The sequence below is a fragment of the Chenopodium quinoa genome, unplaced genomic scaffold (assembly GCF_001683475.1).
Source record: "Chenopodium quinoa cultivar QQ74 unplaced genomic scaffold, ASM168347v1, whole genome shotgun sequence".
NCBI classification, from domain to species: domain Eukaryota; kingdom Viridiplantae; phylum Streptophyta; class Magnoliopsida; order Caryophyllales; family Amaranthaceae; genus Chenopodium; species Chenopodium quinoa.
Window position 1 is genome coordinate 2461728 of NW_018744239.1, and position 66714 is coordinate 2528441.

General features: G+C 34.3%; 5 protein-coding genes and 1 long non-coding RNA gene across 6 annotated transcripts in view; 4 read left to right on the forward strand and 2 right to left on the reverse strand.

Moving 5' to 3' along the window:
- The first annotated feature begins 12484 nt into the window (after positions 1-12484).
- Positions 12485-15458, forward strand: LOC110694532 (transcription factor bHLH18-like). The gene is made up of 4 exons (XM_021871715.1): positions 12485-12712; positions 13835-14263; positions 14355-14771; positions 15210-15458. The coding sequence occupies exons 1-4, from the start codon at positions 12671-12673 to the stop codon at positions 15321-15323; spliced, it is 1002 nt and encodes a 333-aa protein (XP_021727407.1). The 5' UTR covers positions 12485-12670; the 3' UTR covers positions 15324-15458.
- An 8604-nt stretch (positions 15459-24062) lies between these two features.
- On the forward strand, positions 24063-25082 carry LOC110694601. The gene has a single exon (XM_021871766.1). It carries the CDS (start codon positions 24063-24065, stop codon positions 25080-25082), a length of 1020 nt encoding a protein of 339 aa, XP_021727458.1.
- A 15378-nt stretch (positions 25083-40460) lies between these two features.
- Positions 40461-44571, forward strand: LOC110694602 (hippocampus abundant transcript-like protein 1). The gene is made up of 14 exons (XM_021871768.1): positions 40461-40780; positions 41325-41436; positions 41778-41890; positions 41965-42091; positions 42128-42344; positions 42444-42519; positions 42930-43016; positions 43417-43497; positions 43610-43642; positions 43751-43804; positions 43903-43944; positions 44029-44107; positions 44202-44272; positions 44365-44571. Exons 1-14 carry the CDS (start codon positions 40565-40567, stop codon positions 44443-44445), a joined length of 1389 nt encoding a protein of 462 aa, XP_021727460.1. The 5' UTR covers positions 40461-40564; the 3' UTR covers positions 44446-44571.
- Positions 44572-46048: 1477 nt separating this feature from the next.
- On the reverse strand, positions 46049-50769 carry LOC110694130 (spermidine synthase 1). Its single transcript, XM_021871298.1, has 9 exons — positions 50278-50769; positions 48739-48815; positions 48527-48649; positions 47734-47838; positions 47423-47495; positions 47152-47223; positions 46853-47048; positions 46488-46617; positions 46049-46403 (listed from the first exon to the last, which is right to left on the reverse strand). The coding sequence occupies exons 1-9, from the start codon at positions 50474-50476 to the stop codon at positions 46338-46340; spliced, it is 1041 nt and encodes a 346-aa protein (XP_021726990.1). The 5' UTR covers positions 50477-50769; the 3' UTR covers positions 46049-46337.
- A 2623-nt stretch (positions 50770-53392) lies between these two features.
- LOC110694131 lies at positions 53393-56761 on the reverse strand. The gene is made up of 3 exons (XR_002505768.1): positions 55879-56761; positions 55284-55388; positions 53393-53787 (listed from the first exon to the last, which is right to left on the reverse strand). It is a non-coding gene; the product is annotated as an uncharacterized LOC110694131 (long non-coding RNA).
- Positions 56762-62983: 6222 nt separating this feature from the next.
- The window catches only part of LOC110694132 (U4/U6 small nuclear ribonucleoprotein Prp31 homolog), a 6011-nt gene continuing 2280 nt past the window's right edge, over positions 62984-66714 (forward strand). The window contains exons 1-7 of the mRNA XM_021871299.1: positions 62984-63183; positions 64000-64065; positions 64275-64412; positions 64875-65767; positions 65851-65921; positions 66260-66362; positions 66470-66545. Of these exons, the coding sequence (XP_021726991.1) occupies positions 63181-63183; positions 64000-64065; positions 64275-64412; positions 64875-65767; positions 65851-65921; positions 66260-66362; positions 66470-66545 (1350 nt within the window). The 5' untranslated portion in view covers positions 62984-63180. The remainder of the gene's footprint in view (positions 63184-63999; positions 64066-64274; positions 64413-64874; positions 65768-65850; positions 65922-66259; positions 66363-66469; positions 66546-66714) is intronic.

Sequence of the window (66714 nt, forward strand, 5' to 3'; positions counted from 1 at the left end):
TAGTGCCAAGCATATTCACCACATGCTTTAACGTAGGCGCACATCGAATGACGCCTACAAGACTACAACATGTTCTCAAGGAGACAGGATGGAAAACAAACCATAGTTTTGGTTTATGTTGATGATCTTCTCATCACAGGAGATGATGAGAGTTACATAGCTGTTCTAAAGGAGCTACTGGACAAGTAATTCACCATCAAAGATATAGGAGAGATGAGGAACTTCCTTGGTTTGGAAGTTTCCAGCACTTGCAAAGGAACTCTTATAAATCAGAGGAAATATGTCTTTGATGTGTTAGATTTCACTGGTCTCAGTGAATGTAGACCTGTTGCAGCCCCTTTTCCAAAGCATGTCAAATTATCTACTCAGGAAGGTGTAGGCGTCGCTCGAAGGGGACAAAATAAAGTAGGGAGCCACCAACAAGTTTTTAAGGAACTTGTAAACCGTTCACGGATCATAAAAGACAACCACGAATAAGGGACAACGATAGGAAACAACGATTGACCCGTGAAGGTTACACCCCATTCATAATCCATGAGATTACTAACTCCATATGGTTCGGAACCACGAAAGGAGGATCGGGGATGATGGTACGAAGTGAGTCATGGAGTCACATTCGCCCGTATTGGCCTCTACTCGATTCTTATAGTGAAAAGTGATTCCTGCGATCTCAAAGGCATACAAACAAAATATTCAATTCGCTCCAAACTATTATTTAGCTAAATTGGTTTAATATTAATGCACACATAATTCTAAAAATTTGGTGATCACTTCAATTAAAAATAAGATTAAAAGGATCCTAAACCGGTTGTCCAAATTATCTTATTAGGCGTGATTTTCAATTACATATTCCCTTTAAACATGCAATATGGTGATCAATAAATAATAGAATAACATTAATATTAAAACCAATTTAATCACAATTCCAACAACATAAAAATCGTTAGAAAAATAATAAAAATAAAAGGAGCATGTTCCTTACTTTGAATCTGTTTGCTTGCAACTACAAAATAATAAACGAGTTAGTAACTTCAAGGGAATAATAAAAAAATAACTAAATTAAATTAAATAAAATAAGGTTGATTTTGGGGCCAAACCCTCAAACGATTCTACCTTTCACGCCTTGGCATAAGGACAGAACCTCGAGTAAAATATGGACTCCTTTGAGTGCTTGAAGAAGGAATTTTGAAGTAAAAAGGGTAGGCTAGTGTTTAGGTTAATAGCATAGAAGAGAGAAAATAAGAATAATAAAATTCTGGTTGCCCCGTACATCAGAAATGAGGGGGTATTTATAGGGAAAATGTGCTGAGGGAGCACACGGAACCCTAAAATGATAAAAACCCTAAAAAAGTATCCCGTGACACTGTCAGACTGTACCGTGACACGATTAGACTGTACCGTCAGACGGTACACTTCCCCGTGACACGGTACAGTTTTGGAGTGACGCGGGAAATTTTCTGAAAACGGAATGAAAAACGCGTTAAGGGTTTACGCGGAAAGGACACGGAACGTCCCGTGTCACGGCAGACCTCCCGTGTCACGGGAAGTCCCACCGTCAGACGGGAAGGGTTCCCGTGACACGGTCAGACTGTACCGTGACACGGTCACTTCCAGTCCATTTTTCCGTCTAAATTCATTTTTAACCCTAATTTCTTTCGGCTTTTTAAGTGCCGATTGATAATTTCGGGCTTTTTTCTGACTTTTATTATTCGGGCTAAAATAAGAAAATAAAAATAAAAATAAATAAAATTTTTGGGCCAAAAATAAATAATAAAATAATAAAATAAAAAAGGTTTGGGCTTAAAATTAATTAATAAGCTTGGGCTAAAATTAAAACTATGTTTTTACCAAACATCAAGACTAATCCATGGACCTTTCAAAGGTATGAATAAAATACGATTTTTTAAGCACTCTCGGGATTAAATACTAAACCCGTCCAATAGAGGCGGTGAAAGGTTATTTATCATCGGGTTTGGTTTTGGGGAGACATTTTTAGGTGTCTACAGTCCTCACAAAGGTGGTGATGGTGGGAACTGTGGCAGTGGGGCACCAGTCACTACTTCAGCTTCTGCCCCTAAGAGTGCCAAGGAGGATTCAGCCTCCGTTTATGGAAAAGCCCCTAAGGGTGGTAAGGGGGCTTCAAAGTCCGCTCCTGCGGGGAAGGATATGAAGGGTAGCAAAGGGGCGGCGGTTTCACAGGCAACTATCGATTTCACAGCCAACTGTTGATAGTCAGACAAAGAAGAAGAAGGTAGAACCGCCAAAAAAGGATAAAGCTAATACAGTTGCTGAGTGTACATATAGTGACATAAAAGAGGGATTTAATTCCGATGTCAAAGCCCCGCCTGTCATTACACCTCATGCAAACAAGAGGCTTACATTAATAGCTCACCAAAAGTCAAGGGGAACAGAGTAAGCAAATTAGGCACTCTGATGTTTGTGATACTTAGTAATATTACACTTTTGACAAGTAACAAAATAATGTTTGCATTCAAACAGGTTCAGGGATCAGGTATTGTACAGGTATTTGGACTCTCAAATAATCCGGCAAACCTTCCACAATGCAGTAAAGAGGAAAACACAAATACCAGTAGAGGTAAATAGTTGATGTGAAACTTATCACGCCTAATTTCAAAATACAAATAAGTCCTAACACTCATGTTCACTTCAATTTCAGCTCATGGATGCGTATGCGACGGACACCAACTATCAGGCTTTTGGGGGAACAAAAACTGGGGACTTATTCGGGATCTACGTTTTAAGACCATCATTTTTGGTAATTTAAAATGCCTAACTTCTATTGTACAAATTAAGGTGTGGTAATAATAAAATAACCTTCTTTGAGATTGGATTGTAGTGCACGCTACTGGAGGAGGAAATGAAGGGTGAACCTGTGGAAGAGTTAGTCAAGGATGAAGTTAAGTTCATCAACGACTTCTTCTTTGAAGAGAGATACAAGCTTGCAGATAAGCTTAAGGTATTTTATCTTTATACTTATTATATTTACAGGATCAAAATCTTGTTTGGAGGCTTTTAATTTGAGTTTAAAGAATCATTATTTACTTTAAAAAATCCTAGCTTTACATTAAGTATAAGATTGCTGATAATAGCCACTAACACTGCATATGTGTTGATCATGATGACATCTAGCTGTACATGCCTGTCTACGTTGATCATGGGTGGTTCATCTTTGTCTTCCATATGGAACATAAGAAAGTGTTCATAGTGGATTTCGATGAGAATATTAAAGAAGGTGATGAGGAGGAGGAAACTGCAAGGCATTTGAAAAGGGTTAAGATTTTGGTATGTAATTCGTATCTCCACATAGTGTAGACACCCCATACTGAATTTTTTTAAACAGAAAAATGTCCTAAAATCTTTTTATTATATGCCTCAAATGAAGTACACTGCACAGATTCTACGTACGACAGAAGAACCCATCCAACATCCAGATGTTCAAAGTTCTGAGATTTGTAAGTGTTCTGACATCCCAAAGTCAAAAGCAATAGGGGACATAGGAATGCTATGCATTTTTTTCCTGATAAATATTTTGGAGGCAGCCATGTCGAACCTGCAGGTGATTATTAATACATAACCTTTGATTATTTCGCGAAAAGTTGGTATTATGTTGTGCCTATTGCTAAAAAGATTGTCCATTTGCAGCTGTGTGGGAAGGGAACGAATGACCTTCTTTTCAGGAAGTACGTGGTGTGCAAGTTACTGACATCAAAAAGCAATCAAGAGAAGAAGGATATTAATTCGAAATTGGGTGTGTGATGCACCAGTTGTGTCAAACTATCTATTTGTGTTACTTTAGTTGTTTATCTTAGGTGCGTTTTAGAACATATCAAGAAGTATCCGTATTTATGTAATCATTATGACACTTATGGAATCATATTAATGTTAAGGAGTTCAAGTATGGCGTCAGAAAACATCTGATGTAGTTTACTTATTTATGTAATCATTATGACAATTCTGGAATCCAATTAGTAGTAATAGAGTTATAATATAGCATCCTAATGAGATTGATAAAATCATTTTATTTATAAATGTTACAACTTAAATTGAAAATAACTTACATCCTCAATAACGTAAATATAATCACCAAAATACTTAAAACAATATATGTTGTCAACCCCATCCTAGATAGTTTCGTGTTGGTCTCTTCGCACTTGTACACTTTAGTCGTAGTAATTCACTATCAACCTTCATTTCCGATATTTTGTCCCGGAGAAGGTTATTTTCAACTTTTAGATTAATCGCCTCGCAGTTCATCGCCATGCACTGCTCCTTCAATTGTCCGACTAGATCCCTCAGGATTTGGGTTTCTTGTTGGTTTGCTTCTTCTTCCCAGCAAAAGAATCCACAGCTATCATCCTATCAAATAATTTAAAATAATGGGGAATATCATACTCCAAAGCATTCCTAAAACCGAAATTAAGGGTATATTAAGGGCACACGGGATATTACCTTCCAATTCGGACATGAATAAAACTTACGCCCTGCATTTCCAGTTTTTTTGCAAACTTGTACTTTGGCTGGTAGACTATGATTGCATATAACAACATTATTTTCACCAACGTTCATGTTCCAAGAAGAGGATGAACTTGATTCATTTTTTTATTATTTCCCTCTACGACTGTCATCTTCACTCACAATACGAAACTATTGGCATTTGCTCCCTACTAATTTATAGGTTGGAAACTACGACTATTTGGATTTTGAAATGAAGGCAATAAATAAAGTTACCGTTGGGTATATCATGAAATTATCACTTTTAAAAACTACAAATATATCATGTACCATAATGTAGCTAACAGGATCATATTAGTTTTTACAGGCTAAAAATTGTTTTGTTAGAGTCTGAAAAATAATAGTATAAGGTCCTTGGCACACCAGTTGATATAATATTAATAAGTGCATTAAATACGGTAATCGTTAGTAAGCGTTGAGTGCGTATTTCAAAATAGTTACCGTTAGTGAAGTATAAATTACTTGTAATACCAAATACCTATTTATAGTATCGGATCATAAATTGTAGGATCAATTTCTTGTTTGTAATATCCAGAACATATTCAATAATAGAAACAACAAATTTAACTACTTAAGGTCATACAACACTTGTCAATTACATGAAGCTTCTAAGTTGTTATGCACAACACAACTTCTGATATACATTTACTTTTAACTTAGGTCACACGTTTCCTAGGATGAATTGACTGGATATGCGCTCCCATAAACAACGCCATTGATAGCCTGATGTATCAAATACGGACGTCAGTTAGTTAAATAAATGAAAACCGAAAATACTTTTATTACTATGTAATTAGAAATAAACCTTAGCTTTTCCGTAAACACCGTTGCGTTGGAAGTCTGACTGTATTGCCACAGAAACATTGTCCTCATTCCATGAACAAATTCTGCAACCATTAACTTTCCACTCCACCTTGCTTGCATGACTTATCCTGTGTAAGTATATAAGTTGCACCAAACAGGTTATTTATATCATCTATTTACTGCATAAACAATGACCAACAAATAAAGGCCAAGTAAACAAACCACGATTAGAAGTATTCCGCATCCTTGCTTATCCCAGCTGTCACTGTACACGGTAAGCTTGTCCAACATATATTTGCCCCAGTTATACTTATATGCCATGTTTGCGTACTGCAGAGCATAAACATGAGCAGAACTTATCAAGCTGCCTTTCATCATCAGGCAAAGCAACACACATAGTGTGTACAGTAGAAAATGTTGCTTGAACATGGCCTTATTATACTTCTCAACACATATGTCAGCATACACTTTTGACTCTTTGATAGCACCGCGAGAGGAATGACCCTTGTACATTTTTTTCAAATACTTGAATGTTTCAGCAGAAGCTTTTTCGGGGTAAAACAAGAAATTCCAACCAGAAACTCCGAGGACCCATCCAACCATCTCGCAATCAACAAAAACATTGTAGTTTTCCCTAATATTAAGGGTGCGTGAAACGGGATCAAACCTTGAAACAATCCAACTTATAAAGGATGGGTCTATGCTTGTAACGGACAAATGGAGGAGATTGACAAATCCCATTTCATTAACCCAACCTCTTTAAGTAGGATTCAACTTCCCAACGAGTTCAAAAAACCGCACTAGATTTTTTGTGCAATTTGAATACTGTAACACAATTTTTTAAACAAATTAAATTGATCAACATACACCCACCAGTATAACAACTAACTTATTTCTTTTAAAAGATCATAACTTACTTCACAAAATCATAATAAAGTTAATGAAACAATAAGGGTTACTATACAGGACAAATAATTTTCTTTTTACACAGTCTCATTAGTAGATTAAAGAATGCATATGATGGTTAATATACACTAGGAGAAATAACTTTTTCCATTACCATCACTTGAATTATTTTACTTAATATAATTGTGCATAAGAATTTATTTAAAAGTATATTTATTTAATTTACAGAATCATTTGACCCTAACTAAGTGTTGGCAATAACTAATTCATTTCTTTTACAGTTTCATAAGCAACATAGTTTTACAAACTTATATTAATTTCCATAAAATAAACTGCAATAATTAGATAAAACTAGAGGTTTACAAAACCATCGAAGTTGGAATTGAATTTTGAATTAACATGCAATGTGGATACAAATTCAAACGATAAATCAAATTTATAATTGAAATGCTTCAATTCAAACAAGTACCTTCGGATTTGGTTTCTGAACCGCAATATGCTTTTCAGATCTTCGTACACTATCCCCCTTCAATTTCTGGTTATGTTTGATTAATATGTGCACAGATCTATTTGACAATGTAACCCTTCTCAAGTTGATGAATTCTTCATCATCCACGACATCAAATAATTCATTCATCGAACAATCAAACGAAGGAATATAACTTACATTATAATGTTCATACCCAAGCCCTTCAATTATGGCAGCCAATCCTTCTGGTTCGAATTCATTGTCGGAGATGTTAACAACTAGGTGTTCTCCATCTTTGTACTTCAACTTAGGATAATATACAAGCCTCCCACCATGCTAGATTGTACACCTTATGGAATTTGATCATGCCATTCTGATCTTTAAAATGCATGTACTAAAAATGGATCTAAGAAAGAGAAAAAAAATGTGTAAAAGGGAAAAAAAAAAAGGGCAAAGTGGATTGGGGGGTGATGGCAGTTGGAAGTCTGGTCCACATATTCCACAACACATACCATTAGTTTTATTAATTCATTTCAAACTATAGTGTGTACAAGCATTTTAAACATGTTGTACGGAGATCTAATAGTGACACGTTTATCAAACAAGATTTTATTAAAAGAAGAATGATTCTTTAAAATAAAAAATGTTTTTAGGGGACAAAAAAAAAGATGATTTATCATGGTCGCAAGGTTCGAACACTGAATGCATTTGAATAATACAACATTTTGATAATATCAACACCATAGGACTAGGGGGGTATCAGAACATTCACTGGATTACATATTAATATGTATTATTAGTTGAATAGGTTCTCTTTTTATGTTTATCAAAGTAGTGAAAATTTTAACTTATTAACATACTTTTTGTTTTAAATAAAATAGTTTTTTTTTAAATACTAATAAAATAGTTATTAAATATAAATAATTTATATCTAAACGTATAACCTTGTTTCCTTCACTAACATAAAATAATTAAAAACTAAATAAAAGATATACGTATAACATTGTTTCATTCACTAACTTTTATGTTATTTTGATATTTTAAAATTAGATATGATTCTGTAAAGTTAAAAATAATTAAAACCAGAAAAAAAAATACAATTTATGCCGTCACAGTGTTCGAACAGTGGTTTGATGTATGCACATGTGGCTTTCAAAGTTAACCATTGGACTAAGGGGTATCAGCACGTTCATTATGTGGGAAAAAAACTATATATTACAATGTTTGTATGAGCGTCCCAACAAATCGTTTTCTTAGAGTCGATTAAAATTCCGGATCATTTGTTTTGGGTGAATTGTAAAACATAATCTTTAACCAATTTTGCAGCTAATAATTCTAAATCTGTTTTTGTTTTTCACACCTTCACCAAACTTTCATTCAAATTAGTTTATTCTTCAAATATATAATCACCACAATTAATTTTAATAATTGTAAGCCACACCGCGACGGGCCGAATTCTACATGAACATTACAAAAAATTCACCGACGCCGATAGGTTGTTCACTGGCAACACATTCACCCACGGCGTTCGCATTTTAACCAACACCTTATCGCACCGCCATCAATCTGATTTACGCTGAAATTAAGAAAATCAAATTTGTATATTGTTCTTCATTCGTTATTTACACAGATACATTAGAGGGGAAACATTAGGAGAGAGAAAAAAAAATTAGGAGAGAGAAAAAAAATGAGGTCAAAAAATCTGATTTTTTTTTTTGGGATTATATACTACATTAATTTGGGTAGGTAAAAGGATAGATAAATTTGAAATTCAAAAGTTGAAATTTAAAAAACAAGTTTGAAATTCAAATGAAAATGAAGGTGGCCCACAAAAAAGGAATATTCCCAATCAACCAATAGGAAACTTGTGTACAATATTCCTTTTGTACACTAAGTATACCTTAAATTGCTCCCAAAAATACAACTTGATCTTGATAATAATTTGTTTATTTAATAACATTTCGTAAATAAATCAACAAAAATTCACAATCAATATGGCATTTTCGTAAACAAGTCAACATTTGTGAGACCCGCATATTAATAAAAGTTGTTCACTTATTTACAAAAATGTCATGCTGACTGGGATGAATTGGTGATATATTTACGAAAATGCCTTTAGTTAAACAAAAATTTATATGGGGAATCTAATTTTATGCAAATATTATTGTGAATTAGTGGGTATTTTAATGCAAATGTATCGATTATTTTGGGACTAAAATTAGGCTAAAAGGGTCGAAATTTTGGGGATGGAGGGAGTACTGAATAATACTCCCCTTTTTTCAAAATGAATGTTTTCATTTAACTTTTATATGGAGTACAATTCATATAGCTTATTTGGACCAATATTTAAATTTAACATATCAGATTAAACATAGTCATGATGAGGTACTTGCCAGTTTCGTCTTGGTGTATGTTTACAAATATATATTTTTTATCAATTATATTTATTGATGATTAAAGATATTATCAGTTAATGTTACACATTGATTAAAATATTTATTTTAAGATCGAAAAAGTAATATAGTTATGGTTAAATATATACACATACAAATGTGATTAAAAAAAAGTGTCAATGTTAAATTTCGAAACAATATGAAATGGTCTGGGCAAACCGAACAAGGAGAAGGAGAATTTGGTCCACAAACTAGGCTTTGGAGCTTCCATACTATAACCAATTGGCAATAGTAGGAGTAACTTCTCCATCTTATAAAGTGGAACCACCTCTCATCTTTCTCCAATGTGGGAAACTTGCAAGTGGGCTACAATGAGTTTCAACACTCCCCCTCACTTGTGAGTGTCCTTAGAACTTAGAGCACACCAAAAGGTACAATATAATCCTCATTGGGAATGAACATCCAATAGAGGCTCCTTAACTAGTGGCTTGACAAATACCCAGTTTTGAACGGCCCAACAAACCTGGGCTCTGATACCATGTTAAATTTCAAAATAATATATATATAATGGGCCTGGACAACCCGAACAAGGAGAATTTGGTCCACAAACTAGGCTTTAGAGCTTCCATCCAAAAACCAATTAGCAATAGTTGGAGTAACTCCTCCGGCATATAAAGTGAAACTACCTCTCCTCTTCCTCAAATGTGAAACACTTACAAATAGGTTACAATGGGTTTCAAAAGTCAATTAAAATTTGAAATGATGAAAGTATAATGTAGATTTAGTGAAAGCCAAGAGTCTAGATTTGGTAAGGGTGGAAGTAAATGAGACAGGTATGCATTAATACATTAGATAAGTATATACCCCTATTATATATAAATAAAGAGACAAATGTGCATTATATATTTATGTTATTGGTACAATACAATATTTACGAATCGCTAAGATGCCGCTAGTTTTCTGTGTGGAATCAATCTCACTGTCTAAATCGAAAATCAGTCCAGCACAGGTATTGATCGATGAGCCTTAGGTTATAATTTAATTTATTATGAAAATAATTATTAGTATAATTATCTTATTCACATGAATAATGCTGGTCGGTATTGAAATCATTCAAACCCAAATTGATTAACTAATTCTTCATCTAACACCTAATTAATCATGACAACATGTATCATGCATATTGTATATTTAGATTTTAGCCCAACTTAGGTTAAGAACTTAAGATGAAGGGGTTGCTAATTAGTGTATTTTTGTTCATCTTATTCTACTCTGTAAAATATTACGGAGTATTTAAAAAAGGAAAAAAAAAAAGTTTGGATAACTTAATACTTTGTATAAGTTCAAGAAAAATTCAATAACATTATGTAGAATGCATTTATCATTTATTACAACTAATGGAGATTGAAAGAATATACCGTAATTTTTTTATTTCTTTAATATAATAATGCTCTTAATTCAAAAAATCAATCTATACTACTCATTCCGTCCCTTAATACAATACCTCTTTCTCTTTATTATGTGATGAATAAATGCTCAAAAGAGGCATTGTATTAAGGGACGGAGGGAGTATATACTAAAGCAATTACCAAGGTTATTCTACAAGTACACATGTCGCGATTATATTAAATATTTTCCCGTCAAAAACCCTTTTTTTTGTCTTAAAAAATAATAAAATAATTAATAAAAAAATATAAAGTATGCATAATAGAACAATAACAACTTTAATAAATAAAAAATATTAAATGTATACAAAATCTATAATAAATACTAGCTTATATAATTATATAAATACAATTTTTTTCCTGTAAATATCCGAGCGTTGCTCGGGCAAAGAACTACGGAGTAGTATAATATAAAATTTTTGGTTTTTTTTTCAACATAAATGAAGACATAAGTACATATACAGTACCAGCTTTTAAAAAAAAAAGTACATATACAGTACCATACTTTTTTATTTTTAATTATTACTATATATGAGCAAAAATAATATATATTTAACTGAATTTATGACAAAATTAAGATGATAATGTTTTATTTCACATGTTTAGTAATAAGAAAAAATTATAACCATGAAGAACTTGATGAAGTTCGACATTGTAAAAAATAAGTATACTTCTGTGTTATACGAGTATACTAAGGGTAAATATACAACTAGCTAAGATAAAAAGTGACAAAAGAAGTATTTTAATGAAGTATATTCCTCCTGTCTCTATTTTTATTTGACTTTTAATGATTTAAATAACAAGTCTTAAACTGTATAAATTTTAATTAATTTATATACACGTAACAAAAACTTTTGTAAGCATTCGATGTATAGTAAAATATTATTGTACATCGAGTTAACTTTTTGTTGAATTTAGGGTAATTTTTATTCATAAAGTTTAAATAATTTTTATTTATATCAGGATAACTTATATATACTGGGTTACTTATATTCATTATAGGGTAACTTTTGATCATTTTAAGGTAACCTTGAAGCCGATGAATAATATTTTATTGTAAATCCGATTTTTTTTTAAAAAGTTTGTCTACAAGTAAATATTATAAAAACTTGTTAATAAAATTCCACATGAATATACTATCTCTAATAGAATAACGGAAATTTATGATAAAAAATATCAAAGTTTAACCCAATATTAAAAAGGATTTTGATAATGAGCGTCTCGGGATATTAGATAACTAATGAATATGTTGTTTAAAATAGTATATAAGTAAGGAATGTAGGACAAAATCACGTGTTGTTCAGTGTAATTATTTTCAATTTTTTTCTCTTAGAGCAAGTTTAGCCCCAAGACTTGGATGTGACATCATTTTTGGTGGTTCCCATTGAAAATGATGTCATCAAATTCTTGTTAAAACTCACTAAGATTTACACAAATTTATCACTTTAGCCCTAAGACTTAAATATTTGACATATTATATGTAGAAAAGTGTAAGGAAAAAAAAAAGAGATAATAAAAATAAAAATGAGGTGTGAGTAGGGGGTCTCAATCTCAAGTCTTAAGTTGAGTCTTGAAATTTCAAGACTCAATTTGAGACTTGCTTGAGATTTTTGAAGAAAAATGAGAAAAGAATTAAGCATAAGTCTTAAAACTTAAGATAATGATGTCACCTCAAGTTTTAACACTTGGGGCTAAACTTGCTCTTATCTAACGCCTTAAGAGGACTCGTTAACTTTTTGCCTATTGATAATAGGATAAAAAAATAAGGGATCGAGTAGTAGGTAGTAATTGATTCATTCATAGTCAACACGTAAAAAGAATATTGATTGTAGATTTCTTGAGAAGCCCCCCTTTTGATAACAATAATAAAAGGTTCGATATTTTCTACTCGTAGGAAGTGTGATCCCGTATGGCTTTATTTGTTAATAAAAAAAATGGAAGAAATAAACACATGAATTTCCTTAAAAAAAATATAAACAAATGAATTTGGAAACTTCCTTCTCTATATAAATGACGAAACTCTAAAGACTATTGAAAACTCAACAGCACTACTTTACAATCTCTCAACTTCTTCGTTCTCTTTAATTTGTCAAAGCTTGAATTGGTAACAAGAAGTAACAATGTCGTCGACCATGACTATGGATGCGTGGTTAGCCGAGTTGGTAAGGACTCTAATCACTGCTCCGTGTGTCATTTATTTATCATATACTTCTTTTAGTTACTTTGCGTGTTGCTCTTTCACTTTCGTCTAGCATAATTTGAATTTTTATCATATACTTCGTTCTCTTACTATCATGTGAAGTCATTTTCATATCTTCGATAAATTTTTAAGTGGTACAGCCAACCATACAAGGTTGTAACTATGTATTTTATTTTGTAAAAAAAATTAAAAAAAATTTAAAAAAAAAAAAAAAAACAAACTATGCATTTGATATTTTTTTATAATGAATGTTATCGGTTATACTTTGTATTTCATACTCTTTATATAGTTTTCTACTTTTAAATTCTTATTAACTGTTTGTAACATTTTCTTATTATAAAATATTACTCCGCACTACAGCAAAATTAAAATGAATATTAATTACAGTGATTGACAAAGTGATTTGGCATACATTTTAGAGTATTATTTTAGGAAATATTTAAAATAATAACATTTCAGAGTATGAGTATTATTTTTGGAAATATTTAAGATCCAAATAATGCTTCTAAAATTTATTGAAAAAATGGTTGAATCAGCGCATTTAATCCTCATAATCTGTATTTTTTTGGATCTTGCTAACGAGTGCTACGGGGCGTTAGATAAGGATAAATTATATTGGGTGTAAGGGTAGTATTAAGTTAGGAATTCATAATAAAATCACGCGTCGTTTGGTATAATTAATGTTAATTTTACTCTCATATTTGCATTTTAATTCTCTTATTTAACATCCCGGGGGCGCTCATTTACTTTTGCCCTTTTTTATAAGATGCATTATCAAATCTTAATTATTTCAACTATTTGAGCATTTCAAGATGAACTTATAGAAGTTAGAGCTAGTATTAAATGACATAGTAACGATATACATACGTGCCCTTTTTGGCATCATCACCACTGTAATAACATTTCTAAATTACTCCGCACTTGCCTACTTGGAGTAATATATAATACTCCGTACAGTAATACAGTAGTTAAGAAATGTGTTATGCAAATTGTAATTGATGGCATTATTTATTTATACAGTAGTTAAGAAATGTGTTATGCAAATTGTAATTGATTGCATTATTTATTTATTTGATCTGTGTAGGAAATGGAAATGGATACAATTCCTAGTTTAATCAACAGCCATTGTGAGCAAAGTGGAACAATGGAAGCAGCAGCTTTCGACGAGCAGCTCGCAGCTACGCTTGCCGACAATTTCCCTTATTCTCTATACGACACCAGCGACGCTACCTCTCCTCAAGGAGATTTTGAGTGTAACAATGTCATCGAACAATTCATATCAACTCCTCTTATTTCCGAAACTAGTGAAAACCACACCGATGTTGAAGAGATGAGCCAACCACCCAAAACTAAGGAAGAGACGAAGAAGAAGCAAGCAGTGAGTAGTGGTGGTGCAAAGAGGAAACGACAGCCAAGTCAAGTGCAAGATCACATCATCGCTGAGAGGAAACGTCGTGAATTACTTAGCCAGTTGTTCATTTCACTCTCTGCGATTGTTCCCGGCCTCAAGAAGGTGCACAAATTTCCCATCTTGTGATTTTTAAGATTTCATCAAACACAAATGAGTATGATCTAAACTATTTGCTGTAATTATTACTATACAGATAGACAAAACATCGGTGTTAGGAGAGGCAATCAAACATATGAAGGAGCTTCAAGAGAAAGTAAAGGTACTCGAAAGTGTCATTGCAAAGCGTACAATGGAGTCCGTCGTACTTGTCAAAAAATCAAATTTGATGTTCGACGAAGGAAGTAGCGATGATAATGCTTCCTCGTCGACTACTGTAGATGACTATTGTAGAAGCAGCAATAACGATGATGGTGATAGCAGCAGTGATTCACTTCCTGAAGTTGAAGTTAAGATACTGGGGAAGTCCCTTCTCTTAAGAGTGTACTGTGGACAACAAAAGGATATTTTGGTAAAATTATTCGCAGAGATAGACAAGCATCATTTGAGCATTACTAATTTTAGTGTCATACCATTTGAGAACCTAGCCCAAGACATCACCATTGTTGCAAAGGTCAGAATTCCTCCCTTCCATGTCTTAACTTATATCCTTTCATTTTAATTTTACTTTGAAATTCACGACTTCTGTTTCGTAATGTTCTTAACATTTACATTTATTTGCATATCAATTATGAAAAATAAAAGATTATGTGACTACTGCAAAAGCAAGAGATCATTAATTATAATTGTAAGATGTGAGAGGGTGATACCATAAGATAATAAAGTAAAAGTGTTAATCGTAAGAACAATAATTATTATAAAACAAGCTAAAATGGAAATGTTTTAAAACATTCTAGAACAGAATAAAACGGATTGTGTGAGGAATATGATGAAATGAAACAAGATTAATTACAATACTAGTTATTTTATTTAGTTCTTTTGAACTTAAGAAAGTGTTTTGTAATACTTTGAAATACAACTAACACATTTTCTCTTACATTTAATTTTGCAGATGGAAAGAGGCTTCAACAAGAATGTAAAAGATTTTGTTAGAACTCTACACAACGCCCTTCATTTAGCTAGCTGCCAACGCTTTGATTTTAACCAAAATGAATATTCCTCATAGTTCACTTTGTACGTGTTCTTTGCATTTTCATCAATCTAATGGTAAAAGTACAGTAATATTGAGAAGACATCTCGGGGTCATATAATGTCGTTTGAAACCATATATGATCATTATTTGTTGTCATAAATGTTCGTTGTAGGCTTGAATTAATGAAATCGGTGTAAGTTGTAAACCGGTAAATTGGTCGTTTAAAGGCAAATTGGATGGTTTCACCCACCCAATTGGACTCTCGGAGGGTATTAGGGATCATGGTAAACATTTTGGCAATTTTTATTTTCGAGCGAAAAAAAAGTCAAAAAATTTCAAAATCAAAGGCTAATTATCCACGCTTTTTGAGAAATTTATGAGGTTTCGGGGCTAGGTGTCGAAAAGGCTTGAGATTTTAGGAGATTTATCTCGAGGTCATATAATGCCGTTTGGAACCATATATGATCATTATATGTTGTCATAAATGTTTTTGATAGGCTTCAATTAATGAAATCGGTGCAAGTTGTAAACCGCGGTAAATTGGCCGTTTAAAGACAAATTGGATGATTCCACCCACTCAATTGGACTCCCAGAGGGTATTAGGGACCATAGTAAACTTTTCGGCAATTATTATTTCCTTGCGAAAAAAGTCAAAAAATTCCAAAATTGAAGGCTATTATCCACGCTTTTTGAGAAATTTCGTACTTTATGGGCCTGGTGTCGAAAAACATTCAGATTTTAGGGGATACATCTCAGGGTCATATAATTCTGTTTGGATCCATATATGATCATTATATGTTGACATATATGTTCGTGGTAAACTTGAGTTAATGAAATCAGTGCAAATTGTAAACGATAAATTGATCGTTCAAAGGCAAATTGGATGGTTCCACCCTGCCAATTGGACTCCCAGAGGGTATTAGGGACCATAGTAAACAATTCAGAAATTTTTACTTTTGAGTAAAAAAAAGTCAAAAAATTCCAAAATTGAAGGCTAATATCCAAGTTTTTTGAGAAATTTTTGAGGTTTCGGGTAGAGCTCTCAATTCGAGTAAACAGGTTAGGTTTGGGTCAAAAAGAGTGGGTCAAGTCAACTCGGGTTGGTACAATTCGGATTAATTCCATAACATATGCGGGTCGGGTTTGGGTTGGGTCATGCTTGAGCCGGGCCACATCGGGTCATGTTTTTTATCGGATTTGAGTCGAGTTAATAACAAGTCGTGCTACATTCGGGTCGGGTGAACAATAGGTTTGGTTTAATTTGGGGTTTCACGGGTTAAAACGGGTTAGGGTAATTCTCGGGTTCAAGCAAGTAGGGTTTGGTTCAAGTCAATAATTTGCGGGTTAGAATCAGGTCGGGTCATTCTCGGGATGAGTGGGTTCGGTTCAAGTCAATAATTTGCGGCTTATAATCAGGTCGGGTCATTTTCAAGTCAGGTCATTCTCGGGTTCAAGTCGGGTTTGGTTCAAGTCAATAATTTGCAGGTTATAATCAGGTTGGATCATTTTCAAGTCGGGTCACACTACTAAAATTCGGCCAAATTACAACCGCCTCTGACGGTCGTTGAAAATAGCAAAAACATTCGCTAAACATAATTGAGACCGTCAACGGTCGTAACGTGGTGGTCGTTATTAACTTGGTCGCAAAAAAAAACAAAATTACGACTGCTTGACGGTCGCATTTTTTTTGCGACCGTTTTTAATATTTTCAACGACCGTTTGGAAAACGGTCGCAAATAAATATAATTACGATCGGTATAGTCAGCGGTCGCAAAATTGGATTTAGCGACCGCCTAAAGTCGTCGCTAAAATTTAAAAAAAAAATAGAAAATCACCCCACTCCGTATCCAGACTCACCAACCCACCACCACTGCCAACCCTATTCACCTTTACCCACCACCACCGTCCACCCTAAATACTACCAACCACCCCGAAAACACGTTCAACTACCACGAAAACACCTCCAGCCACCCCGACAACACATTCAACCACCACGAAAACACCTCCAGCCACCTCGAATCACCTCGAAAACACCTCCAGCCAACCCAAATCACCTTGAAAACAACTCCATCCCACCCCGGATTCAGACCCCTTTCCCACGAAAACCCAAACCAGCCACCACAAAAGCCACCCATAAACCAAATTAACCAAAAATCAAACAAAATAACACGAAAACCCAAAATTTTGCGAAAATCAAATAAAAAAATAACAAAAATCAAACAATTTCACTTTGAATACCAAACCCTAAAATTAACGAAAATTAACCCACAAAATTATCCAATTAAAATGTACCCGAAAACCAAACCCAAAAATCAACAAAAAAAACAAAATCAAACCCAAAAAGAAACCCAAAAAGAAACAAAAATCAACCAAAAACAAAACAAAAATAAACCAAAAACACGAAAACATACCTCAAACTTCGAATTTTACCTCGAATTTGGTTTAATAAGGCCAAATTCGACCATGAAAAGTCTAGATCTAGACTTTTCATGGTCGAATTCGACCTTAAAAACCATGATCTAGTTAACACCACAAAGCTAAGCATCAAACCAAAGACCACCAACGTTGCCGGAGAATAAGAGAACGGAAATGGAGGGGAGCGAAAATTGGAACGAAAATGGAGATGTGAAAATGAAGAACAAAAATGGTGAGGAAGGAAAAAGGAAGGATATGGAACCATGGAGAGGAAGGAGAAAGAAAAAAGAAGAGGAGGAGAGAGAAAAGAAAGAGGCGGAGGCTAAGAGCTGAGAAACTCTTCGGTTTGGCTCCTTTTATACCGTACATTTTGTAATATAAAAAATCCCTTTTGCGACCATCTTTGACGGTCACAAATTATCACATTTACGACCGTCTCTTTGACGGTCGTAAATTATGACATTTACGACTGCTTTTGACGGTCGCAGATTATGACATTTACAGCCGTCTCTTTGACGATCGCATATTATGACATTTACGACCGTCTTTGACGGTAGCAAACGATTTATTTTAATTTAGAATTATTTTTAATTGTTCAAACATCCTAACGACCGTCTAAAAGGCTAAAAACGGTCACAAAAGGTCGCAAATTTGGGAGCGTTGTAAAAGCAGTCGTAATATTGCGACCGCATAAAAAACGATCGCAAATTTCATATTTTGCGACCGTTTTTCAGACGGTCATTATTAAACAAATATAAAGTACATTGTGAGTTGAAATTTCATAAAAGAAGCAAATTTCTAAGTTTTTTGGCCCATTTCATCAAAATAAAGCCATTTTGAGCCGAAATGGCTACTCACTTGCCTATTTTCTTCATTTCTCAACTTATAAACTTATTCATTCTCAAACCATATCATAATTACATATTTATAAGTGATTGTGAGTTGAAATTTCATAAAAGAAGCAAAGTTCTAAGTTTTTGGACCCATTTCATCAAATTTAAGCCATTTTGAGCCGAAATGGCTACTCACTTGCCTAGTTTCTTCATTTCTCAACTTATAAACTTATTCATTCTCAAAACATATCATAATTACATATTTATAAGTGAATTTCAGTTGAAATTATATAAAAGAAGCTAAGTTGTAAGGTTTTGGGTCCAATTCATTAAAATAAAGCCATTTTGAGCCAAAATGACTTCTCATTTGCCTATTTTCTTCATTTCTCAACTTATAAACTTATTCATTCTCAAACCATATCATAATTACATATTTATAAGTGATTGAGAGTTGAAATTACATAAAAGAAGCAAAGCTCTAAAGTTTTTGGGCCCATTTCATCAAAATAAAGCCATTTTGAGCCGAAATAACTTATAATATGCGTATTTTCTTCATTTCTTAACTTATAAACTTATTCTTTCTCAAACTATTTCAGATTTTGCATGGAAGCAAAACTTCAAAGAGAAAGAGGGTGGACAAGCCTAAAAGCATAGATCAACCTAAGAAGAAGCTAAGTGACTAAAGGTCCAATAGTGAACAAGCATTGAAGTTGCACTCTTCGAAAGGTTCACCCATGCAACCTACACCACTAGTTGAATACATTGTTCTTCAATCGCTCTCTGCTAACATGACCTTTCTTCACGACCGTGCTTGTCATTTGGTCGATCCCATGGAAGTTGCACTTCCTAAGGCAATGTTCCACTATTATGAGGATGCAGTTGCATGGATCAGCAAAGAAGATGTGAAGGAATTTCTACATGGTGCAAAGATTAACATTTCCCTCATTCAAACATGCATGAGGTACTTCAATTCCCACATAATCTACACTTTTTTTTCAAGTTATTCAAATTTATGGTGATTATCCTACATGCGATTAATTATTCAATGTTCATGCACGCAGAGCACTACAGGAGCAGTTAACTGAAACTGATTCTCCTTGTAAAGTTGGGTGGTTATGCCCCAAGCAGTTATCCACTACTAGAATCATAGGCAACCCCCATGACGGGTTGTACTATGTTGAGCAAAGTATCAAGGAATCAGCGCGTGCGGGAGACAAGTTCATATTCGCCCCATGTTATAAAGAGTAAGTCTAACCATGTCAAATTCAATCGATTTGGCCTCATTATATGTTGACTCCTAAATATTAATTTTCTTGTCTATTGTGAACTTATGTAGGGAGCATTGGAGTCTCATGGTGATTTGTAATTCCAATAACACAATTTATCACCTTGATTCAGCTCGATCATCGGAGAAGTGGCTCGTGAAGTCTATATTGCAAAAGTAAATATATATATAGCTACCTAGTGATGATAATTGCTAATAATAACTAATTTAGTAGTCATATGACTAATCAAATTTGAATGTACTTTATTTACTATAGTGTTATGAAGAAGCTACATTGTCGTGCTCCAAAGGGTCTAACATGGAAGTCATCGTTGGTAATTTACATGATATTGTGATTATCTTCAAAATCTATGTTAGTAAATATTTGCTAATTTCCTTTGCATGTTTCACTGATGTGATTTGTTTGTCATATGCTAGTGCGCACAACAAGAAAATGGACTTGATTATGCTTTGTATGTGATGAGATTCATGCTTGACATTGTGACTCATTGTACGGACACTCAACAGCTTGATGAGGTAAGTCCTAAAACTTAATGAAATGCTATATTTATGTGATTTAATTTCTAGCCTTAGACACCTAATATTACCCAACATTGACATGTTATGAGAAATAAAAAGGTCATTTGACAAGAAAGGTAGAAAATGGGCTGAATAGAAGTCATATGGGCCATATTTGGGCCATTTTGTGTTAATATGCTCTTTTCATGTGATTTATTTCCTTATACACCTATAACTAGATAATATTGACATGTTATGAGATAAATAAAGTTCACTTAATAAGAAATGTAGGAAATGGGCAAAGTAAAGTCATATAGGCCATATTCGGGCCATTTTGAGTAAAATGCGCCTTAAACCTTAATAAAATGCACTTTTGAATCAATTTTCGGGCTTAGACACATAAAACTAGGTGTCATTGACATGTTATGAGAAAGAAATAGTTCATTTGATAAGTAATGTAGGAAATGGGCTACATAAAAGTCATATAGGCCATATTTAGGCCATTTTGAGTAAAATGCGTTGTTAAACTTATTGAAATGATATATTGATGTGATTTTTAGCCTTAGATACCTAATAATACCCAACATTTACATGTTATCAGCATTAAAAAGGTGATTTGACAAGAAAGGTAGAAAATGGGCTGAATAGAAGTCATATAGGCCATATTTTGGCCATTTTGTGTTAATATGCTCTTTTGATGTGATTTCTTTCCTTATGCACATATAACTAGATAATATTGACATGTTATGAGATAAATAAATTTCATTTAATAAGAAATGTAGGAAATGGGCAAGTAAAGTCATATAGGCCATATTTGGGCCATTTTGAGTAAAAAGCGTCTTAAACCTTAATAAAATGCTCTTTTGATTCAATTTTAGGGCTTAGACACATAAAACTAGGTGTCATTGACATGTTATGAGAAAGAAATAGTTCATTTGATAAGTAATGTAGGAAATGGGCTATATAAAAGTCATATAGGCCATATTTGGGTCATTTTGAGTAAAATGTGTTGTTAAACTTATTGAAATGATATATTGATGTGATTTTTAGACTTATACACCTAATATTACCCAACATTGACATGTTATGAGAATTAAAAAGGTGATTTGACAAGAAAGGTATAAAATGGGCTGAATAGAAGTCATATGGGCCATATTTGGGTCATTTTGTGTTAATATGCTCTTTTGATGTGATTTCTTTCCTTATACACCTATAACTATATAATATTGACATGTTATGAGATAAATAAATTTTATTTAATAAGAAATGTAGGAAATGGGCAAAGTAAAGTCATATAGGCCATATTCGGGCCATTGTGAGTAAAAAGCGTCATAAACCTTAATAAAATGCTCTTTTGATTCAATTTTAGGGCTTAGACACATAAAACTAGGTGTCATTGACATGTTATGAGAAAGAAATAGTTCATTTGATAAGTAATTTAGGAAATGGGCTACATAGAAGTCATATAGGTAATATTTGATAAAATACATTTTTTTTTTTGCCTAATTAATTAATTCTAACATAATGTTTTTGTATTTCAAGTCTTGCAAGGTCCAAAAGGATGGACCGTTGACAATCAAGGAGCTTAATGAAGTTCGTGACATGTTGGCGTCTTTTTATCACCTTCAACATGTAAATGACATTTTAATTGTAAATTATTTATGTTAACTTTTTAACTATATATATTATTATTCATTATATATTTACTTACTATATATATATATATATATATATATATATATATATATATATAACACTTTTTTTTAATGTATTGCGTTTGGGAATATTTATATCTATATATATATATATATATATATATATATATATATATATATATATATATATATATATATATATATATATATATATATATATATATATATATATATATATATATGAGTTCTTGTTTTTAATATTATTTTTGTATCTTATTGTAATATTTAATAATATTATTATTATTAGTAATTATAATAATAATATTATTAATTATTTTATTTAATATAATTGCTGGAATTACAGGTTATTATTATTGCTGGAAACAGTTTTTTTTTAAAAAAATATTATTGCACGAAAAATGAGAAAAAAAATTTGAGTAAAAAGGCACCGGTTTTGAGCCGGTGCTAAAAGGGGGGGATTTGGCACCCCCCACATATATTGCGGTTCTAACCGGTGCCTTAGACCGGTTTGAACAGCTGCCAAAGCCCTTTTTTCACCTAGTATGACTGGGATGAATTGTTGATATATTTACGACACTACAAAAAAATGTCCATATAGAAACGGAATTCTAGCGACGGAATTTTATCCGTTTCTAAATTAGAGACGGAATCAAAAAGAGACGGAATTTAAAAATCCGTTTCTAATGTAGAAACGGAATTAAAAATTCCGTCGCTAAATTAGCAATGGAATTGAAAATCCGTCTCTAAATTAGAAACGGATTTTTTTCCGTTGCTAGATTAGCAACGGATTTTTTTTCCGTTGATGAATCTAGCAACGGATTTTTTTCCGTTGCTAAATTTAGAGACGGATTTTTTTTTTCCGTCGCTAAGTTAGCAACGAATTTTTTTTTTTTCCGTTGCTAAGTTAGAGACGGAATTTTTTTTTTCCGTTGCTAATATGAGCAACGGATTTTTTATTCCGTCTCTAGATAATTTTTGAAACTAATTATTTAGAATATTACATTAGAGACGAATTATGTAAGTTAAATTCATCTCTAAACTAGAAACGGATTTTCAATTCGTCTCTAAACTGGAAACTGATTTTTAAATCCGTCCCTAAATTAGAGACGGATTTGAAAATCCGTTTCTAAATTAGAGACGGATTTTAAATTCCGTTTCTAAACTAGAGATGGATTTTAAATTCCGTCTCTAATATTTCTTTCATTTATTATCAATTATGTGCGTAAAAGTAAACAAATAATATTTGGTATAGTTGGTAAGAGTTTCAATATTTGACATTGAGGTCACGGGTTCGACTCCTACTAACAGTAATATTTCGATTGGAGATTTAAGGAGCGTTATATGGAAAGCCGAGTCGGGTTGACCCGAGTGAGGTCGACCCAAATAGCAGCTTTTTTTCGATTCAAAATATTTTTTCGATTTTTTTTTTTCATTCTCTAAATTCATTTAGCGACAAGGTTTTTACCAACGGGGTGATTCCGTTGATAAATCCGTAGCTAGCTATGTCCAGCAACGGATTTTTAGCAATTAGCAACGGATTTCACCTGTTGCTAAAAGGCCAAATTTTTGTACTGCGAAAATGTCATTAGATAAACAAATTTTGTTTATCATGAAGATGAATGGGGGCTCCGTATTATTGAACCACCTCTTGTTCTGTTTTTTTGAGTATTTCAATGTTTATAGAACTAAAAACATTGATAATTTTATAGAGCAACAGATTGAAAAACTTGAATACTAGTGATTTATCTTGATTTCGATACATGGAGTGTTCATTTGTTGGATGAGTAGAACAACAATTTTGACATAACAAATCATTTTCTTTGGTCTGTGTTGTCTTGGAAGTTTGCAATTTGAGTATAATTTCTAATTATACTTATGTCACACGGCATTCTAAGTCTTATATCACCAAGTATCATTGTGCACGCATTGCGTGCATTCTTTACCTTCTAGCTATTATCCATATATAATGTTTACTAAATCAGAATTCGAAAAAGTTTAGTACAAACTAATTATTGTACCTGTCGAAAACAAAAAAGAAAATATTCAGCAGGTAGATTCAACAGTCATGAGTTCAGAAATTGATCAAGCTTTCCTACAAGATGAAGACGATCTCAAGCATTTGACGTCGTTTGAGATTCTGAAATCTGCTACAAAAATCCTGAAGAGTAACCCCATGTTCATGGGCTTAACAATTATGTCTGTTTTACCTTTGTTTGTTTTCATGGTTTTACATGAGATCAAAATCTCAGAAGTAATGGATGGTGTATCAAAGTTTCTACTACCACCATCCTTTTCCTACACCTACTATTTTACTGGTGACGAATTTGAATATGATGAAAATGATCTCAGAAGGAAACACTTTCGTGTTGTTCTAGAGCTCTTCCCGTTCTATCTGGTACTTCTTCCTCTGCTCGAGTTTTTTAGTTTGCCCTTAATTGTAAATCTTGGGGTGAAAATTTATGCAGGGGAAATATCATCATCATTAACTGTTAAGGAGATTATAAATGAGGTTATCTACAAGAAAGTTAATCTTAAAGGTGCTTTTATTACCTTGTTTTGGGTTCAACTACTCTCAATTTGTACATTTGCTGGTTTAATTTGGACAGTTTTAAGCCACCATTTTATCATGCAATATATTTTCTTAAGGGAAGATTTTGTGCAAATCCTGTCAATAGGGTTTCATTCACTGATTTTTTTGGGTATACTTTACAAGTTTCTAGAATGGAGTGTTTTGTGGAACATGGCTATGGTGATTTCTGTGTTGCAAATCGAAGCCGGCCTCTATGCATTAGAATTGTCAGCTTACTATGGAAAACATTGTAAGCGAACTGGGTTCAAATTGATGCTTATGGTGTTGTCATACAGTTTTTTTCTGAGGCTGCCCTTTTTACTTGCAAGAATGTGTAACTATGTGATTGTTGTGACAGTTGCTGTCACTGTAATTGTTTTTGGGTTGGTTTTCTTTGGGAGCTTGGTGAAATGGGTTGCTCTTGTGACGTACTTTTATGAGTGCAAGGCTCAAGTATTGTTGAAGAAGGCTAACGAGGAGGCGCACAAAGCTGTGGAAGTTGGTGATCTTTGTTAGGACTTGGGACATAAATAAAGCTTTACTTGTCCAAGTTTACTTATATATGACATTATAATTGTGTAGAGTTTTGTTAGTTCTGAATACTTGAATGCTAGTGAGCTATCTTGATTTAGATATGTGGGGGTGTTACTTAGTGGGATAGCTGGAATACATACCAAAGTTGGCAAATTATAGCATAAAGAATGCAATTTGCATAACACGCCTAACTAATTTTTGCTACTCCCTCCATCCGAAAATAAGTACTTGTATGTATTAACATAAATGATTTGTTTTAAGGATGCATAATAATGCGACTTTTTTTACTTGCCAAAGTGAAATGAAATTAAAATATTGGAGCATTACTACTTTGTCTTCCTTGATATGTTGTTTAAAAGACAATACATGTAATTCTTCCTATAACAATTGAAAATTGCACCATAACCGTTGGTAAAATACATGTTGATTGCAATAATAAAAATACTTGATTAAAATTCTCAATAATGCAGTTTCCTAATGACACACGCCACCAAATGTTAACACAACTTGCTCCATGATGAAGAAGAGAATTGCTATAAAAATTGTTTAGATCTCAAAGAGTATATATAGGACTATAGAAGTAGTCATTAATAAAGGAAAGGAAAAATTACAAAAAATAATACAACCTTTAGCCGATTCTTGTATAATAATATAACATTTGGATTATTTCTAAATATTACAACCTTTAAGGGTGTTCATTTTAAACAAGACAAAATACTTGTAACCTATTAAACCGGTTGCACATGACACATGTATTTGTGTAACTGTTGCACATGACACATGTATTTGTGTAACAAGACAAAATACTTGTAACCTATTGTTTAAAAGACAATACATGTAATTCTTCCTATAACAATTGAAAATTGCACCATAACCGTTGGTAAAATACATGTTGATTGCAATAATAAAAATACTTGATTAAAATTCTCAATAATGCAGTTTCCTAATGACACACGCCACCAAATGTTAACACAACTTGCTCCATGATGAAGAAGAGAATTGCTATAAAAATTGTTTAGATCTCAAAGAGTATATATAGGACTATAGAAGTAGTCATTAATAAAGGAAAGGAAAAATTACAAAAAATAATACAACCTTTAGCCGATTCTTGTATAATAATATAACATTTGGATTATTTCTAAATATTACAACCTTTAAGGGTGTTCATTTTAAACAAGACAAAATACTTGTAACCTATTAAACCGGTTGCACATGACACATGTATTTGTGTAACTGGTCTAAATATTAATTTTTTAAATAAATAAATATTTTTTTATTTTTAATAATTGATAAGACTGTTTAACATTTAATTATGCCTAATTATAACATTACTTATGATTTAGTATTTTTAAGCAAATTATAATATATATATATATATAATTTCACCATCCCCCTCCCCCATCACCCACCAAGCCACCACCACGTCTTCCACCACCCAGCCAACTCTTCTCCTCCTCCCCCACACGCATCAACTCCTCGGCGACGCTACGACCGGCGCTCAGCTTCGGCGGTCGACCTAACCTCTAATCTTTTCCTCCTTACTCCGACCTCACCCTTCCCCCGTCACGCCACCACAGCCAACGAACCAAACCCTAACCAATTTTTTTTTTTATTTTTTTTTGGTATTTTGAAGTTTGATTTAAATTTTGATTGTTGTGGGTTAGGTTTTGATTAGAGAGAGGAATTGATTGATTTTTTTTTTTTTTGTGGTAATTGGTGGGGGGCTTTTCGCTACTGTTGGTGCGAAGATCGGGAACGACAACAGTTTGTGGGAGTTTGGTTGTGGTCCGCTGGCTGCGATTTGTGGGAGTTTGGTTGCGGTTCATATTCGCTGGTGTTAGTGGTGGAGGTTGGCTACGGTGGTTGGGATGGGGTAGAATCGGGGCTGCAGAAGGTGGTGTGTTTGGGAGTTTCGGCCTGGTCGGGGTAATAGGAGGTTGGTGGGCCGGCGGTGGGTGAGAAGGATACCGGCCAACCGATTTCTAGGCTGCGGGAGGCGAGCTGCGTGCAGGGTATAGGGAGAGGGAATGGTGGCATGATGGTGGGGATTGGGGAAGGTGGTGGTAGGGTGGTGGTTTTATTTTTTTATTTTTACAATAATTATAATAATAAAAGTAATCTTTATTATTTTATATCTTTTAAAAATTAAAAAACATTAACTAAATTTTTAAAAATTAAATTAAATTAACAAAACTAATTAAACAATGACACGTGTCAAGGTAACCTCTAAAATCAGGTTACCAACCGGTTTTTCCTGTTTAAAATGAACACCCCCAAAGGTTGTAATATTCCAAAATAATCCAAAGGTTATATTATTAAAAAAGAACCGGTCAAAGGTTGTATTATTATTTGCAATTTTTGGTAAAGGAAACAAATAAAATCTTTCCTCTTCAGACAGCACCTTATGAGCAATCGAGCTATCGATCGCTCGCCTGCAAGCTATAGCTCGACCTTGTCGCACACAAGCATGCACTCGAGCTATTGCTTGCTCGCCTACAAGCTATAGCTTGGGCTTGCCACACCTATTTGTGCAACCGAGCTATCATTCGCTCACCTATGAGCTATAACTCTTTCTCGCCGCAACAATGTGAGCATCTAAGTTATCGCACCGTACCTGCCGAGCTAACTTCGATTAAGTGAGTTATATCTCACTCGATCGCTCACGAGAAAAGTTTCAGATTCATATTACCACCAATATAACTCCTGCAATCCCCCACTAATGTTAATAGAATGGGACACGTAGCGGCACATATTGTTTGCAAAACTTCCTATTCTTAAATATTTCAGATTGTGAAAATTTTATAGTAATTGTTTAAAATATGACTACCATAATGTTTTAATAATGATTATGTACTTTATAATTGACATTTTTTAAAAGTAGTTAATTGTATTACATTGTTTTTGGTATAAAATAGTATTATCAATATTTCTTTTTAATTTATCAATCAAATTTTTATATTCATTTATATAAAGTCTATTCTTATTTTATAGTTTCTCGAAAATTATTTATCTTATGTTGGATTAAAAATTTCAAAAATCATATTTGCGTTGTAGATATTAGAAGACTACTAAGTAAGTACATAAACAATTAATTAATAAAACAATTATAAATTGTATATATTCATAAAATGTAAAATAAGATTAAGCAAAGACATTTGCTCAAATACACAGTAAGATAATGTAAGAACATATAAAGATAAATATCATTCACTCTCTAAAACAATGGACAATACACCGGTAAACTTTCACTTAATTTTATTTTTACAAAAGTGACAAACAATGAGTAAATAGAGACATGTATAGTACTACTACGTATACAAATTGTTGGCACATATATACCATAGTGTAAGACTACCATACAATTTTATTAACCACAATAACTAACAATTGTATTGTATTAAAGATTTTAAGATGAAAGGAACCCAATTTATTACCGGCTATCAAATGAGCTGTTTGTATATATATAATTCATTGTGTTCCTTCCCTCTTTTGTTAATGTTTACACATAAGTTTCGCATTGCCCTTGCCATGGAAGAAACTCATGCCAATTACAGTACCCAGAACAACAATCGGAGTTCCAAGTGCAGCCACCATTATTTCGTGTACACGCCTCAGTGAATGTTGGAACTGAATTAATGTGACATATAACACATTCGTAAGTTGATTCATTAATGACATCACTATTTATTTTAGCATCACATCTGACAATAAAATTTTAAAAATTGATTTTGGCACACTTTAATTGATGTTGTCCATTTTGTTACCTCTTTGTGAGATGAAAATTGTTTCTCACAATGAGTGTGACAAAATCAATATTTATTGCGATGGAGTATCACTAATTGATTTAGTGCCACAAGCCCACAACTAACATACAATTAAAATCATACTTGTATTTTTTACTCCTATTGTTTTTGCAACGTCATATCACCACCTTCTTGTTACAAACTTTAACGAGATCAATTTAATTTGTAATCCGTAAATTAATTAACAAGTTAATGAAGGGACCAAAAAAAGAATTTACCTGATGTAATCAGCACCAAAAATATTATGAGCAGAACCAACTTAGAAACAAGTGAAAGAGAATGCTTCGCCATAGAAGGTAATTTGATTGGATTATCAAGCTACGGATTTTTTGTTGATATTTGACGAGAAGATGGGAATTTAGAACAACCAATGACCTCAATTTATACTACTTAATTGACATTTAATTAATCGTATATACTTGTGTTAAACTAGCATTAGTTGAACAATTCTATGGGGTATTATTCATTCATACGAAGTATTTTAGTATGACCTGAATAATATTCAACTGATTTTATTAATTTAAGCTCTAATTTGTAACAAATACTTAATTGCTAGCTAAACAATTGCCTTTATGAGCGACATTAATACATTATCCAAGGACACTCTCCAGTCTCTTTCTTATCAAATAGACAATTACTAGTTTTTAATTTTTTTTTTTTTTTAATGTATAATTATACTAGCTAGTTCCAGTTAAATTGGCTTGGACCACACAAATTTATAATCATGCTAGTACCTTAGATTGGCGTGGAACACATTAATTTATAAGTCTAGGGAGATTCTAGTTTAAAACCATATGACATACTCTATCTTAAATTATAAAGAGACGTCACTTTCTCTTTCTTCAATATAGGATACACATCTTAATTAATACTTCTCCTTACTCTTTTGTTGTGAGATAACACTTTCACTTATATGTGAATTTGTTCACGGTATCAACAAGTTCTATATGCATACCATTTGCGTGTAGCATTTTGTACTTAATACGTTCTTTTATTGTCACAAGACTCACAACCGTTATATCGCAACACGTAAGACAGTTTTAACCTACAACATTTTCATTAATTAATTTCTGCTAGTAGACCCTCAAAAAATAAGGTTAAGTTCATATCTGAGAAAATAACCAAGAAACTTAAGCTTTGGAAGTCTGCTATGTTATCAAAGACTGGGAGGCTTTGTCTTGTGTCTTCTACCCTGAACACCCTGCCTAATTATTATTTTCATTGTATGTTGCTTCCCATTTCGGCTCTGCAGAATCTTAATAGTTATTTGGCCAAGTTCTTGTGGGGGAAGAGGGATGATACTAGGGGTTTGCACCTTGTGGGTTGGGAAAAAATTGCTATCCTAAAGACGAGGGTGGGCTGGTTTAAGGTGTTTCAAAGCCCTTAACAAAGCTCATATGTTGAAGTTGTGGTGGAGGATGCTCAATCAAGAGAATAATATGGTTGTTCAGGTTCTTAAAGACAAGTATTCTAAGCCTAATAATTTATTTAGATCCTTTTCTACTGGTTCTCATTTGTGGAAGAGTATGGGAAAGGTCTGGGAAGTTTTTAAGGCAAATATCCAGTGGGGGGTTGGAAATGGGGAAGTTATTTTCACTTAGGGAGACAATTGGTCTGATATATTAGACTATTAGGAGCTTAATCCATGGGCCTCTGCAGAGAGATGAAGAGGATATCCTGCTTGATGAGTGTGTTTCAAATTCTCAATGGAACTTCTCTAGGCTTTCTTTTGATCTCCCTGTCCACATTGTTAATGCTTGCTTGAGTGTTCCTATCCCTAAAGCTAATAGTAATCTAACCTCAAATGGTATGTTTGATTTTAAAAAGGTTGTTCTCCTTTTGTATAATTATAATGCTGTAGATGCTGGACAAACTAATTTGGATTGGATTTGGTCTATCAAAACTACCCCAAAGTTAAAAAAATTTGTATGGCTTTGCTACTGGGATAGACTCCCTCACAAGGTTACGGGTTACCTTGTGCAGGAGAAACATCACTAATTCAGAATTTTGTGCTTCCTGTCACAATATTCCTAAAAATGCTCTTCACATACATTCGCAGGGATTGTGAGCAAGCAAAAGAGGTGTGGGATCTCCTCCACATGCCAGGGTCTTTCTATTCTCAATACCTCCAGGCTTGGCTTCATACAAATCTCTCCCTTAACCTTCCCTCATCTGCTCAAATCCTCATCCCTTCACAAACTCTCTTCTCCTATGTTATCTAGACACTTTGGCTTAAGAGGAATGATCAGATTTTTAACCAAACTAACCAACCCCCAGATTCTTCCCTCAGAGAGACCCTAGCTTTAGCTTGGGAATTTAACTCCTCTATGAGGATTTCTTCTGGTCTTTTATCCACTACTCCCTCTTCTGTTAACTGGAATCCTCCTGCTCCTTCCTTCTTGAAACTGAACTGTGATGTCTCTTTTAGCTCTGCTGATACTTGGGCTGGTATAGCTGGAATTATTCGTGATTGTACAGGTGACTGGGTACTAGGCTTCTATCAAAAGTGCAGGGTCAAGTCTGCAAATATGGGAGAGCTTCTTGCTATCTCTGTTGGCCTTAGTCTGGTTGGTGAATGAGACAGGGAGAAATAGAAAGTGTGTTCAGATTCTAAGCAGGTTGTGGATCTCATCAAAGGACCCATGGTTGTCAAGGATGTTAACACAAACATTCTGAAATCTTGCAGAGGCCAGCTTGAGAGTATGGATGAAGCCAGATTATATTTCGAAGGTAGAAGCACTAACAGGGCAGCTGATCTTTTAGCTAAGTATTGTAGAACTTCCCCAAATCAGGATGTAACTCTTGTAATTTTGTATGCCCCCCCCCCCCCCCCCGACTTCATTCGGGATGTAATTTTGGAGGATAGACCTCCTTAACACTTTGTCAGTCTGCTAAACTTTTAATCTAATTCATGCCCTAGGCTCTGCATAAAAAAAAAATATATAAATAAATAAATAAATAAAAAACCACCCATAACTTACTTTTCTAGTGGAGAAAAGATGAGTCACCAAAACTTAGGGAACAAAGTGTCCATGTGGCAAAAAGTAAAATAATATTTTAAAGAAAGTTTAGGGACTGTCTGATGTTGACTTGGCATTTACCTTACTAAACAATGAAAGTTTAGGGACTAACAAGATGACTAGGTATAATTTATTACACTATCGAAAGTTTAGAATGCATGCCAAAATCACGTCTATGTATAATTTATTACACTATTGAAAGTCTAGCTTCCTAAACAAACATAATTTTGGTAGTCCTTTGTATAGTGTGAGATTGTGAGATTATTTCACAGCGATGGCGGCGTGAGTCACGCTGACCTACTCATCTCTAAATGGATTACATTCAAAGGTGATCATAATTTTGGGTCATGCCTATGTAAAAAATCTTGTGCCCAAACCTGCAAAATAATGTCGAACTTATTGGGTCAAAACGGGATTAATATGTTCTTTTGAACTGGCTAAGTCGAGCTATTGATGATCACCTTTAATTATAAAAAAAAAAAATTAAAAAATTTAAACAATTAGGGGGGGAAATCTTTGGTACAGCTAAAATGTCAACTTTACATCTACTTATCAATATATATATATATATATATATACACATCCAGTTACGATGACACAAATGCACTATATCCTTGATCAAAAGTTGATTACGTATTTCATATGGAGATAATTGCTTCATCAAATCCCCAAACAAAGCTCACCCTCAATAGAATAAACCAGATCCAAAGTATTAAAAATGACCAACTAATTTATTTCAAATCAATGTTACATGGTACGGGGTTCGATTCGAAACGTGGTACGGAAACGGATACGTGAAACTTAACTTTTAGTTAATCCGGAACGATTGGGTACGAAATAAATAATTAATATTATATTTTAAGTAATTTTTTATTAACCAATAAGGGATAAGAACAAAATATATTTTAAGATTTTATTTTTTTAAAAAAATTATTTTATAATTATTAATTAAATTTAAGGCTTTTTGGCCTAATTGACAGCCTCCAGTGATCCAGTCCTATAAAATTCGAATTTCACTAAAAAAATATATATTAAAGTACACTACACAGTTGTATAATACGGAGTACTAAATTAAAAGGTAAGACAAGAGGTCTAGAAAAGTACACGTAGGGTTGTTTAGGCCCACTCACTATCCCCACCTACCCAAAAGAAGATTATTTAAAAAAAAAAACCCTCCCGAACCCATTATCTCTCACCTGCACAATTAGTTTCTCTCTCCTATTTCAAGAACTCCATCGATTTTAATGGAGGTGTCTCCATTTTTTCCCTTTCTTTTTCCCGTAAAAAGCTATGAAATCGGTTCGTGGACTCCGGTGACCTGAGTCGCGTTTGTACCGTGTTCCTGTACGAACGAACCAGGTCGCGGTTCGGGCCAACGTACCGTGAACCTTGTAACCCTGTTTCAAATGGAGATGATTGTATTTATAAAAAAAAAATAATAAAATAAAAAAATGGAGATGATTGCTTTATCAAATTCCCAAACAAAGTCCACCCTCAATATAATAAACCACATTCAAAGTATTAAAGATGACTACCTAATAAACAATTAAATAAATATCCCTTCAAAAAAAAATTAAGTAAATAAATAATTTTGAACAGACCACCTTAGCCAGTAGACTTAGCAAACATGTCATTCGGATCGGATATGGGTCGGATCAATTTCAGCTTGGGACAATTCGTTTTCGAGTATATTTTGGGCATTTTTCGAGTAAGGTCAATTTTGGGTTGAGTATGTTTGGGTCATGTTCGCATCAGGTCCATATCGGTCCGGTCAGGTCCAAATCGGGTCGGGTCATGTTCGGATTATTCATATTGTTTTGATATTACGAATCAAGACAAATCTGTAATTTTTTTGGTTTGAGAGTTAAGTTACGATTGGAGATGGAACAATTTAAGTCATTTATGGCACTAGACATTATTAGTTTGGGTATTAGGTAATTTTAATGCGAGGTATATCGGGCATCGAGTCTGTTCGGGTCAAGCAATTCGAGTTAAAAGCAGATCGGATCAGCTTTGGGTATTGGGACATTTTTGTTAGTTTACTTAGCGTAATTTTTAAAAGTACATTGTATAGTTATTTTGGAAAAAACATGCATCATTAATGCAATATAATGTATACTACTTTTAAATATCTTTAACACAACTAATCAACTATAATTTTTTTCACAATTTAATTTTAATAATTTGGCCTTATTATTTCAATTTTCTTATATACGTTGCATTTGTATATTTTATATGAATTGCCTCATTTTTCATACTTCCTCCCTTATTTTTTTATTGCACCATGAGGGATTTCATGCCTGCCAATGCATATTTTTAGCTATTAATATCTTCAATTATACTTTTGTAAAAATTATAAAATTTTGATATTTGAAAATAATATTTCGAGATGAATCTAACTAGATCCCACGTGACTATATTTTTTCGAATGAATAAATCAAAAATGATGGTCAACGAAGATTAAGTGAATAGCGTAAAAGTCCTGATGGTGTAATAAAATAAAAACGGAGGAAGTATATCACAAATCAATCATGGAAAAAAATTGTTACTGCCGTGCGATGCACGGGCACTAATCTAATAATTGTATATTGTATTAAAATAATACAAGTACTTACATATATCAAATTATATCAATACTCTCTCCTCCTTCCTCTCTCCAAAACCCTAGTCTCCATTATTGAACTTTGAAGGGGCTTTCATCGGTTTTAACCGGTGGAAATCCCCAATTCTTGTTTCTTTAAAGTTGTTTTTAGGTTTATAATAATGATTCCTCCTTTTAGGAGGAACTTTTCTCCCTCGAAAGAAAGGGTTTCCGATCTCCTTCGAAAGACAAGGTTTTCGACCTCCTTCGAAAGACAAGGTTTATTTCCTCTGTTCGAGGGAGAAATTTCTTAGTTTTGAATCCATGATATTATATCTAATGGATTTTCGTGAAATTATTTCGTTGGTGGAAAAGTTATCAAATTTTCGAATACAGATAGATGAATTAGAAGGAAAACATCCTCATGACTATAAAGGATCGTTAGATTGTCTCTCTAACAAGGTTGCATTTTCCAGCGATATAAGTGGGAGATGTTCCATAGTACAAGATCTACTCAACGATCGTAGTTTTTATGAAGGAAATTTTTATTTGATTCAATACCTTATGTATTTGTTAACTTCAAATCTCTATTATAGATGTCGTATGACTTTTAATAAATGAAATATTTTTGCTATTAAAAAAAATAAAAAAAAATAAAAAAAACAAGTACTTATATTAAATAGTTGGCATCATGTGGGAATTGACTTGGGCAACCCTCTTCTAACAAAATTTGTTACTTAAATGGCACAAATTATAATTATTTGTAAATTTGCCAATATTTTATTATTTTTGTTGCTAACTCATCCTTCTTCCTCCTTCCTTCCCGTCATCACAACCACCACCGCCACCATCATCACATCCAACATCTCTCCTCTACCATCGTCCTTTCTCACAACCGCCGATATCCACCATCTTCTTCAATCTTTCTCACAGCCGATCCCCACCATCGCCCTTTCTCATAGCCACCATCTTCTACGTCCTTTTTCACAGCTAATCTCCACCATCTTCGATTTAGAATAGTGTAATTCTCCTTGGTCGGAGTATTATCATTAATCACATATATATAGGTATGTACAACCCTAATTATGAGAACCCTAATTACACAATATATATCTTTACAGAATATTAACAAGATAATATTAACTTATTATCTATCATACCCCCGCAGCCGAAGCGGGAGTAGGTCGGACGTTGAGACTGTCTCTGAAGTCTAAAAATAGTTGACGAGGTAATCCTTTTGTGAAAATATATGCGTACTGATATGAAGATGGAACATGTAATACCTTGATCTCACCAAGAGCGACCTTATCGAGTAAAAAATGAATATCCATCTCAATGTGTTTGGTACGTTATGTTGTACCGGATTGTAAGATAAGTAGACGACAGAGATATTATCACAATAAACCAAGGATGCTCGTCGAATAGGGCAATGTAACTCAAGAAGTAGATTCCGGAGCCAACATAGTTCAGAAACAAAATTAGCGACACCTCTGTATTCTACTTTGGCATTGGTTTTGGACAAAGTAGTATGTTGTTTAGCAGACCACGAGACAAGATTATCACCCAAATAAACGCAATATCCTGAAGTGGACCGCCGAGAGTCCAGGCACCCACCCCAATTGGCATTTGTGTAAGAAATAAGTCTCGTAGGAGCAGAACGATATAAATGTAGGCCATGATCTGAAGTGCCTTTGATATATCTAATAATATGCTTAAGAGCGTTAAAATGAGGTTCCTTAGGAGCATGCATGAATAGACAAACCTGCTGAACGACATAAGCAATGTTAGGTCTGGTGAATATGAGGTACTAGGGGGCAACAGCAAGACCCCTGTAAAGAGAGGGATCCTTCTTCATTGGCTCACCATCGTGAGCCCCAAGTTTTGACTTAGTGTTGATGGGTGTTACAACCGATTTGCAATTGTCCATCTTTACCCTATGAATAATTTCCTCTACATACTTTCTCTGATAAAGGATCATAGACTCCTTTGTTCTGGTTACAAAAATTTCCAATAACTCACTTTTAATATCACACTTGAGTCGTTCTAAAGAAGTTGTAAGAACAATGTCATCAACAAAGCTCGATCTATGTTCCTCTTGGAGGAAACTAGGCATAAGGAACAAGAAGAATCTCGACAACATTCCCTTATGGCCCAATCACAGTCGCCGTCCGCCACTTCGTAGGCCACCAACCAGCCGGCGTCTGACCAACAGCGTGCCAGTGGTGGGCAGGGCCGTGGCCGTGGTCGAGGCATCAACACCAAAGGAAAGAGGCGTGGAAGCAACAACAATCAGCAGCAACAACAATCCAACGAGGCCCAGCAGCAAGCCCCACAATGGGGAAATCAGTCCGGTTGGACCCAACAACATCAAAAACAAGGAAATTGGGCCTCCCCACCTTGTCCCTTTCCAACTGGCCCAGACAATCAGTTCCAGCAGCAATACTGTGTACAACAATCTGTGTTGGGCCTGCGTCCAACCAACAATCATGCCTACTATGCCGGACCTACACCACCCGGATACGGTCCACTTATGACTCCCACTTATTTCGGTCAAGCATACAGCTCGATGAGTCTTCAACCTCCGGATAACGGATGGTTCATGGACACGGGGGTGACATCTCATATGACTCGTGACTCGGGTAATATTTCTAAACTGTTTAATTTGAGCATTCCTCAATTTATTTTAGTTGGTGATGGGAAACGAATTCCTATTTATGGTTATGGAAATTCTACAACTCCCTCACCCAATCCACCTTTCCACCTCAAGAATGTCCTATATGTTACCTAATATTATTAAAAATTTAATTTCAGTTAGAAAATTTGCTTGTGACAATTTTGTTTCTGTTAAGTTTGACCTTCTCGGTTTTTCTGTGAAGGACCTTCTTTCGGGGACAACTCTATCTCGGTGTAATAGTGTGGGGGGGCCTCTATCCTTTTTCAAACTCTTCTGATACAAAGACAATAATCTTCTCTCTCTCGTTGCAATTTTTCCTTCAATTTGGCATCATAGACTTGGACACCCCGGCAAGCCTGTTTTTGATTTTCTTAGAAAAAACAATTTAATTCATTGTAATAAGAGAAATAATTCTCATTTTTTCTATTCATGCCCATTGAGAAAACATGTACAACTTCCTTTTAAGTCCTCTACTTCTATCATTTTTTCACTGTTTGATATTATTCATGCGGATTTATGGACATCTCCTATCTATAGCAAATTGGGTCACAAATACTACTTTGTTTTAGTTGATGATTTCTCTCATTTTCTTTGAGTGTTTCCTATCAAATATAAATCTCAAGTCTATGACATTCTAATTAATTTTCAAGCATATGTTAAAACACAATTCGAAAAGGATATTAAAACTTTTCAAAGTGACAATGGTCGTGAATTCGACAATAACCCCTTTCGAAAATTTTGTGCTACTAATGGCATGGTTTTTCGTCTTTCTTGCCCAAACACTTCTTCCCAAAATGACAAAGCCGAAAGAATCATTCGCACTATTAACAATGCGTCTCGAACAGTTCTTTTTCATGCCTCCCTCCTCCATCTTTTTGTGTTTATGCAATTCATATGGTTGCGTATATTCTAAATATTCTCCCTACTACAACCATACAAAACAAGACTCTCACTGAAATTCTATATCGTAAGTATCCCACTTATGATCATCATCGTGTCTTTGGTTGTCTTTGCTACCATCGCTCTGCACCTCGGTTTACACCATGTGTTTTCTTGGGATTTCCTGCCAATCATTGGAGTTATTTGTGTAATGATCTATCATCCAACAAAATAATTATTTCTCGTCACGTAACATTTGTTGAAAAACAATTCCCATTCTCAAACCTTCAACAATTTAAAGAAATTGATTATGAGTTTTTGGATTCGTGTAACACTTGCATTACATTCATGCAAGCCCAATGTCAAGGTCCATCATACACATACCCCACCCATACACATCCCACCCCCACTTTCCCCCATAATTCCCACGGACCACTAGTCCACTCCGCAGATGGGCCGCGGCACTCCCACTCCAACTGTAAGCCCCCTGCAGACCCCCCCTGCCCAGCCCAGTTCCCATTACTCATACAAGGCAAATTCTACAGCCCACTCACTCTATGGCCACCCATGCCAAGAGTGGTATCTTCAAGCCTAACCCAAAATATCAAGCCAACATTACAATTCAAACTATTTCAACTTTATCAAAAAATCCGAAATTAGCCATGCTTGACCATAATTGGAATATTGCCATGAGTGAGGAATTTAATGTTCTTACTAAACAGCACAAATACATGGAAAATGGTGATATGGAGAGGCATAAAGCGAGACTTGTCGTCAATGGAAAATCTCAACAGTTTGGTGTTGATTGTGATGAGACTCTTAGTCCATGGTGAAGCCGGCTACTATTTGGACTGTGTTGAGCATTGCTATGGGTAGAGATTGGCCCATACATTAGTTCCTCTGATACCATGTAGAATATTGTAATTCTCCTTGGTTGGAGTATTCTCATTAATCAAATATATATAGATATGTACAACCCTAATTATGAGAAACCTAATTACACAACCCTCGTCCTATTCAGTTTCTATTTCTATTGTAATTAGTTTCATATTTACTGTAATTGTATTTTTTAACATGAGACATTTTGTATTTGAGTATGAAACATGCACTATAATATGAAACGAAGGGAGTAATAATATAGTATTAATTTAAGAATGCTTGTCAAAAATTACGTGTATGGGAGTTTTTAATGCTTGTATGTTTAATATTTCAAATTTTAGTTCCATTTATAATATTTGGGTATATATTATATGGTGGGTTGAAATGTAGTAGATGACACGTCTTCGAGGCTCAATTCTTCCATTTGTGTTTGTGTTCTGGGTTGGTTAATTTTAATGCATGATAGCATATTCCTAAATATTGATGCGAATTTTCCTGAATTATTTATTTGTTTATTGATTTATTGGTTTTGAAGATAATTTGTCACTTATTTCGCCTCATCAGAAATACATGTTGTGTCTAATTTAGTGAGGATTCATTTGCCTCTGGCTAGTAAACAGGCTTAATCAATAATTATGTTTCATTTATCTCTTTTTAAATTTGTTGCATGGTGTGAAATGTCACTAATGCCGACAATGACGTAGATGTCAATTACTTCCCCTAACAAAGGAATATTTTATGTCTCACAAATAATACCAATTTGTTGCGAGTAATTCGTAACCGAAGAAGTAACTTAGTTGAAGGTTCCTTTATATCAATCATAAAATACACCCGTTGCATACAAGAGCTCTTGGCTAGGCGATAGTCAATAGAGGCAATAGTTATTTTTGTTGTCTTTGGCATTAGAATGTTCTTTATTGTAGTAATACATTTCATAATTGTGTGGTGCACTTAATTGTAAATTATATATATCAATGGAATGAATGAAATCTAAACAAGTATATACATCCTCCATTTTGATGTGGGATTGAGAAACATATAAAAATGAGCAAGTGAAAACGATGTTATTATTTTCACAATGATTTCGTGAAAATACAAAAAAAAAAATTGTGTTATGAGACTTGGTAATTGTTTTACCATTCAAATGTGTGTGAGCATTAAACATCAAGACGACGAAGGCAACTATACCGCCCTTTGTTGATGATCTTGTTGCTTACGTACAATGTGTTCAGGGAGGTCAAGATATATGCAACACTATCTATAATTCTTAGAATAAATGCTAGGAAAAAAAAAATTTATGAAGTAACATTATAATTTAGAAGTTATTTCCAAATTGTTTGTCTTTAAGACATGTTAAAAGAGTTTAGGTTTTTTAAGATATTTAATATTCAATTTATAGTAAAATATATAGGAAACAATTCCTATGTCAACTTACTTGATTATTTCAAGACATGAACATTTCTGTTGGTAATACTATTTTATCTATATGTTTGAATTTATCAGAATAAGTAACCTGGATGATGTTTCTATATCTGTATGTTTGTTGCCAACTCAAATCCTCTTCTCCGCATTGCACAAGGAATGATAGATATTGTACAATCTGAGTTTTCTGTAAGCAAGGAGATATAATGGAAAGTAAATTGATGGAGAGTTTGCAAAGCATGAAGGATTTAATAATGTTCCGGAATATAAAGCTTTTATCACATTTGCTGGTGGCGCTGTTTGTTCATGGCATTGCTCATGAAATGTCTAGTCCATTTCTGATGGAAGTGATTAGTCGCGTTTTGTGTCCTGAAGAGTCTACCTGTTCTTACGCGCTTTACCTTAATAGTCTTCAAAAAACTGTAATCCTGTCTCATTGTTTTCCTCGTTTTATCATTCTGATCTTTGTTTGTTGACTATTTTTCTCTTGTTCATTTTGAGGGATGAGGGGGTTGTTGATCTGACTACATGTGTTACATACTTTTCTTCACAATGGTTAATATCAATCTTTTAGATGCCTAATGATCGCAATAAGGAGATTTATGCATCTTGAATTTGCTGTATATTCGTATATGACATGTAGCATCACTTAAAGAATTGTTTAGCTAAATTGGCTGAGAACTAGAAGATAACAGATTGATTTTGGAAATCAGGTGATTCAGGTTTATGAGCACAATAATCATGTCAAACCTTGGTTTTATATTCTGATTCTGAGAACATTTCTGCCTAGCAGGCTCAGGATGATCCATATTTTGTATCGCCTATGAGTATTGGTGTGCTTGTCATCTTGTAAGATTCTACGTGTGGTGTATATTGAGTGGATGGTTTTGCAATGTTTCTGCTGTTCTTTAAGCAGTTTCGGAATAGAGTAGTTTCTGTGTTTTGATATAGCATTTCATTTTGCAGTTAGCTGGGCTTCTAATGATTCCTGTACTTCCAATATTATGTGAGCTTTCGGATGAGTATGGAAGGAAACCACTTCTCCTTTTGACTATGTCTACTTCCATATTCCCTGTTGGTAAGACATTTTATCAGCATCTCACTCTGCCTATCTCTTAATTTAATTTGTTGGAACTTCTATTAGCTTGAAAGATAATTAAATGTTTTTTATATAATCCTGTTTTTGGTCAATTACACTCTGAAATAGATATACATCATTGATACATATATAGGGTGCCTTTGTGCATGTAGTGTGTTCTCTTTTGCTGTGGTAAATGAATTGTGGAGTTTTAGTAGTTTTACGCTTTACCAGCTTCCTTAAATTGTAAATCAGTGTCTCAAATGTACAACATTATGACCTGTTTTCCTTGATGATTTGTGTTGCTCAACATCTTTCCTGGTTTTTTTTTTTCCATACAGTTCTTCTTGCCATTAGCAAGTCCAAGGCATTCATTTATGCATACTTCGCTCTCCGTTGTCTTTCCTACATCCTAAGTCTCCGGAGTGTATTCTGCATTGCTATTGCCTATGCGGTAAGATTTTACTCAAGTTGTCATTTTGAATTTGTGAATGGAAATGACTAAAAATAAAAATCACTCTCTGATAGGCAGATGTAGTTGAGGATGACAAAAGAGTTGCAGCATTCAGTTGGATCACAGGAGTAATGTCTGCTTCATATATCTTGGGGAGTTTGCTAGCAAAGTTCATTCCTGGAAAGTATATATTTGAGGCATGTTTTTACCTATAATAATGTTGCTGTTTGCTGTGAGTTGTCTTGGTTGTTATCGTTTCTCTTATTGATAGAATACATTATTTTCAGCTGTCAATTCCTCTCTTGATCATGCCTCCACTCTTTATTCAACTATTCGTGGCTGAGACTGCTAGGCGGGCACCTATGACAAAGCAGTCACTCTGGTCCATCTTTTTTAAGTCCATCAGAGAGCGTTACAGTTCTATTAAATGTGCTGCTGCTGTAATTTTTACCAAGTATGTTCTTATTGTTTGCTGGTTAAAGAAGGTTATTCAGCATTTCATTACACCTTATCAATATTATATTTCATCCTGACGACATTTTTTTTGTTTCAGACCTAATCTCAGGGGCATTTATCTGGTTTCTTTCTTGTATGAGTTCGGCATATCTGGCATCAGCAGTGTCTTATTGGTATTATGTTTCTTCAGTACAAATGGTCTTTTTCATTTTGGTACAACTATGGTGTTTTAGCATTTCTAAGTTAAACAAGTAATGTTTCATAATCCTGGTTTTCCCTACTATTAGACTATTAGCAGTCTTGGTAAATGCTGCAGGCTTCTTGTCTTGCTGCTTGATTTGGAATGAATGTAATTCGTTAATATGAAATCTAACTACTTTAAGAAACGCTACAGCCTATAGCAAACTTCAAATCAGAATATAGAAGTTTTGTTTGAATCGCATGGACTGGTTTTGCATTGCCGGAGCATTATATTAAACTTTGCCTTTTTTTTTCTTTATCCAAGTAGCTTATCATGTTCTATCTTCTTGTTTAAGAGTTATCACGGGAAAATAATTTGACATGTAGATAACCTCCTTTGCAGTTTTATATGAAGGATGCATTGAATTTAAATGGAAGCAAAGTTTCAGAAACGTTGATGATTGTCCAAGTCGGATCAGTTTTCTCACAGGTATACTAAAGTTTTTCCTTGTTTTATAACTTCAGTTGCCTTTTCGTGATTTGTATGTGTTAACTGTTGGGTTCATCCTTGCTAATAGAAGAAATTTGTACAAATTGCTTTGACCAGAATTGTCTAGTTATTTTCGGAATGGTTGTAGATTCCCTGATGAATAAAGATCAGTCTGCAATACATAAAACAATGTATGGATTATGGTATGGGGAGAAGATGTGAAATTTGTGATTTGAAAATATTTTTTAAAACATAGAGCTATTAGCTAAGTATAAAGTATCTGATACGTAGAATATGTAGAAAATGCGTGAAGCACTATAATGGAGCAATTCCATGTCCACTAGATAGCACCTTAAAAACTTTGCTGATATCCTGTGTTTTTTTTTGGTTCTGGCTTCAGATGCTGATAGTGCCTGTAATTAATACACTGACTGGGGAGAAGGCGATACTTTCCATGGGATTACTGGCATCCGTGACTTATGTAAGTTTTCAATGCTCTAATTGCCGCCATATATTTGCTTTGATTGGTTTGTTACTATCACACCTTTCAACCAATGTTATGATCTCAGTATGTTTGTAAATTTGATTTGCAGGCATTTTTCTACAGCTTGGCATGGGCAACTTGGGTGCGTAACATTGGAAACAACTAAATACTTTTGCTTATGGTTGTGTGACTTTATAATTCATATCAGACTCGTAATGTATATTTTTGTAATATTTTGGTTGTTCTGCAGCTTCCATACATTAGTGTTTCGCTTGGATTGGCATACGGATTTGTCAAACCTTCAGTAAGCTATAGATATAAGTGTTACTTGTGCTTAACGCCTTTAACTTACATCAATATTTTTGAATTCTGTCTAATGTATGTTGCTTCCTTGATCTTCAGATATGTGCTATTATTTCAAGAGCATCAAGTTCAAATGATCAGGTGAGTAACTACGGATTTTAACAATTCACTACTAACATCGATTTTTCGTGACTAACTGCCTTAAGGATATCTCTGAATCTGCAGGGAAGAGCACAAGGCTTTCTTGCTGCAGTAGATTCAATAGCAGGTTTCGTATCACCACTTATTATGACACCATTAACTCGTAAGTTTTGCATCTCTATTCACATTGAGTTTAATTCAACAACTAAATCGTTGTTAAATACAAGTGCTTATTGATTTATATTTTGGACATGCAGAGTGGTTCCTATCAAACAAAGCACCATTTGATTGTAAAGGTTTCAGCCTGATTTTTGCAGCCTTCGTTATGGTACACCCCTCTCCGATCACCCTCTTGCTCTCGTATTGCTTTTTTCATTTAATTGTTTCCGTTGATGATGAGATGTTTTTCCGTTGTTTCAGATGGTCGCGTTGTTTGTTGCTATGCCATTAAAACCAGAAACAACATGGAACCATGACCTCAAAGTAGTTCTTCTTACTTAAAAATGTGTATAGACAATGTCAAATTAGTTTCAGCTTGAAATTGTATTTAGTGGTTTGAAATTCTTAGTGTAAATATTTTATCAGCAGTATAAGGCTGAGATATAAAAATGAGAGTAAACTTCCTGCTTTAACCTCATGAATTTTGAATATACATATTTTTGACAATTGGTAAATTCTTTGCATCCATTTTAGTGCAATATACGAGGACATAGGAGATGGAGAGATAGGGTGAGTTCGATCCTCATCCCCCCATTCCTATGATAGGGTGCGAGACCCCTGTATCTTACCGATTGTTAAATATATGGAAAATTTGTTTAAAAGGACCAAGAAAGAGGGCACTTTTGTTCAAAATGACCAATTAAGCCAAAAGTTATTTAAAAGGACCACAAAACACACTTTAGGTTGTTGAGTGAGATCATGTTACATTTACCGGCAAGTCAAATCCGGCGTTGACCATCACGTGCTTGTCACGTGACTCATTAAGTTGGGCCAAATTTTTATTTTTTTTTCCTTTTTTTCCATTACTCTTCATGAATTCCCCCCAAAAATCACCATTTCCTCCAAATTTTATAATTCTTCTTCTTTATCTCTCCTCAATGGATAAACCCTAGATTCTGAGCAATATGCAATTGCGCCCTCTTTCTGCTAACAATTCATCCAGAGCGCAATCGAGGGAAAGCGGAATAAGGCATGTGTTGCGATTTTGGTTGCGATTTGTCGAATTTAGGGGATTTTGCTTGATGTTGTTCGTTTTTGTGTTTCAAATTTGGATTTGCAGCAACATGAATATGGGCAAACTGAAATTGCAATCAATTGCAAATATGGGCAAACTAATCATTACGATCAATTCAAAGCAGCAAAGTTTGCCCACTAACAATGGCAAACAAGAGGAGGAAATGCCATGAATAATGCTTCTAGCTTAGAGAAAGAAAGGAGGAGAGAGAATGGAATTGAAAAGGGTTAAATTGGGGTTAATTGGAAAATTAGAGGAAAATTGTGGAAAAAGGAAAAAAATATTAATTTTTGGTGCCGGAGTCCGACGTTTACTTGCCTGAATATTGACCTTGGTCCCCCTCAACAACCCAAACTGTCTTTTGTGGTCCTTTTAAACAACTTTTGGCTTAATTGATCCTTTTGAACAAAAGTGCCCTCTTTCTTGGTCCTTTTGAACAAATTTTCCTAAATATATATACACTCTAATTCCCTATATAACCCTAAAATTCACAAATTTAATAAACCAAACTTCAAATTTAAAAATCCAAATCACCCAATTGTAATTCAATCCCAATTGATGAATTGTGATCTCTAAATCCCCAATTTTATAACCTTAAATCCTTAATTCCTGAAATGGATAAAACCTAATTCCTTTACAAAGAAATAAGGAATATCACTTTGATGAACATAACCCTTTGAAGCAGCTATGTTGGCTACAATTATGGCTTCTGGTGACGGGATAGCGACATCATAAGCAGATCCCAATACTGCTGCAGATGAAAATGAGGGATTACCCTCCACATAGTTGCTATATTGACGCAGCATGTATCCAACTACAGCACAACTAAATACTTGTGCAAACAGCAATAAAACAGGCATAGAACTCAGATTATCTGCTCCAAACTCAAGACAATATTGCTAATAAAATCCTCATGACACCCTTTATCATTATAAAACTACAGGTGAAACAAGCTAACAAATTTGTTATCATGATTTCTCTCAGTTTTGTTCAAGGGGAAAGAAATTTCAACAAATACTGTTGTAACATCCCTAATGACTAGAAAGCTTGTCTGCTTGAAATGTCGGGGAAAAAAATAGAAAGAGAAAAATAAATCTTTATTCTCTGCTTGAGCACATATGAAATTTTCCTTCTAACGGAAATCCACAGCAGACCAAGATTACTTGGATTTAGCCTCAATAACCCTCTTTGCAAAAGAAGGCAAGCAGAAAGCGGCCGAATGAAGCTGCAAACAAACAAAAAAAGTGAGATATTGATCGTGGATAAATGACCAATGGTAGGAGAAAAAAAAAAAAAAGAGTAAACCTACCTCTGAGTTGTAAAATTTCAAAGGTCTCTCTGTCTTTTCATGATCTTCAACTTTATCAATAGGGTTCACTGGATGCTTAAAATCAACTTCTGGTCCCTCAGTAGAACAAAGCATGAAGCCAATCACCCCACTGAAATTTAAAATATATGTTAAAATTCAATAACAAATGCTGGTTAACAAGTTATGAGCACATAACTGGAGGAAAACAGAAATATAATACTACGCATCACATGTTTGATTCGAGTAAACTAGCCTAACTATCCAATTTTGTTAGTCTTACAGATACAATCAACTAATAACTTTGTGCATGTTCACTTGTTCAGGGGTGCAAGGGGAAAAAGATAAAGAAGGGTGAGAAAACATGCCTAGGATATGTAGGAACAGTAGTCCATGCATAGTTCACGGAGCCCTTAAAAATCTGACGGCAGTTTGCAACAATATCTTCAATTATATGCATGTGAAGCCATATACTTTCGGCCTGGGTGCACACAACCCCTCCGGGTCGCAGTGCCTTTGCAACTGACTCAAAAAAGGGCTTCTCAAAGAGCTCTTGTGCTGGACCTGATCAACATCCGAAGCAAGAATTGAGTATTGAAATGAAAGACACTAAACCACATCTAATATAGCGGAAATCTGGAACAGAGAAAGAGTGTAAAGGAGAAACCTATCGGATCAGATGAATCCACGATGACTGCATCATAAGTACCCTCCGCAGCCGCCTTCAAAAATGCAACTCCTAAAAGTCAATTTTGTCGTTAGTCAATACCATTGGTGGACCCCGGGGATAAAAGATACGATGAGAAAGAAAAGATTAATCTTGACAGAGATACCCCCTAACACACACCAAACACACCCACAGAACCACACAAAGAATATGCAAAAAGGAGTTAACAGTAAAACAATTTGGATAAGAAGGAAAGGATGGAAGGGCATACCATCACCAATATGCAATTTTACTCGAGGATCTTCATATCCAACAGCTACCTCAGGGAAAAACTGCTTAGAAACCTGAAATTTTTAAAAAAATCAATCTAAGCGGAAAAGTCAAGCTATAATAGGACCAACAGAAGCCATAATTGAGTATACACTTTAAAATGATGCCTCCATTTCCAAGGAATAATACCATGATAACAAACATGGATGAGGATATAGAGATCAAGTTGAATAACTTTTAAGTTCCAAGGGTTTGAATTTTAACTTCAGTATTAAGAAAAAAACAACCAACAAATCACCCTCGACTACTCACCGTTACTACCATCTCATCAATTTCACAAATATCTATAAGCTCAACTGATGAATGGCGAGCTACTTCTCGCAGGACACCTCCATCTCCTCCTCCAATGACCAGAACCTACGAGATAAACACAGAATCCGTATATTAGGCTTTCACCAAGAAGAGGAAACATGTTAGCCTCAGCAAAATCCCTCCACACAGTAAAACTGGCAAGCCATAAGGTAGCTTGTAGATTAAAACAATGAAAATTAAACAAGCTAACAAATTAAATCTGTTACAAGCAACTACATGAGATCATGACATGGCCACTGACTTTGTGTCAATAGGTTTAAATCTTAATAATTATATATTTAGAAAGAAAACATTGGTTTGTCACAACACAAGGAAATCCTTGTTTTCAGCATATCCTGGTTCCAACAATTCTTCTCAAGAACCTTGACACCCATGCATACAGACAAAGAATGATGAAAACAGAGGGAATTTAGGCATTAATAAGCCCCCAAAATTACCTAGAGATTTAAAAAAAATTGTCAAATTGTTCCCATAGAAAATGGCATGCGGGATACAGGGAAAAGAAGAACTAAAAGGCTTTTTCAGACACCAAATAAATCCAAATGAGCTTACAGATAACAAAATTATGTTTTTTTTTTTTTTAATTGGGGTCACGACCATCGATATCTTGATGAGAGATAAGATCCGCCAATCAGATGATAGGAAAATGAACTGGAAAACAATGAAGATGATCACGAACACAATCACTGTTCCTTCTTCAGGAATCAGGAGAGAGGTAGAGAAAGAAATAAACCTTTTTGGGGTTTTGAATAGAGCAAAGTGGGAGATGACTGATCATCTCTTGGTAAGCACACTCATCCCTCTCAGTGAGCTGAATTACTCCATCTAAAACAAGAACTTTTCCATAGGTTGATGACTGTAACAAAGACACAATTAAGTTAATCAAAAAATAACTTGAAAAGTCAGTAAATTAAGAGCTTAATTTAAGTTGTATACTTAGAATACCTGAAAGACTATGACATCCTGATACTTTGACTTTTCCTGAAACAGAATTTTCTCCACTTTCAAAGAATGTGCTTCACCTGTTCCAGATTTAAGGGTTCATCATCAGCAATGTGTAGGATAGGCCTCAAATTTTCTTATTTATCAAGAAAAACAAATTGCAAAAGAGGGAATACAGCACAGTTTAAGTGTCAGGTTGCAGAGGTTTAAATTGAGGAAGGACGAGCACAAGACAGCATCACTAGTTGGAGTTAATTTTTCACAAACAATGACACTACTGAGAAACTGTTTGATTTGGCTTTTGGAAATTAATTAATTTTACGGTTTTACCAGCTAATATATCTTTGCTCCATTTGTTCAATCCTTTAGAGCAAATTTTCTGTAAATCAACAGGCTTTCAAACCACCTTTTCCTTCCAAAACTCATCAATTACTTCAAACACAATTAACAAAGCAACATTTTAGCTATCTAGACCAGTACATCCATAAATATCATATTGTTGCTACTTGCTACTTAATTTATTTTGACTTATCTTTTAAGTTAATACTAATAATTACCGCCAAGATCAAGTTTACGACAACTAGGAGTAGAAGCTCATATCATATTCCTAAGGTCAAAATACCATTTAATCAAAAATTACATTATAACAAATGACCAAACCCAGCCACCAATATATATCAAAGCATATACTCATACATTCGAATGTTCATTAAGCATCAAAGAAATTACGCACATCAAAGACAACCGAACACTATATAATTGAAGCTATTGGCTAGCAGAACTTAAAAAATGGTGAAGTAACAGACAACTAAACTGTATTCAAACTCGAGCACAACAAACAGCATTTCTTGAATCAAATACCAGCCAAACAATACCAGACCATGAATGTAAGCACAATCATTCCAACAACAGCAATTTGTCAGGATTCAGGAATTACTAGTAATCAATACTTAGAGTAAAAAATAACCCTTTCTAAAAGAAAATGCAATTATTAGTATATGTGCTTTAAACAAATGATATGATTGACAATATAATTAGCACAATCACAGTAGCTTAATATTACGGCAACTTCATCCAGAGCACCACCACACATGGTACAATGATTGCTAATAGTTGATATCCAATTTAATTTAATAAATTGCCCAAAACCCTAGAAAAATTACTAACTAATATTAGCAAAAACATAACATGTAAAGCGCAAAAAACACCCAAAAATAGATTTTTGTCAGACAAACACTTACTCCGTAGAAACTATGACATCAAAAAAACCCAGAAAAGTTTTTAAATTAAAAATTACTTAAAACCCATCAAAAACCCAGAAAAGCTTACAATTACAAGAACACATGCAAACCAGAAAACTTTTACAACTACAAAATATACAAAACCCAGAAATTTTTTCACAATTACAATAACCAATCAAATATTAAATCTAAAACCCAATAAAAATTAGCATCTAATCAGAAAATCTAATGCAAAAAATAACCTTAAAAACTTATCAAAATCAAAATAAAAAAAATGAAGATTTAGAGAAAAGAAACAAACCAGGCCACATTGGGCTAATCTCAGAAAACCACCCAGGAATAATTGAAGAAATAGAATTGGGTTTTTTATCATCTTCAGCCTCCATTGAAACAGAAGAAGCTCCATTAACAATTTTCTCACTCATGTTTTCTTCTTCTTCTCTAGGTCTCTTCACTGGTAAATCTGTACCAGAGGGAGCAACTATACCTTCTCCAGCCATCAATCAATTTATAGAAAAATTAATTAATTAATTATAAATATTAAAAAATATATTTATTTTTTTTGGGATTTTTTCTTATCCCCCTTTCACACTCTTTTCTTGTAAAAACCCTTGTAATCTTGAATAAAAAGCAGAAAAGGGGGCCAAAAATGAAGACAATAAGGGGCAGAGGGGCCAAAATGAAATAGGGCACACAATTTTGGTGTGAATAATGAATATATATGTGTGTGAATATTGTGGATGTGTGATGCTTGACAAAATGTGCAATTTGCCCAAATTAAGGAGAAGGGTAGCAGCTGGAATTAAGATAAATAAAAATAATACTAATATATAGTCTGATTTTAAAAAGGTGAATTTTTTTTGGACAACATATTGATTTTATAAAGATTTTTTATTTTTTTTTTGAAAGATTGATTTTATAAAGTTAAAGACAGAGCATATGATTTTAAAATGATAGGATTTCTGAATTTGGCTTGGAGATTTGGGAATATGAGTACTTTTTATCTTTATGCTGCTAGCTGTTTTTTTAAGTTAAAGTTCTGCTTTTGATATATTGTAGGCTAGTAGCAAAGTAAGTATTTGAGTATCCTATGATTTTGCTTTGATTAAGAGTTGTTCATGGGTTTAAGCTAGGGCTATTAATGAATCGAGTATGCTCGTGAATTGTTCGAGTCTGACTCAATTAAAGCTCGCTCAACTGATAAACAGTCCTTGTTAAGCATAAATCAAAGGTAGTCTAGAACAAATTCATGTTCAACCCATTACAAGTATAAGCTAATTAGGGTCTGTTCCGATTTACTGAAAACAACTGAACTGAAATGATTGGGGCTAAACTGAACTAAATAGAGCTTAAATGAATTGTTTATGAAAAAAGAAAATTAGGAACCTAACCTATCTGAACTGATTAGAGTTGAACTAAAATGAACTGAAATTAAGTTGAATAGAACAGGCTCTTAGTACGTGTTGTTGTTTATTGCACATGATAGGAGAGATAAAATTATACAAATTGAACTAATATCAAGAGGTAATTTTTTACTTCTATATGATGTACGGTTTCATGGTTATTTTATTTTTGAACAAAATGTACCATTTCATAATTGAATACCCTAATATAAATAAATTAAAAAGAAAAAAAATCAATCAAAAGACAAAAAAAATAATACAGTTGGGAAATTGATTTTAGCACACCCTTTATTGATTTTGGCACACCCCGTGAGAAAAGCATAGAAAACTGTGCTTATGGGTGTGCCAAAATCAATCATTTCCCCTTGTATCATGGTATGATGACTGATTTCAAAAGAAAAAACAATGTAGCGATCATAGAGGATATTAGTGATTTTACCCACTTTATTTTCCCCACAAAGTCTTACGATTTTTTCCCAAAACACAGCTCTCATTTTCATCCGTCCAAGAATATGTTTTATCGAGGCGATAAATTGGGCTCCCTTGGTTTTTAATTTTATTTAGCTCAAAAGTCACTACCGTATTGAATAAGGCTTATGCCCTACGCACACTCACCTTTGTTGTATTTGTTATACTCCCTCTATCCCTTTTTTACATTCCTGTTTGTAAAATTACACGGGAATTAAGGAACTAAGAATAAAACAAATAACAATAAAATAAAACACAATGGGAAGTACAAAACATTAAATGTTGTCTTTGAGTAAAACAAAGATAGATTAATATTTAATGATGTCATGTCATCAATCCTTTGCGCAAAAAAAAAAAAAAAAAAAAAAAAAGACTAATAACATGCTCCTATTGGAATATTAATAACCAATCATATTCATCTAAATTTAAGAGTGAGAATAGGAAAGTAAGAGTGAGAAAATAAGAGTAACTGAGTAAGCATTAATTACATAATAGAAAAAGAGGGATAATTTGGGATATTTGGAAGTGTAATGTTATATGTAGCCCTAAGGGCTATATATAAGCATTCAGTATACTTTTGGAAATTGTATAAAATTAGAAATTCATGTCAAAAACACGCGTAAATCATTGTTATTAGTATTTATATTTTGATGATTTCTTAACTTTTTACGATTTTCAAGTGTAAATTTTATTTTTATATGTTGTCCTAAGGGGTATGTATAACATTTACTAAAAAAAGAAAAGGATGAATGTAATTTTGGAATACCCAAAGAGGAAAGCAAGAATGTAAAAAAGGGACGGATGGAATACCTTATACCAATATGGCTATATATTGATATGCTAAAACTTCCATAATAGATTTCAGCTAGTTGAAACTTAAATTTAATGAATACTTCGTATTAATTTTTTAAGAACAAATCCTTTAACAAGGAAAGACGATCAAATTTTCAAAGAACAAAGCCTCTGTCAAAGGAAAGTTGATCAAACTTAATCTTAGGGGCTTACTTGAATTTTCACTTGTACAAAAATAGGGAGTGAAAACGGGAAGAGTAGAGGTGATCTTAAGCCAGTCAAACCAAAACTTTTGGATCAACATAGCTCAAAATTTAACCAGTCCAGTTGGGACCTGTCTGGGTAAGTTAACTAAGTTTCAAGACAAAATTAGAACGGAAAAAAGAAGCCTGAAACGCGGCTCGATAATATGAAACCCTCTCCTGATCAAATCAAGCCACCTCAATCCCACAAATAATGGACATAGCTAGGGGCATACGGCATTCATGACATAATACAATATACTGTCTTTGTGTCTTTTTTTGACATAATAATATACTGTCTTTACTTTGGTCAAATGCTAAGATTGATGCATTTGCAACATGCTTTCAGTAAAACTAGATTAATCCAAAAGGCCAGTAAAGTTCAAACATGATATGCACTCCAAGATACTGGATATATGAGAAGATGAAACTTCTGAAGTTCATATATATGATTGCAGGCACAAGCACAACTTGATGAAACACTGATAGATGACAAAGACACAGCTTTAAATTATCTCACAAGGGTTCCATTCATAACTTCAACATGTAAGTACGATGATTAACAGTAGTGAAACAAATGAAGTCTTAATCGTACCTAGAAATAGCAAAACATCCCCACAAAAATCAACCTGAGGAGCTGAAAAGGATATCAGAAATACAATTACGTTGTTCCAGACTTGGGCACCATATAGTACATAGATAAGGTTAACTAAACAGATTTCATTACAAGCTAAGAGCTCATCTAAACCCAGGAGTTTTTATGCAGAGCCAGGAACACTAGAAGATGCAAATGTCGCATCAAAAACCGGCAGCAGCAATACATGTTGAAGGGGCTGTAACTTATCCAGATTGCCATTGCTAGATAGAATTCTCACCAAGCTGTCATCCAGATTCATCTTTTGATTTCTGTTGCACAAAGGACATAAATATAATTATATAAACGTAAAATCTTTATGTTCTTTAAAGACAGTACGTATACACTGTGTTGATAAACAGAATCTCTTTCCTTATAATCTATATAACCCAACAAAATAACAAGTACAACAATAGTGCATGACTTCAGAGTCCACAAGATTAAAAACATAACGAAAATTTTTTTGCTTCCTATTTTTTTCTCTCTGTGTGTTTTTCCTTCTAGTTACTCACTTCTTAATAATTTGACAAGGTCCCTGATAAGAAACAATGAGCAAAATGATGGCTAAAGCAGAATAAGTAGTAAGTGGGTTCGTCTCTTGAGAATGTATAAGAAGCCATATAGCCACATGCTGGTTGTAATTTGTAACAACCAAGACATGATCCAGTCACAGTAAATTCATCTTCTTAGAGAGGACGAGCGTGATAAAAAAAAAATTAAAAACCAGGTTCCACAAATATAGCTGTAACAAACTTCACACAGAATCTCAAAGCAGACTTACGAGTCCTGTAACTTCAGTTCACCAAATCGGGTATTGTCATTTTCAATTCAGTACCCTTAACTATGATCAATTAGTGAGATTATTGAATGACAGTAATGACACTAATAGGATTTCATTGCATTTAAAAAGTATAGGGCCAATAGATAATTTAAGTAAATAGAACCTGAAAAGGGAAAGAGAAACTGTGGTCACTTGTGACATACTGACATAAGAGTTGGTATAAAGATTCAAAAGTGCTAAAAACCTATTATCAGCAACTAATGGCAGCTTAAACAATGGAATTTATGATTTAACATGCTCTTTATTAGAATTGCTCAGATTGAACACTGCATTTACTATTTAATTTTTAAAAAAATACCAATATGTTTTCCTCCAAAATTACTTTAATATCTTTAAAGTTTAGACAGTATTTATTTCATCCTGACGCCATTGATTTCTCATTCAGAAGAGCATGAGAAATGTAACAATAGTGTTTCTTCTCCTTAGCCTTTAGATTGTTCCCCTATTATGACAAACAATTACTAATTGCAATTACACTAACACAAACATCATTGCATCCTTACTTCAGACATTAAGCACAGCCTAAAACTTCATCAGTTCATCAACAATAAGTCTACTGTGCTTATCTAATACTCTTATGAAACAGCACTGCCACTTCAACTATGTCATCTTACGAACTAAAGCTAGTGAGCAAACCATCAACATGTAGTCATGTACAATGGTTGCAAGGGACAAATAAAAGATATACAGTTGCTAAAGAGGCAGCATAAGTAATTGCATCTTTTGGGTTCTAATACATAATCGTATAGACAAAGGCCTTGAAACCAATGTAAATAAAAAAAATAGTAAAAACACAAGCATTTTCATTTCTAAACAAAACTATCTATATAACAGAACAAACAGAATAAACATATTAGACAAATTATATTGTTGGTTCTCTAAAGTGAATCATGGTGAAAGAAACAAGCCATAATATTAAACTTGTACCTCTAATGTTGGAATGTAGATATACAATGAGGTTCAAGACTCTATTTTTTATCAGCACCGTTGCCCATGACTGATTTTACAATGGAATGATCGTGTTGTAAAATCCTACAAAAAAGCAAAAGGATAAAAGTGACAAATGAATCATAAATCTTTCATAAAATCCTCTTAGTCAAAGTTAAAAAGTAGTACTTAAAACTCAATCATAGCTTTAAATAGAAAAATCAAAATACTATGAATTTCTTACAGACGTGGTGTATAAATGAAACTAATTTAATGTTCATCTTAGCATTGAAAATTTGGATTGTCAAAATAAGAATTGTATAATCAAATTGAGATCCTAACACTCATGCGATAGAAATCCTACAAACACAAAGATACTACCAAACTTCAAGGTTGATTGCATTTGTCTGTACCTAATGACCGCAAGATCTTATAAATATGAATCAAGATTTGAAAGGGCACATATCAAAGTACCAAAAGCAAGATTTGTTACAAACAATGATGTGCAATTCCCTTCTTATTTTTGTTCAGAGTAAAACAAAGATAATTGAGATTGAAGAAAACTGATGAATGCTAGAAGCTACATTTTGCATACCTCTCTGTTCTCCTCATCAACCTTTGCCTTTTGCTGTTCATTTTACGTTGTTGCTGTGTGCCCACAAGAACATCTTCAGCATCCTTGAACCTATGAAGGTTCTCCTGACACAAATGTGTACATAAAACTCTAGGAAAACCTGGGAGTTTAACTATCGTAGTCTCCAAAGTTTCCATGTCCAAAGAAGCAAGAACATATGAGTTATAGGTCAAAAACAATTGCTTTCTGCTTGTCGAGAAAGAAAGAGGCCTAAACTCCCCAATCATCTGTTGTATCACATGGTGAAGCAAAGATTAGCAAAGATTTTGCCGGCAATTTAAGAGTAGCCCCTTAGCCTTATAAAGTGGACACGGCTTTCTCTTTTCTTCAATGTGGGATACACATCCCAATATTTCTCTTCACTTTTATATTCTTTCAATGTGGGACAACACTTTCACTCACAGGTGGGTTTTCTCATGGCCTCAACAAATATCAATGATAACATCTACCGGAAGGAGTGACATAATAAGCTAGATTGCAAATTGAATTGGAAATTATTTTTTCTGATTAAAGCTCGTAAATTGGAAGAAATTGAGAAATGCTAAAAATTGAAACAGAAAATTGACATGAAAGGTTCAAAATTGCCCATGAATTATACAGTACAAACGATTTCTATCATTGTGTAAAATTGATGAACAACCAGTCAAAAACAGTTTGAAATTAATGGACAAGAGATTACCTAAATGTAAATTGATTAGGAAGAAGAGTTTGTGGATTGCTAGTTCGTTCCCGGCTTCTCGTGATTGAGATTAATCGAGAAAGACTACGGAAGATACAGAGAGTGAGACTGAGAAAGGAGTAAAGGACTCGAGAAAGTGATCATTTTTAGCTAATCGGATTGGTCAATTTTTCCTCCGTTTTTAAATAATTGAATTATTATAATGAATTATTTATATTATATTTGGAAAAATTGATGGGAATAAGAGTCCGTTCTCATTGACTGAACTCAGCTGAACTGAACTGAAATGAATATTTTATAAGAGAAGGAAATTAGGAGCTGAACTGAACTGAACTGAATTGAATTGAATTGAGCTGAACTGAACTGAATTTTAACGTAAGAGAACAGGCCCTAATTCCACCTTTTGAGCATTAAAAATTAATAATCCCAGCTTTAGGATTCTTTTTATCAATCCACTTTAAATGGTCCCAGCTGATCAAGTAACCTGATATAACAAGTTACTTGACACGTGGCGGCATATGATTGGTCAAAAAATAAAAATAAAATAAAATATTTAAAAAAATAGATATTTTATAAGAAAAAAAAAACCACCCACCACCAACCAGCTGCCCAGCCCCATCCACCCTCCCCGCAACCTGCAACTGTCGTCATTGCCGCCAATATCCCCTGCCCCACAACGCCGACCGCCCAGGTTGACTCCCCCAACGTCGACGCCCCTGAACCACCAACCTCCCTTCCACCGCCACGAAAACCCTCGAAAACCAACCATCCCACAACCCTCAAAAACCCTTTTTCCGCCCCAATCTCGAGTCTTTCCCTTCCTCCGTCCCAATCTCGGCCTCCCTCCCTTTTCCCTGACCTTGATTTGGTGGGTTTTCAATTATTGAAGGTGGTTTTGGGTTTGGTGTGTTTTTTATTTTTGAAGGTGTTTTGGGGTTGGGTTGGCTGGGGTGGATTGCGGTACAGTGGTTTCGAGTCCTGCTAGTGGTGGCGGTGGTTTTGGGTCTGGGTGGTGGCTTTGATATCTAGGTCACCCGGGACCATTTTGAGCAGAATGATATCACAGGTGGGATAATTAAAAGGAATCCCAAATGTGGGATTATTAATCTCTGATGCTCAAAATGTGGGATTATTTCCATCAATTTTTCCTTTATATTTTGGGTATAGATTAGATAAAATGTAAGCCAAATTTGGGTCCGTATTGACATATTATGCTCGACCGAGCTTTAAATTTTGTAGCGGGTTATATTTTGTCGCGAAGATTCTGATCGGATAATTAATTAATGAGTTGTAAACTTCAAATAGGGTCCTTCGTGAGCTTGGGTCAAATTAAAATATGATCATTGTTAGGGCGATTAAAAAAAATTATATTTAAATCAAATCATAAATATTTATTTGAGCATGAATTTTGTAAAGATCGAATTATTGCAGAGTTTCATCAATTTATTTTTTTTTATTTTAAATAATTCCACCTTCAAGAAACACAAAAGTCGGGTTTTTTAGAGGCCACTCCATTTAATTTTGGTGATAAACAAGTTTCGTTTATCATGGACCAAAATTGCTACTTGAAGCAGCAGTTTGGAGGGAAATTGCTACTTAGCTTGAAGTACTAGATCTTGCGGATATATCGATTCCCGCAAATAATAGCGGTATTTGGGAAACAGTTAGTGGGAAAAGCTACTTTTATTGCAAAATTTGCACTTTTGCCTCTTTGATAAACAAATTTGTTTATAACGGTGGTAAACTTGAATTTTCTTGTATTTTTAAAGGTGGCGAGAGTAAAATATAAAATTAAAAATTGTTGTTTTAATACAGTAATTATTAAGCTATTTTAGACTTTGAGTCAATATTTGATGATCAACTTATATAAAGCGAATATTTAGTTATTTTAAAAGTGGTTGAATTAGATCATTTTATTTGTGTTTGCTTATCACTAAATAAATTTCATTTTACATTAAAAAAAAGTTAAAAATATTGCACATATGAAAAGTTTACATTGATACAAATACAACCTCTCATTTGATAACTAAAATTCTTAACCAGCGAACATGCCATTATGAGTGGATATACAAATATACAATCCCTGCTACGATGTTCGAGTGAGTCTGAGCTATGCTCGTGTAGGCAATAACCAACATTCCCTTACGTGTGGAATTTTGGATATACAATCCTAGCACCTATGGGGTCTAGCTAGTGCATGTAGGGTTGTTCATCATTCAAAAATCAAATTGAAGACTGGAAATCTATAATTGAAGATCATATCGTTTATAAATATAACGAGTCCAAAACTCAAAATGAACCAATTTAAAAATTTCCTATATTTTTTGATATTTTATACTCCGTACTAGTAACAAAATGGATTTTTTTTTTATTTATAATTATTTAATGCTTTTATGAAAGCCTTATTCTTTGTATAAAATAAGTAATACTTGTTACCAAATTAAAAAAAAAATAAAAAAATCTTCATAACATATTAAGTTAAAATTAATCATCTTAAAGGGTTGTATATGTTTCAAATAGAATATTGTTCAACATAAGGTCTAGTTATATTTAGTTGGAAAAATTACTTTAAATAAACCAACCTTTGCCCCGTTCTCCCAAAATAAGTCAACCTTTAGATTATTCAGAATAATACAACCTTTTACCCCCTTCTTCCCATATCAAACCCAAATGACTGGTTACCCAAACAATCGGTTATCCATTTCCTTCACCTTCCTTCCACCAATTGCTATCATCTTCCTCCATTTCCACCACCCAAAGCTCCACCTCCATTTTATTTTCCCCTTCTTTCTTTTGAAGTCACCACTCATCCCACCACCACCACCTTCACCAGACCGCCCCAAACAAACACTACTCCCTCAAATATCCACCATCGACGCACCATACACCACCAAAATCTCCCCTGCTACTCCCTTATGCACCAAACCCGAAATCACCACCTCACAAAACCATAACAACATCCCCATTCACAACACCACCAACACAACAACCCCACTCACTCACCATCGCCATCCGCAAAACATAGCCACGCAGCAGCCGCAATAATTGCACCAAAAAACAGCATCACCCACCACCAAACAATTGCAACAATCATCAACCACCAATCGGAGCAACCGCCTCAATTGTACACCCAGTTTAACCAATAGCCTCGTGGAGGGATGGATCTAACCCAATTAGGCTAGAGATTCGTGGTGGCTGGAGGGTTGTTTGGTGGTGGTTGGAGGTATGTAGTGGCCGGAGGTGTTGGTGGCGGTGGCTGGAGGTTTGTGGTGGTTAGAGGTGGTGTTGGTGGGAAAGTTAAAGGGGAGGTGAAGTGGTAATGGAGGAAGGCCATGGAAGGGAAAGGAGAAAGAAAGAAGGATGGTTGTGGCTATGGTTGATTGGTGGTGACTACGGTGGATTGGTGGTGATAAGGGAAGAGAAAGAAAGAAGAAAGCAGGTGGGCGAAAGAAACCAGGGGGTGGGTTAGTTTTTTTTTGTTAATTTTTTTTTCCAACTCAAATTAAAAAAAAAAAACCACTCATGAAGTGCCACGTAGCACATATAACCGATTGTACCGGATAGGTGACCTGTTGTGTTTGATATGGGAAGAAGGTGGTAAAAGGTTGTATTATTCTGGAATAATCCAAAGGTTGGTTTATTTTGGGAGAAAGGGACAAAGGTTGATTTATTTAAAGTAAATTTTCCTATTTTTTAATAATCCGACCTTTGATATCAATCCACTCAAAATGGTCCCAACCAGTCATGCAATTTGTTATACCAAGTTACTTGACATGTGTCGACTCGTGATTCGTCAAAAAAATAAAAATAAAATAAAAATAAATATTAAAAAATGTTAAAGTTTTGTAAAGAAAAAATAAAAATTAAAAAAACTTCAATTTCCCTCCCCTGCCTGACTTCCCTGCCCCGTCGCTCCGGCCACCCAGTCCACCAACGCCGGAGCCGGCGCCAAAGCAGCGCCCATCTGAACCTTCTAACCTCAACCACCAACCCCTTTTGCCAACCAAACACGCACACCCTCGTCTCCCCTATTCCTCCTTCAAAACAGCAGCGACCAGCCACAACGCTATCATTTCCGGCCACCGCGAGCAGCCCTATCCATTTCTCACCCATAGCCTCACCTCGCACTACAATCCACAATCTGCCACATTACACCACTAAACCACCTCACGCACACCGCATATACAGCCCCCAACAACCACCAACCATCTCCAATTCACAAGCCCGCAATTGCAGCGGCAACCACCAATCACAACCGCACCAAAAACCGCCCACCCACTGCAATTCAAACCGCAACAATCTGCCGGCATGAACAAACCTCTAGCAGCCCCAATTTCAACCAATTTCGGCTCAATTTGCGGAACCCCATGGCAACTATTTCAGCCTCCCTCACCTTCCACTGCCCCGATTTTGGCCGCCCAGACCACCCACAATAGCGACGACAGCAATCGAGCTCCAATGTCACAGCTGCTACTATGAGTCTATGATGTCACGGTGGTTGAGGCTGGGAAAGGATGTGGCTGCGATTTTTTTTTTTTAATTTAATTTTTTTAAAGATTTAAAATTTTAGACAAATTATACGGTGACATGTGTACTTTAAACTCATAAAAAAATTTACTGGTTTATTAGGTAACCGGTTTATTGGGTCTATTTTGAGCGCAGTGATATCAAAGGTCGGATGAAGTAAATGTCGTATTATTCTGAGTAATTTTTCCAAAATAAAATTAGATAAATTAATACATGACTTTTTATTAAGGTTAATAAATTTAGATAAGATAAATCCAAGAAATTAAACAGATCATACAAAATTAAAAAAAAAAAGTCTATATTGTTGAAAATCAAGTTTATGTAATGCAAGCCTTAAAAAAAAAAAAGTTTATGTAACGCAACTTAAATTTAAGAATTTTTTTTTTAAAAAAACACATTTTTTTTCATGTCAAATCGTTGTAACTTGTAAATAATACTCCCTCCATTTTTAAATACTTGCTTTCTATTTTTTGCACTATTTATTTGTCCTACTTTGACTAATGTTTGTGATTTATACATAAGAAAAAAATATAGTCATGTGGGTATTTGTTGGAATCATCTCTATGAATAGATTATTAATTTTCAATTGTTAGAATTTATACTTATTGATAATTAAAGATATTAGTGATCAAAGATTAGCATCGACATGCGTATCCAAGAGAAATGGAGCAAGTATTTAAAAACGGAGGGAGTATAAAAAAGAAGTAGTAGCTACCTAGAGACCTAACCAATCCTTTTTTTATTTTTTTAAAAGGTACTCCCTCCGTTCCCTTTTATTCTTTACGTTTGGAATTATGCGCGGTTGTTAAGAAATTGTGTAAAATTGAGGTGAATTGACATAAATTAATCATTCAAAGTACAATTATAGTTTTTTTTTTTTTTTTTTGATAATCAAGAAAACATACAATAGTTACAGTCCCTTTCTTGCTGCTGTAGCAAGTATGTGGGTTTCCTGTACTCTACATCTACTAACCTTCCTTAGAACAAAGTGTCTAAGGTTACTAGTCTTCTGCTTAATATCATGTACTACCTGTTTTACTTCCCTTCTAGCTCTTTTATCTTCAATAAAAGCGGTTACCAGCTCCTTTGAGTCAGTTAACATAGTCACCGATCTTCCGGCAAGGATCGGCCTTTGTAAGGCCATCAGTGCTGCTTCCGCTTCTGCTTGAGTTGGTGAAGTTGCGAAAACCGGGGCCTTCCCTCTATCAATTACTGCACCTCTTTCTTTGATTACCCACCCCGCTGCTGCTCTCCACGACTTGTTCGATTGAGTCACATTTTCCTTCCATGCTCCGTCAATGAGGATGATGATGTCCTCATTACAAACACCTCCATCTGAGCTCCAAAAGAGTGTAGTCGTAGCATCTTCCATTGTAGTGTTCATAATTTTGTCTTTAGAACTGTTTGCAAATAAATTAGTGGAATTAACCCACCTGGTAACCCACAATTATAGTTAAAAAAAGAAATATTGTACATGTGGGGTAAAGAAAGTTGGAAGGATCTAGAAGAGAGATGAGAGAGAAAGTAATTATGAGTATTGAAAATCCATTAAAATGTTATAAAAGGTACATATGCACATGAAAAGTGAAGGACAATTGAGTATTTAATTTGTAAAGCAAGAGTAATTTTGTCTAAAATCAATGACTTAAAAAGGAAATATCCTAGTAAAGAATAAAAAGGAACACCCTAAATGGAAACGTAAAAAACAAATGGGAATGGAGGGAGTAAGACCAAAAATACTAAACCAGTCACCTTTGATCCCGTTTGGAATGTTTGATTTATATTTCCAGTCTGAGCCAATTTTAGAACACATTGACTAAATTGCCCCTGTCACCGTGTGCAGTTGTGCACCGTGTTGGGGTGAGAAACGCCCTAAGTCGGCAACACTTGTTTAAAATTCTTTTATCAATTGGATTATTATTCCCAACTTTTATTTTACTTTCAATTTGGGGATTCAAGTTCTGATTAATTAAATCACCTTTTCGCAAGTTAGGGTTTCAACTACGCTTCAAGTTTCTTACGTCGAATTACTCGCTATTTTGCTGGAGTAAATCATAATGGTTAGTCTTCTGCAATTCATCTCTTCTGAATTTCTTTGTTAATTTTGTAATTGAACAACTCGCATTAAACATCTAATTTTTGATTGTGAATTCATAATATTTTCAATTCATTGTTGGGAAACCTAATTTCTCTGATCACTATTCTGAATATAGTTTGTTGTTGAGTACTATTGTATGTTGTTTGTATGTTTTACTGCGTCTTTCTTGTTCATAGTTGTATTTCTTGCATTGTTCTGGATTAAAGAGGAGTTTTTTTTAGCATGATTGAGGCAAACGGTATCCTTTAAACGTTCGAGGAATCGTAATTAGGAAGAAAAATGTCAAAAGAATGTGAAAATTTAGCTATCTTTTAGTGTGCAAATATGGGAATGTGGCGTACCCTGTACATGAGAGCATATTGATCTTTGGCGCTGCGACACGGTTAGCCGTTGCCTTTATTCTTTGCAATTAGGGGCTATTTTGAAGTAATGAATATCCGTATTTTACTTCTTGGAAATTTATATTCGATAGAACCCTAGATGATGATTTGACTAGCTGGATTGGTTTGTGTTCAACTCTCGTGCACTCAACAGTTTGATTCTAGAGTTTGTATAAGGAGTTTTATTTTTGGAATTTGGATATGCTGGAGGTGTTGTGGATTATTGATGATTGTTTAGGATGTCGATTGCCTCAATATAGTATATTTCAGTTGTATGGTGATTGGTGATATATAAAATCAATTTACTGAACATTTTAGTTTGCTCTTATGAACCTTCTCAACTGCACATTCATATTGCCTCTTTTGTGTATTGGCTGAATTTTCATCTTTTGTTCCAGGCAACTCTTGCTGATTCTTTCTTGGCCGATCTGGATGATTTATCAGACAATGAAGCTGATGTCGTGGTGAGTTTATTACTTTTAGTCTTAGTCTTAGTCTTATCTTACAGTTTTTGACGTTTAAGTTCAGTGTGTGAAGAGTATGTTAAATAATTGGTCGTGTATGTTATATAATTGAATTTTGATGTCAAGGTCTCGTAATGAGAGTAATTACAGGGAAAATATTTTTTGTTAGTTTGTATGTCTTTAATAGCTCTTGTTTGTTTCTTTTGTAGGTGGAAGGAGATGCTGATGCTGACAACATGGAGGAGGATATAGACGGAGAGTTAGCTGACATAGAATCTCTGAATTATGATGACCTTGATAGCGTTTCCAAACTACAAAAATCTCAACGTTACACTGATATAATGCAGGTAAGATGATGAACATTACATGTTTACAATAGGTTTTTGACTCACTGTAGGAGTGTTGTGACGTTGTTATGCTAATTAGCTGCCAAATTATTATGAATTTTTCAGCAGTTATGTATATAGGTCTTATTATATCTCCAGATGCAATCATAGTTTTTTTCTTTTTTTTTCCCCTCTTTCCCCTATTGTGAAAGATGGCTTTCACTTCATTTGCATGACTTTCATCCTGTGCCTCTTGTTTGGTTTGTTGAAAGTGCTGACCCTGACTGCTGAGGGCTCTCCCTCATTCTCTATTGCGCTGGGCCCCTTGTCTACTTATCTTGTTTCGATGCTTAATAATTTTTCCAGGGTGAGAAGGTGGGGGGGGGGGGGAGAGGAGGTGTTGCCAACTGGATGTTCAAATGTACTGATTTCTGAGTTTTATTTAGCTGTATGGTCATCAATAACTTGTTCTTGAAATTGCAGAAAGTTGAAGATGCATTGCTAAAAGGTTCAGAGATTCCTGAACATGGAATAGTTTTGGAAGATGATCCCGAATATCAGCTGATTGTTGACTGCAATGCTTTGTCAGTGGATATTGAGAATGAGATTATTATTATCCATAATTTTATCCGTGACAAGTACCGTCTAAAGTTTCCTGAGCTTGAATCCCTCGTTCATCACCCCATTGACTATGCACGTGTTGTGAAGAAGATTGGTAATGAAGTGGACTTGACCCTAGTTGATCTGGAAGGGCTGCTGCCTTCTGCCATCATTATGGTTGTTTCAGTCACTGCTTCAACCACCAGTGGTAAGCCACTTCCAGAGGATGTTTTACAGAAGACTGTTGAGGCATGTGATCGTGCAATTGAGCTTGATTCAGCAAGGAAAAAAGTCCTTGATTTTGTTGAAAGCAGAATGGTATATATAGCACCTAATCTTTCAGCTATTGTTGGGAGTGCTGTTGCAGCAAAACTAATGGGGACTGCTGGAGGTTTGGCCTCATTAGCTAAGATGCCAGCTTGTAATGTTCAGCTTCTTGGGGCCAAAAGGAAGAATTTGGCAGGCTTTTCGACTGCAACATCTCACTTTCGTGTTGGCTATATTGAGCAGACAGAGGTATTTCAGAGTACGCCCCCTCCTTTGAGAATGCGTGCATGTCGTCTTTTGGCTGCAAAGTCAACCCTTGCAGCTCGAGTAGATTCAACGAGAGGAGATTCAACTGGCAAGACTGGAAGGACATTACGAGAAGATATCCGTAAAAAGATCGAGAAGTGGCAAGAACCTCCACCTCCTAAGATCCCAAAACCTCTTCCCGTGCCTGATTCAGAACCTAAAAAGAAAAGAGGTGGGCGAAGGCTAAGGAAGATGAAGGAAAGGTAGACTTATCATTGGCTTAAAGTATCAGGGTGTTTTCTTTCCATACATTATTTTCTTAGTATGTTCTTGTCCTGTTTTGCAGATATGCTGTCACAGATATGAGGAAATTGGCTAACAGAATGCAGTTTGGTGTGCCTGAAGAGAGTTCTCTAGGTAAAATTCCTTACTTTTAGTGTAACAAAGCCTCTAAATCTTTTTTGATTTGCATCCTTGTGTAGAATTCAGGAAATCCAGGTATATAATTTGAATAGAATGCTGATATTCTATGCTGATATTCTAGGCAAGCTAATGAGGGTACATATTCATATTAGATAAGAATTTCTAAAGTTACCTTTGTCACTTTATTCTAGTGCAAATCAAGTTCAAAATTTAATATTCTGTTGGAGTTTGTTATTTATTTTTATATTTAAATTTTCTCTTTTTAATTAGCCAAGTAGTTTCCTTTTCTTAGAATAATAGCATATCTTACAATTCATTTTCCTTTTGCTAAGGTGATGGTTTGGGAGAAGGATATGGTATGCTTGGTCAAGCTGGAAGTGGGAAGTTACGTATGTCTGCTGGTCCAAGCAAGCTTGCAGCAAAAGTTGCTAAGAAGTAAGTTTTCTTCTAGTTAATTAGTGCTTGGAAGTTGGTTTTTGAGATTGTGTTGGGGTGGTTGACGTATCCTTTTCTGACATCTCTTTGTTGCTTTTAAAAATCAGATTCAAGGAAAAGCGCTACGGAAGCAGTGGTGTTACCTCAGGGTTGACTTCAAGTTTGGCATTTACCCCTGTGCAGGTCTGTACCTTATTTGACCTTTTGTTTGATTTATACCTTAAAATAATCTCTTTGTCCACAATAATTGTCCTTGATATGTTATTTTTATTGTTATTGTTATTGTTATTGTTATTATTATTATTCGTGTTTACTGCTGTGCAGGCATGTACTGAGTTTTCTTTTTCGTTTG

Excerpts from the sequence above, each read along its gene's own strand:
- LOC110694602 (XM_021871768.1), top strand. The coding sequence starts at position 40,565 with ATGGAAAGTAAATTGATGGAGAGTTTGCAAAGCATGAAGGATTTAATA. Across the intron at positions 43,945-44,028 it reads CATCAAGTTCAAATGATCAG|GGAAGAGCACAAGGCTTTCT; the intron begins GTGAGTAACTAC and ends CTGAATCTGCAG. Across the intron at positions 44,273-44,364 it reads TTTTTGCAGCCTTCGTTATG|ATGGTCGCGTTGTTTGTTGC; the intron begins GTACACCCCTCT and ends CCGTTGTTTCAG.
- LOC110694130 (XM_021871298.1), bottom strand. The coding sequence starts at position 50,476 with ATGGCTGGAGAAGGTATAGTTGCTCCCTCTGGTACAGATTTACCAGTG. Across the intron at positions 48,816-50,277 it reads GATTAGCCCAATGTGGCCTG|GTGAAGCACATTCTTTGAAA; the intron begins GTTTGTTTCTTT and ends AATCTGGAACAG. Across the intron at positions 47,224-47,422 it reads AAAATTGCATATTGGTGATG|GAGTTGCATTTTTGAAGGCG; the intron begins GTATGCCCTTCC and ends ATTGACTTTTAG.
- LOC110694532 (XM_021871715.1), top strand. The coding sequence starts at position 12,671 with ATGTCGTCGACCATGACTATGGATGCGTGGTTAGCCGAGTTG. Across the intron at positions 14,264-14,354 it reads TTGTTCCCGGCCTCAAGAAG|ATAGACAAAACATCGGTGTT; the intron begins GTGCACAAATTT and ends ATTACTATACAG. Across the intron at positions 14,772-15,209 it reads ACATCACCATTGTTGCAAAG|ATGGAAAGAGGCTTCAACAA; the intron begins GTCAGAATTCCT and ends TTAATTTTGCAG.
- LOC110694601 (XM_021871766.1), top strand. The coding sequence starts at position 24,063 with ATGAGTTCAGAAATTGATCAAGCTTTCCTACAAGATGAAGACGATCTC.